Raw genomic sequence first — 72089 nt, 5'->3', positions numbered from 1 at the left:
AAAATATTTGACATTTGTATAACTTTCAAACAATTTCCTGCTTTAGTAATGCAGTATCAATCGGTGGTTAAAGGCTTTACAAAGACACCACCCGAAGTAACTTATTAAGTGACTAATTACCAATGAAATTTTACCATAAGACTATTTTTCCAAAGAAAAATTTCTTAAGTGTAAACGATTAGATTAAAGATTCATTATTTCCATGATTTTTCAACTTGTTGTAAATATTATAAGGATAGACAGTGTTACCCACAAAGGATGGGACTGTAAAGACGACCTGAAACTCTTAGAATGTGACTTTCTCAGGTGGTTTAATTGGCATGAAAAGAAACAAGTTTAAAGTTGTAAGGAATCATAAATATAAAGAACAGTCACAATAAGTGTTGTCCCAAACTCTAATTCTTTGCGGGTAACCCTGTATAAAAACAGTATTTTTATCAATATAATGAATTATGATAAAAGCGAATAAATACATTCTCTAAGATTACACTGATTGTAGAACGGTGCTTCTCCTTTCTTATAAACAGTGTCTGTGTCGAACAATCTGAAATAAAACAGATAAAAATCCACAAAAAGTAAAACAAGACATTCATATATATGTTCCCTATAGCCGGCTAAACGGCTGGACCAAATGGGCTGAATTTTTTTTAGGGAACCCAGAGGTGTTCCTGGGGTAACAAAGGCTTAAAAAATCTAAATATAAGTTTTTTTATATTCCAAGGCCAATACCCGGCACTTCAGCTAGTTTATAGGAAGATAATAACTGAACAATTACGTTTAAAGGAGAATTCACCATTTAAAAAAAATAGGACCGAATTCATTAAAACATAACTGAGAGCAATGTGCAATCAAATATAATGAATATGATGTGTCTGTTTTCAAGGAACTGTAAGCGAAATGTCAAGTGATCCTCCATGCAATGCCCGATTTACAACAGTGGTCCATAAAATCCTTTATCTGATCAATAATGTGGAAAAAATTTAGTTTATTTTTGTTAATTCCAATATGTTTTTCTGTATTAAAAATGCGCAATTCACTTTTGTAAGAAAACCACAATTGAAAGATTGCAGTTTGCAAAATTATAAACATTAATATCTAATTCAAACTTGTCAAGGTAAAGCTTTTAAAAATACCATTGCGAATCCGGTATTACCGTCTTTGCAGGAAGGTTACTTGAAATAATGCTTACGGTCCTTTTTAAGGTTTCTAACGTTAAACAATTGTTGTCCTCATGATAAAGAACATTTTACATTTAAATCGTAGCAAAATAAGTTTTCGAATAAATAAATTTACGAATTGTTTTGTTCTATTTATTTGATTCCAATCTATATTTTTTAATCCTTCTTGCTTTTGGCAAAATATGAACTTTTGTTAATTACATATTAATTTTCCAAATTTTGAAGGTCATGAGGCTTTGTGCAATGGTATAGTTGAGACACCAGGGCCAAGGTTATCTTTACGCATGAGACTTGACGTTAATAAGCGTCACAGTAAATAGATTTTTATATCATGCATTACATCAGTTCACGATATCAAATAAGTTTTTATGTATTCTTTTTTCAGAGTGAGGTTTTGGTTTCTTTACACGAGAAAGTTTTTTTATTTTTTATTTTTTTATAAACTGCATTTGAATATAGATAATTTAGTCCAAATTGAAGAGAATTCAAAGAATCATTGTTTTAGTAAAAAAATGTAAATTTGTTGAAAATAATTTACTCATTTTGGCGACAATTTGATTATAAAGAATAAAAAGGAACTCACGGCTAAGATGGGTTTGAATTTGTGAACAGTTATTCTGATTATGAAAAAAAGTTAATGAAGGCAAACCTGTCAATTGTCCATCTTCCGATCTTCTTAGTGTTCTGGAATTCGTCAAGAATATGTTTATTTCTTTTCATTTTCTCACAGAAATGTCGCGGTAAACACAGGGCGTTTGATGGATCATAATCAGCCTACAGATAGATAGATATTAGGTCAACTTGCGGGGAAAAGGATCGAACTGCTAAATCCACGTAAGGTTGACAAGAGAAGTGGGCTTTACTTAGTCTACGCTGATCTTTGCAGTCTCACTAATAAATCAGCGTGGATAGGTATAGGAGTCCGAGCACCGAGCTAAAACAGCCCAAGGAAAAGTTAAAAATATCATTTTTTTAATGGCGCCCAAAGTATTAAAAGTTAGTGCTAAAATTCAACTCAGCTAACTACTACGTGGGTGTGTTTATTTGTTTGTACACCCCATTTGAACGAAATAGAAGATGTTTTGGGACATTTTTTGCGACTTTGTATTGAGAAAAATATACCCGGCCCCTTTCAGATGAAAGATTCTACCACGAAAAAAGGAGAAGGACATTTTATAATCTCCACGCGAAGCAGTATACATGCAAATTTTTTTACTTTAAATCATGCTTTCTCCCATAATGGGCTAATTTTAATATAATACTCATGAACATTTTTATTTAAGAAACATGTCTCAAACTTGAAGCTTGTCCTATATTAAAAGTTCAAAGAGAGATCTCATGTGTCTGAGAAAGCAATTGCGTCGCAATTACGAAAGCACATTATCATATTACGCATCTGACGCATGATCCTACATGATTTAGTTCAAGTTTGATAAAAATTACCAACAAATGTGCAAACCAAATTTTAAAAGATAGTTTTGCTGGGGTTATGTTGAAAAATATCTAAATATCCATAAAGGTTGCGAGCTCCCTAGCAAATATCTATGAGAATTTTGCCAATTACGTCTTTAACACTGAAGCTAGCAACAATTACTGTATAGTGCTAAAATGTACATGTAAAGGGCTACAGAAAAGCAAAAGTAAGTTAGAGCTGTAAAATCAAAGCCCAAGGCGTTGTAACATTTCAAAGTCGACCATGTACTAAAAATTGATGAGACTTTTTATAAGCAGACTGAATCTATGTGCACAGCCTTTGTATAAATAAACATCTCAGAAAAGGTTCATCTTTTTTTTATATATCAATTATTAATCAATGTTGCCGAAAGGCAACATGAGATTCGAAAGTCATCCCATAATTTCTATGTTATCTGAGGCTTTATTTAACAGATCATTGAATTTAATAACTATGAGATTAGGGAATCGGCTGAACAGGTCTGGGATGGGTAATCTAAGATCAAGAATTTGTAACGATTGCATATTTTAAATTCTAAACTTCTAGAAAGATTAAATTTATTACGATGTAGGGGTGACATCTGGACAAGAACTAGGACAACAGCCCCAACATTTTTGTTATAAGAAGAATTAAACTAGAACTGGAACCAGAATTGGAACTTAAACAAGTACTACAAAACTGAATGACTTGAAGTAACTATTAGATTTAAAACCTGAATTTCGTTGAAGATATCGTCATCTAAAGCCTCTTCTATTCTTCCATTACTTCCACTTGAAAATGTTCTTCCAACGCCAAAAGACATCACCTATAAGTGTATTTAGCTTTAGGCGAGTAAAACTGAAAAAGGTAAATTTTGTGATTTTAAACATAAGATTTACAATTAGATTGATTGTAATAAAGATTAATATACCTGAAGTCCTGAAGATATTAATGTAGCTACACCAAGTCCTACTGCTGCTACTGATGCAAACATAAATGGTGAAATGTCAGACTTCTCTGATGGAAGTGTACTCAGCCTAAAATACAAAGACAGGAGTTTAAAAAAACAATAATCTCAGTAATAACTTGGATTTTTTATAACCATAACTATAATCAAAAATATAAACTAGATTATTCCCAAACTATAAAAAAAAATGTTTCGAAATTGAAACTGAAAATAAAAATTCTAAAATATTTTACAAATTAAGAAGCTTATTTTAAGATACATTTTTTAAATTCTGTATACTTTACCTGTCACTAAAAGATTGCTCTGTCCCGGATATATCGTTGCTATCTACAGGGTTCAGCCAAGATCTGAGCATAATAAGATTTAATAGAAACTGTTACTAGTACTACTATAGTTATTACACGTTTTAATCGTTGTTATGAAAAGTTTAGGGCCAAAATTTAGCATAGCGTTTATCGTTTTTAGTTCGTTCTTTTAGGATAACAATAATGCAAAGTTTAATAAAATCAAACTTAAACTGAAGGAGGGGAGGAAGGCCAACCACATCAATCTCTAGTCCGAACCACATTCTCCTCATTTTCTCGTCCGTACCACCTCGAAATCTTCGTCCTTTCAATATTATTTTTTTAAGTGTCTAATCCTTCCATATAAAACTATTTTTTAAGAATCAAGCCACATTAGGACATAAATGGAATATCAAATTTTTGTAAATCAAAGTAAAAAGTTTCAATTGAATTAAAGATTTCAAGTTTAATGTCCTTAAAAATGTACACCTTTTTTACGCGCATTTTCAGATATTCCTGGTGTAGAATGCCGCAAATAATTCCAAGTTTATAGAACTTCAATCTTTTTTTGTTAACTATAGTGAAAACCATAGAATTTTTCCGGGTGGTTTCATAGGGAAAATTATAGGCAGAGGTATGCCGAATATTTTTCTATTTATTTTATATCACGAAGGTTAGCCATTATGGAGGCAGAAGAGATTTAAGTTTTACCTAAATAATGTTTGACATCATTCTCGTGGATTTGAAGATTCCAACATCTCAAAATCCTTGGAAAACTTTATTCTAGTCATGTTTTATGCCCTAACGTCGCCATATTTAAAAAAATGTATATATTTTCAAGGATCGGACACTTTAAAAAAATAATATTGAAAGGACGAGGATTTCGAGTAGGTTCGGACGAGAAAATGAGGAGAATGTGGTTCGGACTAGAGATTGATGTGGTTGGCCTTCCTCCCCTCACTGAAGACAATCTTAAAATTTTGTAAGTTTTACCAAAGTGAAATAACGAACCAATATGAATAACAACACTATTTTGATATATATTAATGTGTTTTACTTTGCGGAGACAATTAGAGGTTCTACTGTTGAAATAATCTTGGTTGTAATCTGGTCAATAAGAGATTCGGCTTTCTTGGTTCCAACGCCATAACTGCTATCCTGCAAAAATTTGATAAAAAAAACTTCCAAATAAAAGTTATACAAAAGTGTTTTGCAGATTTAAAATCTTTCTGACCCGGGGATACAAAAAGTTAACACGAATTTAACTTTACGGCATACTGATTTTGTTATATGTGCATGTTTTATATTATTATCTAAAGAAAAATAAAACTTTCAGTATTTGTTTTTGAATTAGTACACAACCCCTTTATCATCCTACATCTCCTTATATATATATATTGCTTGTCTTTGTGTTTGAATATAATAAACGTTAAACAACTGACTCAACTAGGCCGATTATTTTTGTGTTAACTCATATGACCCGAGGGAAGTTTTATGACTGGCCAAAATTTGGCCAAAATTGACATATTTTACTTGGAAAAAATATTGAATTTAAGTATTTTTAAATATTAATGCAAAACCTGACGACAAATATTACAAAATTTTGGGTTGAAAAGCAATATTTACAATCTAAAATTGGTTTTTGAAAAAATGGAAAATTTTCACCTGGGTTGGATAAAATGATGATTTTGGGACAGGAACAGGAATATTAAAAGTTGGACATCCTGGACACATCTGATAGCTTTGCTCCTGTTCTCAAATATTCATAAATCATCAACCCCAATGTTATCATCATCATAATACGTATCAGCATCATAATCATTATAATAATTGTAGTCATCATCATCGTTACTATCATCATCATTATAATCATTATTATCATTATTATTATTATTATCATTATTATCATTATTATCATTATTATCATTATTATCCTCATTTTTGTCATTATTATTATCATTATCATTATCATTATCATTATCATTATCATTATCATAATCAGAATCATTATCATTATCATTATCATTATCATTATCATTATCATTATCATTATCATTATCATTATCATCATCTTAATGTTTATGAATATCATAGATTGTCCCTTTATTTCAAAATCTGAATTTGGGAGAATGGAAGACGGAAGAATTGAAAACCTAAATATTTAAAATTTTATGAAAATTTTACAAATGTAAACCTTAAAGACCTTAAAACCGGTTTTTACATACAGCGGGACCAATAAACTGAAAAATAAAAAAGATGACATTCAAGCAATCTATTAGATGCTGTTATAAACCAAAATTATAGTTTATTAAATAGTACTTATTCAGTGAAATGGGTCAGTGTACATTGCAAAATTGCTGTCTTTCTTGTTCATTGGACTGTTTGAAATCATTACTTGAGTCAAAAAGTTTACGCTGTATTTGACTACATCTGCTCACTTAATATTTTTCAATGAAATGGTGAAGTTCCTGGGATGTCAGGGCAAAATGATATATTTTTATTAAAGTTGCATCCTTCAAAGCTTTACAGTTTTTTAGGCTATATGTAAAATAAATGTACACACAATGCACATCCTGTTTACCCGGACTGTGTATCCGCAGGCTCAAATGTATATGCAGATCTATCTGAATGAAGAGTGTCGAGCCGATCCTGAAAAAGCACAATTAAAAACAAGCGTTCACCGAAACAATTAAGGTTTAAAAAAATTTAAACATTGTTAAACATTAGTTAAAATTATTCCTACAATAATTTGATAGTTGTTGGATGATCAATTTACAAGTTACAACTGGTTTTAAATTTTCAAATTTTTTACTGTACTATGTAAAACATTATATGTTAAATGATTAATCTAATAAACTAACCTCAGCATAATAAAGGTTTGTGGGATCATCAGGCTTCAAGTATACTTCATTCTGAATTTAAAATATAATTGAATTTATAAATAAAAATCTGGAAAATTTTCTTACTGTTATAGGAAATTTGAGGGTAAACCAACGACGTTATATTATATATAGAGTGATGCTGTACGCTAGTCCTTTACTAATTGTACAGGCCATGTAATCCACTTTCAAAGAATAATCTGTATATTACAGTACTCGGGGGTTATTTCTGGAAATATTTAATATACTTAAGTAGAAATAGGTTTTCAATAAAAAAGTTTTCAATGTACGGTTTACAAAGGTATCCTGGGCGTTCTTGCAGTCTAGACATCTATTCAACAGCTTACCGTCCTACTCTCAAGTGCGGTTGCATCGAGCATGTCTTGTTTTCTGCCAGCATAGAAATTTTCAAAGTTAAAGTTGAAAGGCAGCTTTCTCTCCTCTCTTTGATTGTAGTCAACCTCAAACCAAATTTTTATGATTTAAATTTCAAAATATAATATTTTTTAATAAACAGAAAATCATTTTATTAGCTTTTTAGGAAGTGACATTTCAAGTGAAAGTTCATCTGAGAGTGCAGTTTTAAAAAGTAAAATTTTAAGAGAAGAGTTGAACCCACTCTAAATATCACAAGACATGAATTCCTTTTTTTTAATTATTTAATGCAGGGGCGTACCAGGGGCTTAGTCTTGGGGGTGAACTTTTTGCGTGTGTAAGCGAGCCAATTTTTATTTGTTTTTTTACCCCACTAAAAAGCGCATTTAGAAGTTCAGTTTTAAACACAATATATTTACCCTATTAAGGCACATATTTTTAAATCCATTTTTCAAGGGCTTTTCAAAAATGTAATTTTTATATCTGTAGCTTAAATAACAAAATTTTATGGGCTATCTTAACCCTATCCCTGCTGGGGTACTTGAAAACCAGGATACGCTGGGCGGGTGGGGGCAATTTGAACCCCCTCTAAATGTCATGTTTGATGTCCAAAGATGACAAATAATACATCATTGGAAAGCTCTCTACTTTAAAATCTGCAAAAAATAGCAAATTTGCAAAAATTGGATTTTTTGGGAAAATTCAGTTATAAAGTAAAAATTTTTGCAAATAAAAAATGTCCAAAAATTATAAAATATACATTTATGAAAAACCCTTGACCAAATGACCATGCCATTTAAAATATGCAAAGGTGTTTGCAAAATTTTAAATAACCTGATGTGCAAATTTTTATCGGGTTGTATGGAAATAATTTGCAAAAATTTCTTAGTAAAACTTGCGTTATCCGTTTCCTTATGTCATAGGCTTTCCAAAAAACTAAGATATGGATTTAAATAAAGCCCCGATAATAAGATTTATAAGGACTAAAGAAAGAATTTGGGAAATTATCATAAAATGGACAAATTGTCAATTGATAAGACAAGAGTATAAATGTAAGTTTAATATATCAGGCCTCTAGGGGGGCCTAGAGGGGCATGTCTAGGGGGTACACAGGATTGTCGCCCCCTCCTCCTCCCCAGTACGCCCCTGATTTAATGAGAATAATAAGTAAAAGAACGGTTTTGCCCTAGCTCGTACTTAGCAATTTTACAACGTAAAACATTTTATTGTTATCAAACGAATCCTCATATTTTATTCTACATGGTGTTCCAATTAACATGGCAATTGAGAGACGACTTGAATACTGTCTTTGATTTTTTAAAATTGATAAATGATATAAAGTGCATCAAAACAAGATTTGAAAGTCTAATGAGCTGTTCAAAATGTGGTCTATCTTCTTTGTATCTTTAACATTGACCAAGGTACTAAATATTTGAACCGTTATGTTGGTTTTTAATAAACTGGAATCGGTACAAATTTTCCGATATCTCCGTCAATTTTGAAGGTAAAAAAATGGTACACCACATTTTGAAAATCCAGAGACAGTAATTTTTAATGTTGAAAGTTTTAACTGGAATTTTACAAAAAATCCCTCCTTGCCGGTATTCTCATTTAAGAAAACAAAGGTGGTCTCATTGAATGATTTTGTTTTTATTTGTTCATAATTTTTTGTTTTCCTGTTCATTGTCGTTGTCAGACCAGTAAGACCGACCGGATCTTAGCAGTTGTCTAAATTATTTTTTTATTTGTTTTAAGACAACTATATATACATACTTATATACAATAAACGTCTAAACGGCTTAACCGTTCCAGTAAAAAAAATGTGGGACCTCACAGGACCCCATGAAAGGTTTATGGATGGTTAGAATTAAAAATATGCCTCAAATAAATTTAGAATTTTCAAAATCAACGAAAAGAAAATCGATAAATTCGCGAACATTTTTTGTGTGTTATTGTTTGATAACTTAAGGAGAAAACATGCCGCAAATAGAGCAACAATTAAAAGTTAAAATCGGGGATGGGCACGAAACGCCATTTTGGAAATTTGGAAGCTTAGTTTTTTTTAATAGATAAAAATCACACATATTTGGATGTTATACAAACCTTCCCATTTGTAAGATAGCCAAGAATATGACAAGTTTAATTTCTTAAAGTGAGAGTAAAGCACGGCTCTTTTTTAATCAAAAGGAATGGAGAGGATGCTATTAAGTAATAATATATATAAGTAATAAGTAATTTTTTTGTTCGTTTGTTTGTTAGAGAATCAAATGAAACCGGCCGCAACCGGCTTTAATAATGGCACACTATACTGTTCTTAAAAGTGACATTGTTAAAAAAACGTTCGTTAATAGCAAGTAGTAATGCCAAATTGCTATACTTAAGTTTACTTTATTGACGTTTCGTTTTCGTTATTTCAAATCCAAACATTCTCCAAAATAGTTTCATGAATTAAAAAAAAACGTTTAGAAATCATATCAGAAAACCCTCTGCATCGTTATCGATGCAAAACTTCAGCAAACATAATGATTATTTTCACCTTTTGTTTTCAACTTCTTGTGAAGAAACCGTAAACTCCGAAGGTAGTTCAGGTTCAACATTGTCAGGAACAAATACATTGTTGATAAACCTACCGTTCCTAAAAGGGATTGTAAGCATAATTTCAAGTATCTTTTCATTTTTTAGGGACATGCCCGATTCACTTCGATTTTCTATCTGGTTAACTGCTTATTTCCGAAAAGTTCCTCCCTTATTTCTGCAGCATAAATGTGCAAGTTACTTTTGCTCGAGAAGCTGTAGTTAAAAATATTCAATTCTTAATTAGACAAAGCTTTTATTGTTACCGTTGTGAATCGGACATCTAACTCTTTTAAAGTGCAAGGAATTACTTAAGATTACGTCTACAGTCTGAAAAAATCTTTTATTTATTACATATTTTAGTATTTAAAGTAGTTTTAAAAAATATTTCCGAATAATTTCACAACTTTCAGAATAAATAAATATTTAATTTTTTGCTAACTGAAGTGCCAGCGTTGTCCAGGTATATATTTTTCACAATAATCCTAGTTGCCTACATAGCTTACATACAAAGTTATTAATAATTAAAATCAAAGGTTTATAGAGTGCCATTGTGAATCAACATGCCACTCTACAAAAGTGGTGTCACTTGATTTCGGGCTACAGTCTCTGTAAGAAGTGTTTCTACTTATCTAAGTACATATTTATTTAAGTAAAGATATAGATATATATATATATATGATAAAGCTCTTCGCTCATGTATAAATATTTGTCGATTTTCTTCAAAATTCCACGGTCAACGCCGGGCATTTCAGCTAGTATTTATTATATATGTCATATGTGGTATTATTGTTTTCAATTGAATTGTATCAAATTTTATCGACGCTTTTGATCTTTGCCACGAAAATTTCGTATCTCATTGTTGTAAATTTTATTTTTATTTCAGATTTTAAGATTTACAATGAAAGTGGAAAACACATATTCATGTCATACAAACTCAGTTCAATTGAATTTACAGTGTTCATGAGTGTAACGGACGATACAAAAACCTGCATAAACATATATAAAATTAATTACATATTTATATTGAATACAATGGATAGTATAACAACATCCAATCCCAATTTACTTATTTATTAATAAACATGCTTGAGAACCCAGCATTGACGGGTTACACATAGTTTCTCCCCTGTTTACCCGCACTTGGTCGTATATTACGATTTTAGCTATTTTTCCGCTAAAAGTCGACTAAACTTAGAATCTAAAAACCAAGCTATTAACATTCCTGTGACTCTCCCGAGTTCCCCAATCAAAATTTGAGGCAAAATTGTCCGAGAGTTCCTGAGTTACGATCTGATAAACAAAAAAACAAACAGACAGACATACAACTTTAAATACATACTAGCTTGGGAACCCAGCGTTGCACAGGGTACTCATAGTTACTCCCGCCGTAAACCCGCACATGCTCGTTTTTTTTTACCGGCCGTAAATAAGTTTTCGCCATAAAATTCGACCCACTCATTTTAGAATCTCAAAACTAAGCCAAGAACATTTCTGTGGGTTTCCCGAGTTCCCCAATCAAAATTTGAGGCAAATTAGTCCAGGAGTTCCTGAGTTATGATCTGACAAACAAACAAACAGATAGACAGACAAACCGAGATTACAACTTTATATCTATAGATTTAGATAGTAAAAACATGAACTGCTAGCAAAAAGTTTTTCCAAAAAACTCTTCAATGTTTTATCATATTAATTAGAAATGTCATCAATTGCAAATTCCGCAATAAATACTAAAAATATGACACATTCATTTTTACAAAAAGTTCTGGTTCAATACTTATGCATATTGTATATATTGTATAATTGATGAACATGAACCTATCTCCTATAACCCCCTTACATAATGTTGCCTTACCAGTCCCAAATCCAAACCAAACAATTTCCCCTGACTCTACCCTTCTTTCCGAAACAACAAACAGTGAAACGTTTTACCAAGTGAAAGATCAAATTCGTAAATAACTTTGCAATCCATAGTAAATTTCACTTAAACAACCGGGTTTATATTTTCAGAAGTATTTATAAACTTTTGAATCAAACCCCTCAGACCCTTAATCACTCCTTTTCACTCCAACGCGAAAAACTAGTAAGATATATTATTAAATATTCAACTACATTAATACATTGCCATTTATTTTTACTATACCTGCATTTTTTTGCAGGTTTAAAATTCATCTATTTACTGATTATTTGTGACTACTGTGTCCGAGTTAAGGAGCCTAACCAAGGAACCAATTAATCAACAAATCAACCAAATAACAAACCAACTAACCTATGAACCACCTAGCCAATTAACCAACTAGTCAACCTAACATATAATTGTCATATCTACGCCCCACCTACGTTTTAACAATAATGTATCTAGCTAATACTTGACGTAGTTTTGTGTAAACATGAGACCAATACAATTTAATAAATAACAACAAGGGTATATGGTTTCTTTCATAACTAAGAAGTTTTAAACCTTGAAAGAAAATCTCTGATGAATATGATAAAAATTTGAGATTTATTAGATAAAATACTACCTATGTATTACGTTGTCTGAAGGATCATCTGGAACCCTGGTACCAAACATGATGTGTTTTTTAAATAATAATTACTATGTTAGAAAAGAGTGAAACCAATGTAACGAGTAATTCTATTTGAAAAGATATCATGATTTAAACGATTAAATTTCTAAATGACCAAATGACTAAATGACTAAAATAATGAATTACTAAACTAATGAGTAACTAAAAAGCTAAAGGATTGATGACTAAATCACAAAATGAATAATTACCTAATTGCTAAATGATTAAATGGCTATATTATTAAATGAGTTAATAAATAAATGCCTAAAATAATAAATGAATAGACTATACTGAATGACTAAATTATTAAATGACAAAATTCAATTAAATCATTGAAAGAATTGAAAAATGAATAACATTATGTAAGTATCCCTAATGCCCTGCACGATGGGCGCTGCGGCTACTGCACTCTCCAACCCAGTAAATCCAATCTTAACAGTCATTAATTTTAAAAATAGGTGTTCTATTTGAAACCTTACTCTCGCCAAAATTGTCGAAGATATCGTCGTCTTTCTTACTCGATAAGTGTTATAATCAGATAATTTCGTAATTACTTCTTCTAAGCAAGAAATGCGCCAGCCACTTTCACAGAGAACCCGCAAATAAAAACAAACAATTTAAAGGAACACAAAAATTGATATCTTGATAGCATAAGGAATTGAGTCTTTGTAACAAACTCTGATTTGCTAATACCTATATTTTTTCCACCTAATGATGTAAACCTTTGATATTTCAAACTTAGATTTTTTCATCTAACAGAACTCATAGTTTGTTTTCTGGGCCTTGCGCTGCGGCTAGGACAGGCTAGGGGGCCGAGTGCTGCGACTAGGACAGGCTAGGGACCGAGCACCATGGCTAGGACAGGATAGGCGCCCGGGCGCTGCAGCCATATGACAAATGATAACCATATGAGGGTGGGGCCCGGGGGGAGAGGGGGTCCAAAAATCGTTCTCTGGGAAATTACCGTTCACGTACGTAGAAAGGTTTAATATCTTCCAAGAGGTTAATCTCTAATTGATCTATGAATTTTTACAGATTAGAATACAGAATGGCTACAGATTGATAGAAAAATGAGGGTCGGGTTTTCACTTTCCACTTTCTGGACTATAAAGACCTATACGATAACAATCAGTGATTTAAATATATCCATTATCCGCAACCACAACTACATAATATTATATATAATATAATACATAGTATATATATGGTGCAAGTTTTTCATAACATTTCATACTAAAATGGACGTAAATAATCGTGTGTAATCAAGAAATACGTGTAATGACTATCAGGATTATGTCATATTGCTGCAAGGTTATAACGTTTTCTTGAAACCGCTGTAAACGTGCGTAATAATTATAAAAGATTGATCGTTAATAAATAAATGATAAATAATATTATTACTTATTTATTATATATATATATATATATATATTATTATCGAGAACTATAATTATATGAGGATTTGAAAAAAGATGTGAGGGGTGTGACAATACGGATCTGTAATCTGTAATATATACATAATGTATAAAATGAAAGGATAAAAATTTCGAAACCCTTTTTAAATCATTTACAAAAATATTTTTACCTCTTTTGGTATTCGTTCTTGTTGAGTAACAGTTAGTCCTGTAGAAACCATTATTGGAGCCGGAGTCTTCATTCCCGATGATCTATCCATCCTCTGGAATTTTTAACGCTTAAAACTCCATGCTATCATGTGTTAAATTGCAATAATGTTTCATGTTCATTAAACTATTAAAAGTAATAACTTAAGTCAAAAATCATTCTTCAATTCCAGAGCTTTCTGGTTCTCGCTACATACGTTTCTAAGTGCAGATAATTAGGGATAGGACTGGGCAACGTTCTATTAAAGAATTGCAGGTTTTATATAAAATTACAGAAAGAATGGTGAAAACATAAAAATACCGGTTCATAAAAACACAGAACAGAAAATGCTTTTTAAAAATAATGCAAAATTTCGTTAATTATTTTCTGCTAAAAATTTCATGAAACTTAATAAGTAATAAATCATTGCTTGTTTTATGTTTTTCAATTTTGTCTTCTGTTTTCCCACTCGGGCGATATATTTACATTAATTATATTGCATTAAGCGTAAACGATTGGCGACCGTGGACGCCCATAATATAATTAACGTTTACTATACGGTAACTTTAAGAAAGAACAAAAATCCGTAAACTGAACAAAAATTTCAGTTCTTAGCTAAGAACGAACTGATACCTAAAAAATCAAATAAATTGAACGTGCCCTGCCCTAATCATGGGGGCTATTATAATCGTTGTCTCCATCCAGTCTTATAGTCTTATAAGCTTCATACTCATACGATAAGAAAACCAATATCTGCTTAAAATGAAATTTAGAATAAGGAACTGAGTTTTTGCCACAAATTATGATTTTACAATCGCTATATCTTTTCAACCTGATGGTGTAAACCTTTGATATTTCAAACTATCATTATTTGATCTAAAATAATTCATAGTTTGAAATATCTAAAGTCTACAACATTGAAATGCAAAGATATAGGGATAAGAAAATCAGAGTTTGTGACAAAAACTCAATTCCTTTATCGGATAAATCTAATTGTTGTTATTGGTATTAAAACCTTTATCTGATCAATAATGTGGAAAATATTGTCGTTTTCATCTTAAAGGGGGTTTGATTCTGATAATTCCAATATGTTCTGCAGTAGAAATTTGCAATTCACTTTTGTAAAGTGGTTTTGTTGAATTGTCATAAAGCAAACAGCAAGCAAGTAAAAGCATGGAGTCTAATAAAGGGTTACCCACTTAGGATGAGACTGTAAAGACGACCGAAAAGTCTTGAAATGTGACAAACCAAATGTTAATTTATGTATTCAGCCTGAGATATAATAATCTAATGGTCTATTTAATGATTTGGCAAAGAAACTAACAAGTTTAGAGCTGCAGGGAATCATGAATATAAGGAAACAGACAGTATAAATTCCGTACAATCGTCTCTGAAGTCTCATCCTTTGTGGGTAACCCTGTATGTAACAGTTTTATTTCTATTCCACACAAATCTGAAACTCCACCTAAAGATTACCTGGAAATCAAATTTAGTAATTATCTTTGGTCTAAGTCTATCTTTCTTTTGAACTAGGACAGGAGTCTCATTTTCCTGCAGAGATTTCAACACCTAATAATAACACAATTTTTTTTTTGTGTGAATAAACTTACGCAAAACTTATAACGTATCATTTAACAAAAATAACGTTATTATTTCGGAGTACATATTCCGTAACATAAGAAATTGATGAATGCAAATCACAAACGTACAATAAAGTTACGTACATTTTTTATTTTGCCGCCCAAAAATTATTTTTCATACTGAAAATTGTATTGTCATCAAAAAGTATACAAAAAAATACAACCCATAGCTTCCTTTCAACACACCCACATCCAATTTATGAAATTAAGCGTTTCTTCCATTGAAATAAAATACCAGCCAAGGACAGGGAATGATTTGAGTTTATAGACCGACATTCCTTCCACGTCCCTGGCCTAACAAGGAAAGGATGAGTAAAATGCAAGAAATATTTTTGATCGAACACAAAGAAGAATACAGGAAGTTAATTAAAAAATGTTTGCTAAAATAATCATGAATTTTAAAGTTACACAGCTAGATGATTTTGACTTTTAAAAGTAGCACTGAAAAAGGATAGTAATCTCTGTACTTGGAAGTACGAATCAAGTATAAAAAAATGTTATAAGAAAAAAGTAGTAACCTGATTAATTGATGACCTGAAATTGTTTGGTTTACTGCAGGTTACGCGAAGAAAACCTTGACAATAAAAACAAAATTACACAAATCAATTTAGCAGTATAATAAAAAGTGATGCAATCCATACCACGCATTTATAAAAAAAAACCTCATTGGGAGGTGATTAAACTTTAAAATTTCAATAATTAAGATATTTTCCTTTATTTTAATACCCACAAAAATATAATATTTATATCAATTACTATACCTGATATTAATATGAAGTAAAGCAATCTCATTCTTCTGGAATTCAGATTATGTTTTCTTGACAAGTTTATTTTAAAAACAACACCAAATTTATCCTTTCAATAACAATTTATATCAAACATCAAATAATATGAGGAGCGAAATCAAGGAACTTTTTAGTTGCAATACTTTAATATTATATCTACTCGTTATAATACTTTAATATTATATCTACTCGTTATAATACTTTAATATTATATCTATATACCAATAGTTTTTGCTTTGTCAAGTGTAAAAATATTCTTCCTAGTAATATTAAACTAACCATTTCGATCATATAGAATATGGAATTTCAGCCTTGGGAAGAAACAAATGTTCGGAAATATAACAAATTCACATTTTACATAATAATTAATTAAAACTGACAAGAGCTATTTTCCACCTAATTGCTTTATACTTGTACTGTTAAAATAATCATCAATTTGTAATTGTAAACTCGTTCTGTATACATGATACATGTATTCTAGCAATAAACTTTAGCTATCTATCTATCTATCTATATCTATCTATTAATCAACGATGCTATGTGTCAGTTTAACAATAAAATAAAGCCCTTCTTCCCCCTTACAGATGTTTTTTTATTATATTAATTGTATTACTTGTATTCTATTCTATTCTATTATGTCAAACATCTAAATTGTGTAAATCTGTTATATTGCTTTTTAATCTTTTAAACTTCTTTGCAGGCACAAAATTAAGCTACTCTAAGGAAAAGTTGATATTCCCTGTTTTATTTTTCTATACTGACTTTTTAAAAATATATTTAAAGTGTTTTTTATTTTAATAAATAAATATCAAACCTCGCATTTATGAACAAATTGATGAGCTATAAAGGCGGGGAAGGGAAGATGAGAATTATTGTAAAATAGTTAAGACGTTTTAAAAGGAATTATTATTTTTTCAGATTTAATTGATAAAACAGTAAAAGACGGGAATTCTTTTCCTCAAAAATAATCCATAATTCCATCGATTTAATTCTTTTTTTCAACCGGGACTTAATGGAAATAAAAAGAAAGGATTTTGATTATTAGTTTGATCCAACAACCAATCAGAGTGTCATCACTGAAATAATTTGATAATAGATACTTTCTTGCGGATATTCATCTCTATAGTAGATACTTGCTTGCTGATATTCATCTGTATAATAGATACTTTCTTACTGATATTCATCTGTATAATAGATACTTTCTTGCTGATATTCATCTGTATAATAAATACTTTCTTGCTGATATTCATCTGTATAATGGATACTTTCTTACTGATATTCATCTGTATAATAGATACTTTCTTGCTGATATTCATCTGTATAATTCATCAAACTGGAAAGCTAGGAGTATTAATTTAGGAGAATGCAATTAAAAGCATTATTTCCAACATGTTTCTCCTATTTCTTACTATGCACTTAAAAAGATTAACATGAGAACGGTTTTCTTCAATTTCTCAACATCACTCGTCTCTTTAATTCAAACGCGAAGTAAATGAGTTGCGAGCTCTTTATTCAAAGCCCGCGTTCTATAGGATTGTAAACTTAACTGCAGCGCGTATTAGAACATACGCGCGTACACAGGACTTAACGATAGATGGATAGCGCGTAGATGGATAAATAGTTAGTTTAGAAGATAGGAAGGAGGATGGTGTAAGGTCAAATGTCACACAGAGGTTTCTTCTCTCTATTATACTCTCTCCCCCTGGATCCGGGACTTTCTAGACTTCCTCATTTCTATACTTAGTTTCTATTGTTTATTTATTGTTTACAACGGTTTAATACTTTATTTTCATAGATTTTACCAATTCTATAACATTTCTTATATGTCAAGTTAGTAATAACGAAGAAGTCATTAGGTATTAATACTAATATCTGCAGGTAAAGTAATAATGGACATTCTGACGACGGGCGGATTTTTGGTAACGTCAATTTGGTAAGGACAATTTGGTAATGACAATTTGGTAATGCCAACTTGGTAACGACAATTTGGTAATGACAATTTGGTAATGCCAACTTGGTAACGACAATTTGGCACGACAATTTGGTAACGACCATTTGGCACGACAATTTGGTAACGACCATTTTGTAATTACAATTTGGTAAGTACACGTGCTGTACCCTTGCATCAAAAAAAAAAAACAATTTAAACCCCTTAAAATAGTGATTTAGATATTTGAAATCAATTGTCATTTTATTTCAGAAGTTTAAATGATGTTTTATTCTTGATAACCAGACGCCTCAATTTACCCCACCATCCTCAAATAGTAAGGATGTTTTATAATATAAAAAAAACATTGTTAACATTTATGTATCATCAATTTATATCAATGCATTGTTGTTAACCATACTTATTTATAGAATTGAAATACCTACTACGTGTATTATCTTCTATGGATTTGTGGCGAATTTGAGAAGACTGGGGTTTTCAACGTAATAGATTATTCACTTACGCGAAATTACGTGCGGTTACGCGAAATAATTTTCATTTCGTGTAATTTCGTAGGATTTCGCGTAATTGGCGAAACTTCAATTTCGCAAATTTACGGCCTAATCTTAAACATTTCGGTCTAGTTAGTATTCTAATATTCTAATTTTAAGTTCTTAGTTTCAGACAATCAGGAAATCTGAAAAATCTAATTTATTGAATAAAAAAATGTAAGATGTGCAGCGTTACCCACAAAGGATGAAAGTGTAAAGACGACCTGAAACCCATATAATATGAGAATCCCAAGAAACAAGTTTACAGTTGCAGGGAATCGTGAATATAAGGAAACAGACAGTATAAATTCCGTACAGTCGTCTATGAAGCCTCAATCTTTGTTCTATACCTTATAACTATCTACCTTTATTTCCTAATCTTTTTATTACTGTATTAGAATGAAAGTATGTGTTTCTGCTTGATTTCATGAATTTCTAGTGCTTGACGGAATGTGTACCTAAGAATGTTAAGGTCATCAGGTTTTTAGCAATATAAAGAATGCAAAATCATTCCTCCCTGTCTGTAGCATATTGAACTACTTGTAAAACAATCCGCAGCTCTCATTGGTTAGATAAATGTTTTTCACTGTAACATGCAGCATCTTCTAAAATGTTGTATACTGCATTATGCTGGATCTTCAAGATGTTTTTAAAGATTCTGTAACATCCTGCATCTTCTAATATGCTGTTTACTGTAGCATGCTGCATCAATTATAAGATGCTTTTACTGCAGCATGCTGCATCTTGTAAGATGCTGTTTACTGCAGCATGCTGCATCTTATAAGATGCTGTTTACTGCAGCATGCTGCATCTTCTAAGATGTTGTTTACTGCAGCGGGCTGCATCTTTTAAATTGTTGTTTACTCCAGCATGCTGTATCCATAAGATGCTGTTTACTGCAGCATGCTGTATTTTTCAGACGCTGTTTACTGCAGCATGGTCCATCTTCTGAGATGCTTTTACTGCAGCATTCTGCACCTTTTAAAATATTGTTTTCTGCAGGATATTGTATCTTTAAGATGCAGCTGAAGATGCTGTTTACTGCAGCATGATGCATCTTTAAGATCCTGTTTACTGCAGCATGCTGAATCATTAAGATGCTGTTTACAACAGCATGATGCATCTTCAGGATCCTGTTTACTGTAGCATGCTGAACTATTAAGATGCTGTTTACTGCAGCATGCTGCATCTTCTAAGCACAGCACCCCCCCCCCCGCTTCTCGAAATCCCCTGTGTTCATTATAATGGAACTAAAAGCACCCCCTCCATCTGTTTTAATTCTGTTCCCTGTTCCTTAACCTTAACCTTGGTTACAAGTTTACAACAGCGTAACGTAAAATCAGCCAATCGTAACCGTTGTGGACAGGACATATACTGCCAACTAACAGTTTTATTCAAAATCAAACCAACATACAAATCAGGAAATATCAGAAAGAGTGCGATTTCTGTCTAATTTTTTTTACTAATTTTTTTAAAACTAAAACGTAAAACACGTTAAAAATTGATATTAAAAAGGACAAATATGGGGTTTAGAAAAAACAGACGTCATTTTTTAAGACAAGAATTTAAATATGTTATAAAACGGTAAGCTATATTTGTAACGAAACAAGCTTTTTCACTTTTGTAAACAGAATGAATGATATACCAAATATATTATTTGTGCGAAGTGCCAAAAACTACATATATAGTTATTTTTAGGGAAATATTTAATTCTTAAATGGGCGTATTCAGCCTTTAAAATTGCACGAAAAGAAATGAGATGCTCGTAAAAAAAAACAATTAAAACATCGGTACTCCGCCTTTTTGTGCTCCTCTATCATGCACATTGCACAAAGTTGAATCTAATCATTATTATGCTGAACCAGGGGAGCTCGTGAGCTATATTCCAGCTCCCAGGCCACAATATTTATAAAATTGTGCGTTACTTAGTTATTATATGTCTGTTTAAACTTGATTTGATTTAAAGTTTTCCTGAACTAGAGCTGGGCATCGATATTATACATTTTCCTGAACTAGAGCTGGGCATCGATATTATACGTTTTCCTGAACTAGAGCTGGGCATCGATATTATACATTTTCCTGAACTAGAGCTGGGCATCGATATTATACGTTTTTTAGACATTCTGGGATTTTTTGCTTTTAGGGGACTTAACCCAAGAACATACGATGCCTTAATTTATTCAAAATTTAATTTTTTTATTAGTTTTCTGATGTGACTCTGATCTCGTTAACAACCGGTTTGAAAAATGGTTCAGGATTTTATCTTCTGAAGAGTCAAGATTATGAATTAAATAAATAAACTTTTATATATTACAATTTAAAATATTCTAAACTTTTATAGGGAGTCTCATAGTGAAAGATCAAACATCCTGAATGGTTAATAAAAGAACAATACCGACACCCAACTCTGTCCTTAATTATTTTAGGTTTTAAATTGGTCAATTGCTAACTTTTCATCCGATAAAAATCATTTAAATGAGGAATAGGGTACGTATATACTATACAGGGGGGGGGGCTTATCTTTTTTAAACTACCGACTTTCATTGGAAACCATACTTACATTTAACCAGAGATGATTCTTCCCCCCCTCCCCCCACGGCCCTAGGTTATACTGTACACCCCTGATTTATGGAAGCTGAAAGAAATAGTCAAAACAGGTCAAGTCAAACTAAAATAAAATGGTATTTAAGATAGAAAATATTTTGTTTTTAAGCATAACTTCTCTTCTTGTAGAGCTTTTGAGAAGAACAAAAATGTTTTAAATTTCTAACATATAACCATGGATAATTTTTTTCTCATATTTTGGCAAAAAAATCTTAATTATAGAAGCCACGAGGTCACAAAGTCGTGCTAGTAATGTCGTATAAATTTTACTTTCTCCTTCTGTCTAGGTTGCAGTGGCACACCTTCGTAAAACTTAATGAAATTTAAAACCTAATTTTAAACATGGTGTTTCATAGACAAAATAAACTCTGACACAAACTCTACTTAGATAATAAAAGGGGACATTTTTTCTCTTTTGTCTCAGATAAGAAGAGGAGACAAAAAGTTATTTCAGCGCATAATAATAAAATTTATGAAAAAACAGAAAAGTAGTGATCACTTTTTATAAAAAGCTTGTGTTGTAAGGGTCATCTGATCTGTAAATCATAACGGGTAGTTTTATTATATAAACATGGGAATTGAGAGACGACTTGAAAGTCGTCTTTTATGTCTGATATTTAATGCATTGCAAAGAAAGTAAAATATAAACGAGGCTGTACGTGTTACGAGCTTTTCATAAAGTGGTCTACCTTTCTATGTATCATAAAAAAGTTGATGAAGATATTAGATATTAAAATTTTTCCGCGAATTTTGAATATACTAAAATGGTAGACCACATTTATAAAATCTCAAGACCAGGCGTTTTTTTATATCAGATGCTTCATTTTGACTGCTGCAATTATTGTGTTTATGAAAAATGCCACATGAATCGAAGACGATCTAAAAGACGTCACTGAATTCCCATATTTTATTGGGACGCCCTGTATTACAATTTCAATGATCGTTTTAAATGCAAAATGGCGACAGGCTGTGAACGTTTGACAATTAGTGAATTAAATATAATCATATTAATTTATTTAAAATAAATTTCAAATTTAAAAATTGACTATTTGACATTAAAAATTATACCAATCAGGCTCCTTGGTAAAACTATTTGCTTGATAACAACATCAAATACACATAAAGTTGCTTTCCATATTTCTGTTGGTATCACTGTATTATTTCTAATAAAGTACCATTACACCGAAATAACTAAAAAGTAACTTTTGTAGTCAAAAAATACTATACATTGGCACCAGAAAACGTCGGATAAGGAAGAAAGACATAACAGCAAGTTAAAAGTGTATTTGATGTTGTTGAAAGTGGTCTGTGCACACTGCACACTTTTTGTATCTTGAGTCTGTTCCACAGTTTTCTAGTTCTCCTGTATTCAAAGGAATAATTAAAATTGTTATAAAAAAATGAAAGACGTGACCATGTCACATTAGAGGAGAATGTTAGGTGAGGGGTTGTGCTGGTGCAATGTAAGAAAATACCGTGATTGGTTTCACCTGAATTCAGCCGTCTTGATCAGCAGATACAGGATATCCGGTCAGTAGGAGGGGTAAACATAAGGAGAAGGGGTATAGGGTCACATGTGGGAATAGGGGTTAGCGCAAAATGCTATTATGAATGGTGGGTGGGTCTTAGGTTAACAGGGGGAGGGGGGGGTGAACAGAAGACCCTAGGGAGATCTTGGACTTGGAGGGGGGGGGGGAATGCAGCTGCATTGTTAGCTTATCACAATACCTGTGGGGAATGTAAACATTATGTTTTTCGAAGAAAGGTTATTATAAACATATACCAGAATCTAAATTCAAATTTTTTCAATGAATTCAAGATGTTTTGTAATTATTTAAAGCTCATTTAAATGTCTGAAATAACGACTTGAGACTAAATTCAACTATTGTGTTTCTGTTATTTTTAGGTCGTTGTTCTCTCCTTGTGGGAGAAAATTGTTATTCGCAAAGCTGAATCTTTTTCTAATCCCTATATTCTGTGCAATCCAATGTCGTAGACCTTGGAAATATTAAACTGTAAATTCTGTTAGATTCAATAATTTTTAAGTTTGAAATATCAATATACTATTATGTTGCAAAGAATCAGGGATTAGAAAATTCCAGTGTGTGGCAAAATTACAATCGTTTAACTTGAATATCACCCAGTTCTCAGAATTCAGATTTAAGATAATTAAGAGTTACATGTAGCATTTACAAGATGAGTATGTCTCATGTTAGGTTGTCTAAAAAAAATGGTAAAAAATCAGAAAAATAATTAAGAGATCAAAAATATAAATTTAAAAATAAAAAGTGTTCTCTAATCGAGCATAATGTTTGAAAGCAAACTTTTCGAGTATACAATTTTGAAATGCGAGTATCAACTCACACTTTTATGGAGTTTAAACGTCAAAAAACCTAATTGCTATGTTCAATGGGTTTCTTCAGGTCGTCATTAAAGTTGTGGGTAACAATATACGTTAAACAATATACGTTAAACATTTCCCATAAATTTTACAAGATAACAACTAAAAGCAAATGTATTTTTCTTTACTCTATTTTAAACAAATTGTTGGTGGATTACGTTGAAAATTGATATATTTGCTTGTTTTTTCAGTTTTCAGTAAATTAGCAATTTTTTCCTTGATTACACATAAATGTAAGCACATCGCATTAATTTTATTAACATTATACTTTTTCATCCGTCTCACTGTAAACTTGACAGATTAAAAGGCAAATTAATTTAAAGCGACATTACTGGCAAGATTTTCCGACCTCGTAGCTCCTCTAGTTTTAATATTACGGACAATTATAGAGAAAATAAACTTTATCCGGTTAAATACAGAATAGAAATTATATACACGTTTGTTCTTCTTAAAGGCACTTTGATAAGAGAAGTTCTGATATAATATTCTATTTTTACGAGCAATTTAATTTCAAGGTTGATACAACCCTTAATAGAAATATGGACAAGCAATCCTTATTTTCATCAGCTAGGAAAAATAATAAAAAAATTTTAAAAAAAGTTTTACGAACAAAAGACGAGGATAAAAACAAATGGTAAAACGTATTTGTATGGACAAAAACGCAGATTTGATTTTAAAGTATTAGCAAATGTTGTAAACGTTACATTAAATGTTTATTTGGACTCCCTGTAGTCAAAGTTTGAAATATCAGATGTTAAAGATATAAAACTTAAAAGATAAAAGTTTTAACTAGATGAACTTTATTTATGTACATTGTTCAATAATTTTAAATATTTAATAAATGAATAAAATCTGCAAGGCTAAGGAGATAGTAAAATCAGAAAAGATATTGGAGGGGGGAAGGTGACCTGTATCAAAGAGAGCGCAAGTGACCATTCAATATAACACTTTCTTTCTATATTTGTACCTCCTGTGTAAACTCAATTTACTTGTCAAACAGAAACTGACACTGTAGTGATAAAAATTAATTATGAATTACGGATGAGATAACTTTTTAAATTAAAACTTTGAAAAAAGTCATGATTTTATAAAAAAAATACTCATGTTAATAGGTACAGTTCTAGACATGATAATAATGGTTATGCAATTTTCCATGAGATTTTTATGATATGAAAGTATGTAGGTGGTTTTATTACCAATTTTAAAAGTGATATTTAGTGTTTAATATCCGACTATTTGGAGCCTGCCCTAGGTTGACCGACTTTTAGTTCCTGGGAACAGTATCGTGTACTCGACACTGGATAAGGTTTCTCATGATATTACTCACCCCNAATTACCTCCCCCCACATACAGGTCGGGTTGTCTATAGCAACAAGAGTTCCGGTTTAGAACGGTCCGGTCAACCTCACTCCGCACATACAGACAAATACACCAGGTGGCCCCCCCCCATTCCCTGTCCTGAGATCTAGATGACCGATGATCTGACCGGAAGTCGGAGCCCTTAATATAATTCTTACGGAGAATCTAGCGCAGTTTACCATTGAACCCAGAGCAGTTCCAACCTCTCAGATCTAACTATAACTATAGCTTATACTACCCGTGACATTGTAGAATGGAGTTCGATCTTGTGAAATGGAGACTTCAACTTCTTTCCCTGGGTCTTCAGGCTAGGTTCCCACTCTGGCCTCCAGGTTATGAACAAGTAAACTCTAATCCAGAATTTTGGAAAGCTGAAGACCTCGCGGACTCGAGACATTATCCTGAGGATGATTTATCCTCCCACCGGTCATCTCCTGGGTTTAGGACAGATTCTGTATCTCCTCCCAGTACTAATATTCCTTTCTTCTCTGTACCATCGGTTAATTCAAACTACCTTGAACCTCAGGACCAACCGCTTGATTTATCTATCAAGTCTTTACGTGCATCCAGTCCATTCTCTGACCGATTTAGCCCCTATCTAGGGTCCCCCACACCCTGTAGTCCAAAAGTGTCCTCAAGAACCATAAATCCAACCTTGCTAAACTTAAGCAATCTGAGTTATAGATGTGAACACTGTTATAAAGAATACAGTAATCGGAGCAATCTTGATCGTCACAAATTGACCCACAGAACCAGGAATAAGTGTGATCTATGCAGTAAATCTTATGGAAGCTCCTCTGCTTTATCAATGCACATGAGAACCCATGGAGGCGGCTGCAAATGTCAATTCTGTGGAAAAACTTTCTCTCGTCCATGGTTGCTCCAGGGACACATAAGAACACACACGGGAGAAAAACCATTTTCGTGTACTATCTGCAGCAAAGGGTTTGCAGATAAAAGCAATCTGAGAGCACACACACAAACACATTCCTCAGAAAAACCATTTTCCTGCAACAGATGTAGCAAAGCATTTGCTCTGAAGTCTTATTTGTCAAAGCATGAAGAGTCAGGGTGTTCTCGGGGAAGGTCTGGAGGCAAGGGATAAAACTGAAATCTTTATAAAAATAAACATATGTACCTTCGCTTTAATATGTCATGAAATGTTTACTGTTTGAAATCATATACAAAACATCGTTCCAAGTTGTAAATCAATATATGTATGTACATAGTCCTAAAAATATACATCTGTGTTAATCTAACATTTTTATTTTATCTTCATAAAAATAAAACAGAAATTTTAGTAATAAATAAAATCAATAAAGGAAACCAAAATCAAGAAACTTCTGCGCGCAAGATATCAATATTTATATTATCACATAATTAAACACATTTTTAAATATTTTAAATGCTTTATTAACTAACATTAAAGGGACTGTAAGCGTAAATTCAAGTGACCTTACATGCAAAGAGGACACTGTCTGGTATCCTTGAAAGCGTGGTCTGATCAAATATGAATTATATACGAATGTTTATGAATTTAAAAAACTGATAATTTTTCATTTTGGTTTCTCTACAAAATTTATACTGCAGGAAAGGGGGTGGAAGGCCAGAAAAGTATTACTCTCCGGAAAATTTAAACAGTGTTTAAACATAACTTAGAATTGTCGTAGGAGGCTAATTTTTTGCATGCAAACTCAGAATTATGTATATTACATGCATTTTTAGGTTTTGAAAGAATCTGTGCATAAGTTCGCGCGCGCGCTTTTTGTGAAAAAATGCGATTTTTTTTGACAGTAAATCAATGTTAACTTCATTAATTGAACTTGAACATTTTTCCTGACACTCTTGAAACAAATATGCTCTAAAAAATTCACCTCCAAAGACAATGTCCGCGCGCGCGCGCAAGAAAAGAAAATATCTTTGAATACTTATGTGCTAAGTTTGGCCTAAGTTAGAATAACAGTTGCATGTGATACATCAAACTATAGCAAAATTGGGACAAGAAATTCATTTTCGAGGTCAAAATAGACATTGGAGCATTTTTACCGGCGCGCTAGTAGCCAACTATTACAATTTGGGTCATCTTAGTACATTTTATACATGTTGTATGTCGATTTATTGGTAATTTGGCACGAGAAACTCATTTCTGAGGTCAAAATAAATATTCGAGCAGTCTGACCGGCGCGCTAGTAGCCGGAAGTTTCATTATGGGCCATCTTCCCACATATCTACATGTTGTATGTCGATTTGTAAGTAATTTGGCACACAAAATTAATTTCCGAGGTCAAATTTAATATTGGAGCATTCTGACCGGCGCGCTAGTAACCAGCAGATCCATAATGGGTCATCTTCCCACATATTTACATGTAGTATGTCGATTTATAGGTAATTTGGCACGCGAAATTCATTTCCGAGGTCAAATTTAATATTGGAGCATTCTGACCGGCGCGCTAGTAACCAGCAGTTCCATTATGGGTCATCTTTCAACATATTTACATGTTGTATGTCGATTTATAGGTTATTGGGCACGAGAAATTCATTTCCGACGTCAAATTTAATATTGGAGCATTCTGACCGGCGCACTAGTAACCAGCAGTTCCATTATGGGTAATCTTCCCACATATTTTACATGTTGTATGTCGATTTATAGGTAATTGGGCACAAGGACCCATTTCTTAGTAAAAACGTGCTAGCAGCCAGCAGTCACCTTCTGGGTCATCCTGTCGTATGTAGTATGTAGATTCTGGGGTACTAGAAACAACGATTCTCTTTCTTAAGTAAAAAAATTAAGTTTCAGGACTCTGATCGGCGCGCTGCTGGCCAGTTGCTGGGCAGTTTTTCATGTTGTGTGTAATTTAATAGGTATTTAGATCAGAGAAATCCATTCTTGTGCACAAAACTAATTTTTAAAATTTTTTGCTCAGATTCCTCCAAAACCAAAAAATGCATGTAATATACATAATTCTGGGTTTGCATGCAAAAAATCAGCCTCCTACGACAATTCTAAGTTATGTTTAAACACTGTTTAAATTTTCCGGAGAGTAATACGTTTCATGCCCCCCCCCCCTTTATACAAGAACTATCAAAATCACTTTTAAACCTAAAATAACGACAATATTTGTCAAATTGTTGATCCGAATAACGTTTTAAGAGTACCGCTGTAAATCAGGCATTGCCATATTTGCATGGAGACACTCTAAATTAAGCAAACAGTCCCTTTAAACTTAAAAGCCAGCATAGTTTTTATCTAAGAATAAATTCTTTAAAACCAATTTTTCATTTGTTGCCCCTCTTGCTTGTCTGGTTCACAGTTTCTCACACTGGCTGATTATATGGTTAGCTGATATGTTCCCAGTCCCAGCAATGATCAACTCCCAACCTATATTAACAAAAAAAAGTTATTTCGACTTTTTAAACAGTTTATTTTTTAAAAAATTTTTTCTCCAGATTTTTATAAAACAAATTTATTGATACATGTATTTCATCCAGACCCCCTTTGAAAGCATACAAAAAATTGGAATTGGTGATAAATTGTATGTGCTTTTGATGCAAATGAACCCTTAAATGTTATCTATTTTGAATGATAAGATGCTTTGTATGGTGTCTTTTATATATATAAATACACACACATATCTATATATAAATTTGGCTTGTCTGTTTGTTTGTATCCAATAAACGTCTCACTTAAAATTAGAACACCAGTCCATTTCACCATTTCAAGTTCTTGTAAAAAGCGCAAACGGATCAAAAACATGAGGAAACGGACCAAAAAAGGAGGAAACCATTCAACTATAAATATTGGGAAACGGATACAAAATATTCGACAATTCTGAACTATTAAGGATTTCCTCGAATTTCTAAAAAAAAACGAAATTCCTTAAAAGTCGTTTTTGATCCGTTTCCGTGTTGGTCGGGTTCCATAACATCTACTGGCATCACAGAGCAGTTATTGCTTCATCTCATGTGACCAATATATCACCAGCCCCTCCATTCTCTAAGTTCAAAGATAAGGGCCGTGGGCTATGGGGATTGGGGACTAAGCCCCCACCCAGAGACAAATGTTAATGTAACTAAGAATTGCTTTTGATCCAACTTTAGAAGACCTAAAATAAGCTTAATTTGATAAAAAAAAACCTGTGGCCGCTTGTAGCCATCTGAAAGCTGCAACTTCAGCCATAGTGTACCCTCCAACAAAAAGCACAAGCCTGTAAACATTGTATTTAAAATTGATGCTAAAAGTTTGTAGAACACAAATAACATGTCTTTCATCTTTTTGATTTTTTCTCAATGGTGTCATAAAACTAGGTAGCAAATTTGCAAAGCCACGTATTCCGAGCTTCGACACTCTGCTTTATTAATTATTAGAACTTCTTTAATTTTTAACTGAATAAAATAAATTTCCGTTAGAAAAAATCAAGAAACCGGATCCGCAACAAAAACTAAGCATATCCTGGTTTCATGCATTTAAATAAACGTACCCCAGTTTGGGTGCACCAGGACTCTTCATGTCAATAATAGTTTCTCCTGAACACAAATATATAATACTAGCTTAAAAGCCCAGCGTTGCTCAGAGTACTAATAGCTATTCCCGCCGTTTACCCACGCTCGGTCGTAAATTACGATTTCAGCCTTCTTACTCAACTTAAAATCTAAAAACCAAGCTATTAACATTCCCGTGGTTCTCCCAAGTTCCATAATCAAAATTTGAGGCAAATCGGTCATGGAGTGTATGAGTTGGGATCGGACATACAAACAAACATACAAACGAGATTACTTTTTTTACATATTTTTACACCAGTGCCCCCTAAAATTTTAACCATTTCAGCAAAATGTCCTAAATTAAAAGCTATGCTGTAATAACTACAGAACTTAATCGTTGTGAAAAGGGTATTAAAAAGTATTAACTCGCGAATAAAAACTATATTTTGATAATTTGAAATGAAGACGACATTTTATGATTTCATAGTCTACTAATATTTTTCAGTTCTCCTCAATACAGAACTAAATGCGTATACTTTTTTTAGTTTTCTATGTTTAAACATTGATTTCATAAACTAAGATTATGTAGAAATTGTACATTCACTAATATAAAGTTAATAATTAACATTATCATGGAATTGCAGTCATTTATATATTTCCTGGTGAAAATTTCAAAGCTTCAGTCACAAGTGAAGTCCCACTAAAGCTGGTTTTTGCGCCTGCAGCCCCAGTCTTTCCTGTCAGTGAAACTGCTTTTATCAATTCCTAGATATTAGTATTTTATGTTGCAAAGATATATTTATTGTTTAATGGATGAAAAAATAAAAAATACAAGAAATAAAAAGGCATACGCCAAAAACCTTTGTTTGGCATATTTAAAATCCAAAAATAGTACAGTGGGACCCATAACTGCACTTTAGGAGTGAGTGACAGCAATTATCAAAAATGTCAAAATTTGAAATTCCCCAAAGACCCAGGTGGGCATTTGGGAAATTTACCTGATATTCAGGCATTTAGGAAATATTAAAACCTTACAAATACACAACCAAATTCCAAATTCACCAACTTCCTATTTTCTACAGAAGTATTTTGCTTTCGGGTAATGCACTTAATAGAATAGAAAGACACGACATTAAAGCAATCTCATGTGTATTTGATGTTATAAAACACAATGTAAACAGTGCACAATTGATATTGTTCAATGGACTACTTTAAATCACAAGTTTAACAGAAACAGTCTTGTTCATATTCTTACACTTTCATGGGTGCACTGTATTAAGTTTGTCTAAGTTAAATACCTGAACAACCTTACAGGCGACAGGAGTATAGGCTCCGTTAAACACGTACCCTAAACGGTTAAATATGAGAGTAAACAGTTGGGGTTCTAAAACACTTTCTCGCCCTTAAAGACAAGCAAAGGGCCTTTTGCTCGTTTTCTGCCTTATAAAAAGCGAACAAAATGCCTTTTGCTCGTTTTCTGCCTTATAAAAAGCGAGCAAAAGAACTTTTGCTCGTTTTCTGCCTTATAAACAGCGAGCAAAAGTACTTTTGCTCATTTTCTGCCTTATAAAAAGCAAGCAAAAGGCCTTTTGCTCGTTTTTTGCCTTATAAAACTGAGCATAACCCGATCAATAGGAATCTGGGCGTTTTCTAACCATAGAAACCATTAATTTGGAAATTCCTTGTTATAGAAATCGCTCTGTAATGCTTATTCTAAGACTTTTCTCATTTTTTACTTTTGAATTTATGATTATATTTATGTCTGCATTTAATTGTTATCCTTTTTTATCGATTATTTTTAGATCAAGGAATAATGCGATATCTTTTATTTTGATCAAAGAATAATGAGATATCGTTGTTTGATCAAGGATTATTGAGATATCTTTGTATGATCAAGGATTAATGAGATATCGTTGTATAATCAAGGATTAATGAGATATCTTTGTATGATCAAGGATTAATGAGATATCTTTGTATGATCAAGGATTAATGAGATATCTCCTACCTGGAGTATTTGGATCTAGTATATCCTCCAACCTGGAGTATATGGATCTAATATATCCTCCTACCTGGAGTATTTGGATCTGATAAACTAAGGTTTTCTGAAGAGCTGACCAGGCCTAACTTTCTAACCAGTCCCTGAAAACCTAAGAAAATCTTGAAGTTAAGTTAAGGCACGAAGCTTTATGAAGATTTAGTTATTTTAAAAACTTAAATAGACCTGTTGTTTTGTTCTGAGCTCCGACCAACCCAGCTACCTGGGATACAACCCCAATCTTTCCAAGCTCTCCTCCCTACTCGAAGATGCACTTGGATCAATGATAAATATCTTTCAACCAAATAAACTTTTAAAATTTTCTATGAGAGGTTGTTGCCTAGAATAATTATTGTTTATTTAACATTGTTAAAAAACCAAAATGTGCATTTTCCTTGATTTTGATAAGTCCAAGATTGGTAAGATTGGACCAGGTAATTATATGATGAAACCCGTAGGCCTGGATATACTGAGTTTTTAACCGGGTATAATCATTCTAGAGACATATTTAATACTAGCTGAAGGGCCGGTGTTGTTCGTGATATCATTTTTTTGAAATTTTGATTTTTGGAAAAAATTTCCATGGGTTCCCTAAATAAATTTAAGATCATTCGGTCCAGCCGTTTTACTTGCTATTGGCAACATATATACGAATGTCTTGATTTATTTATAGATTTATCATTATAGGAATTAAGTAAGGATAGCCCGAGGGCAGAGGAAACATATAGGGAGTCTGCAGGGCAAACTCTGGAAATGGAAGAAGTGGATGGAAAAGTATGAGAAAGGAAAATTTCAAAAACGTTTACAAAAAATATGCCTCCCTGAGTTAAACCATCAGAACAATATGAGAGAAGACAAATTAACCGAAGTGAAATATTGGCTGGAACTAACTGAGCCATTCTCTCCTCTATATAAGTAATACTATCCCTGTAAAAAATCATATTGTGTTTTCATTTGTGTATTAAAATTAAGAAAATAAGAAATATTGTGTTTTAATGAGTATTTTAAAATGAAGAATAATTTTGATTAGTTTAAGATTAGAATAAGATTTCACTGCACCTTTAAAAAGCGAAATGAACGTCGTCGTCGTCTTTTAGTCATGTTAGATACGTTGAAAGAGATTAAGAAACTTTCCTTTGTCCATGTTAAACTGAAGAACATCAAAACAAAGAAGACTTAAACTTGGAGAAGGTAAAAGTACAATTTTTGTTTTTAAATTTGCTTACCTCGTAAACATTGCATCCCCCAGCCGTTTTGAAATTAAGTCTTGCAAGAGTAATTGAACTGATAGTGCCGTTTAATTAGTCTTTTATGTGTCTTATATTTATTCCCTCCTAGATTTATTCCTATTATATGCGCCCTTGTATGTTACAAAAAAAATATATTATTGAATATAGCGGGCAAAGGAGCCAAATGAAATTGTTAAATATTTCTACATTAAATCAAACTTTTTTGTATACCTTATGTTTTCTGCAGAAATAATCGTATGTTCCACTGGTAGTTGTGTTTCCAACATCCTTCCCTTCAGTTTCTGTATTCTCTCACTTGCTCCAATATGCAATGCAACAGCCTGTAGGAAAAACAATTATTTTGCTAATTTCTGAAGTCAAATAAATGCTGTTTTTCGTTTTTTGAAATAAATTTTTTTTCTCGCGAATTTTCTAATAACGGGAGGTTACTTAACATTCTTCTAATAAACTTTATTGATCGAAAATACAGTATTAAAATAAACGAACTTATTTGATTAACTCAAAAATACGATAAAATTAAACACAAGTTATGCAACGATCGAGAATACATATTGATGTTAGCTGAGTGGTAATGGTGCAGGTCGAAAGCCGGTAAGATAATTAATTTTCCTTTTACAAAATTCACCTTTGACTGCGTTTTCATATGTTTGAGATCATTTTGCACAAAACTCTTCATCTCGTTTATATTCATACTGGATGCTGCGGCCTGCGGCATTGATATAATAAATATTTAAAAAAAAGTTGATATAATAAATATTTAAATAAAAGTTAATATAATAAATATTTTAAAAAAAGTTTATATAATAAATATTTAAAAAACAAAAGATTTTATAAGTAGGACAATTAATCAGTGAATTTATAAGGTTGTAAATAAATGAATAATAAAAACCAGAATGAAAGACGTCTTCTTTATGTTTTCTTCTTAGAAAAGGCGCCAAGGATTTAGTTTTAATTTATAATTAGTTATTTTTAAGAAAAAGTCTTAGAAATAACCGTTACAAAATTCCGAAATATTTAGCTTAATTTTTCAATCTTTTCTTAATTTCTCAAATAAACTATTTTTTCGTTCAAACGATAATTTTCCAACTTTTTAACGGTTTTTTTAACGAGCGCGATTTTACTCGACTTAAAATCTCGCTCTCGTGGATCGGCTAGGTTTGTCAAAAGACGGGGTAAAATAATTAATTTACTTTGAACAAAACCATGCTTAAAAATATCTATAAAACTTGTACTGATAATTTTTAAAAAAATCTCAGAATTTCAGTAATAACTGTTACGTTACAAGTTACAAAATATCTAGCTTAATTTTTTATTTAACCCTAAAAATACTTGATGCTGAACACTGAACTAGAAAGAAGAAACATGTTAAATTTATGCGAAATTACATTACTGGTACGATTTCGTGACCTCTACTTTTGATTTTAAGTCAAGTATGAAAAAGCTAATTTATTTGTTAACATATTAGAAATTCAAAAAAACTGGTCCTCTTACTTTGTCTTCAAGACGAAAAGTCATAATATTATATCAATCATAATTGCAATTACTTTAGTTTTACGTGGTATGAATAAAAGCAGTCTAGATACATCTTTAATGATAATTATGATAATTTGTTCGACAAAGATGAAGAAAATGAATAAATGAATAAATGAATAAATGAATAAATGAATAAATGAATAAATGAATAAATGAATAAATGAATAAATGAATATAGATTTATGAAAGGTTAAAATTTCAAATTTATACTCCAACAAAATTCTATTTACATTAAATATTGAAAATCCAAGAATTTTTTTTATGAAATCTAAAAACTTTTTTTAGTTTTTGTTTTACAATTTATACAAAGAGAAAGTGTTCAATTGATATAGAAGATGGGCGCGAAAGAAAGCCTAGTACTGTATAAAATAGTTTAATTCATCTAAAAGAAAACTGAACTGTACCTGTGCTGCTGAAAGTTGCTTAGCTGTTACGCCCAGGACCGAGAAAATTGTCGCAAAATGTTTATTCCGTATTTTTTCGAACATTTTATCCTGCGTCATTAATTTTTCACAATATAAAATAACAAATTTTTTCTAATCATTTACTTTTCTTCAAAAATAACCTTGCTCTTAAGATTTTGTAATTTAAGTATTGCACATTTTAATTGAAAATAGCTCAGTTTCATTTGCCATAATATTTTTGCCGTAATTACACTTGACATAATACTTTTGCCATAAGTAACACTTGCCATAATGGTTACACTTGCCATAATTACACTTGCTATAATTACTTTTGTCATAATTTTCTAATTTTCAAAAATATGTAAATCTGTCTTTTTTATTGCAAATGCGGGAAATTTTCCAATGAAAATTCGCAATTTTAGTTTTCTCATTGTTTTAAAACAGATTCAGCTCCATATTTTCTAGAGCTGAAAGAAAGAGCTTGGTGAAGAGTCACTATGAGAGGATTGCTAACATTGTCCTACAGTATAATACTCTTCCCATAGAAGAGTACCTAAACCTGATAGCTCATAAATTAATTCAAACCAAATTTGATTTGAATTATGGCAAAAGTAATTATAGCAAGTGTAAGTATGGCAAGTGTAACCATTATGGCAAGTGTAACTTAAGGCAAGTGTGACTTATGGCAAGTGTTACTTATGGCAAATGTATTATGGCAAATGTAATTATTGCAAATGAAACTGAGCCTTGAAAATATGTTTTATTCTTTATTTCAAAGAAAATAAAGTTTTAGGTTTTTTTAGAAATGATTTCCTTGGAAGAAAGTTGTAGTTTAGTTGTTGTGTCAGTTCCAGTCACTTCTTTAGGAAATTCCACAGTTCCGCAGCTTTTAAAAATTAAGCTTTCATTAAAGGGAGTGACTGGCTAGAAATGGAAATTTAACTGAGAGTGAAGAATTGTAGAATAAATATCAGGATTTATTTGATACTTAAAAGACGTTTTTACGTTATGTTATTGCTACAGAAGATGGCGAACTTGCTCTTTAAAAATCAAACCATGACTCATGAGGATAACTCTGGTGGTTTCCTAACAAGATTATTGAAATGTGTTAATAACCCGGATGAAAAATGTAACAACAGTAATTCTGCAATAAACTAATGTCAAGTTTAGAAACAAGTCTTATTTTCGAAAATAGGTATTTCATTCAGTCCACCGTAAAAATCCATTCTTATCTAAAATGTTTCCAAGAGATTTGCTTGAATTTCATTGCAAATAAATAAATAAAAAATAAAATTTCAAGACAATAACAATAAAGAAAGAATTGATTCTACTATTGATTTCATCGATGATTTATTTTAAGATAAATTCCTAACTTGCAATAGTTTATAAAAAAAAATTCTAACGTTTTTGATACAGGTTATTGACAGATTTTTAAAACTGAATCTCGTAATTTTTGAAGAACCGAGTTTTAGGTCTTATGTAGCAATTATGGAACGTAAAAACGTTTTAATATAGTTATCAAATGAATCCTAATATTTCATTTGATAATACTGCACTCACAATTCAACTACCATACCTAACCAAATTACCCCTTTAATAAGACAAAAAAAATGTTTAAAAAATACGCATGTATCAAAAAAATTATCAAGTATACACCGGCGGCAACAAAGAAATGGACCAATTATACACGACGCCCTAAGTGTCAAATATAACAAGGAAAAATTTTCTCACATTAGTTGACACGTTTTCCAAAATTAAACAAAAAGTAAAAAAAAGAAAATAAATAACACATACAATTTCACTTATTTCACTGTAAGATAAGCACTTAGTCTAAAATTGTCACTATTATTAATAATCTTGTCGGACACAACAACTGAGTTGACACTTGTGACGTAAAAATACTGTTTAGGGTTTCCACGAAATGGCTAAATCTTTTGCGCAAAATTTGCGCTATTTTCGCGCAATTTTTTTTGTGAACTTTTGCGCTATTTTTGCGCATGAAACGCAATGAGTTTTGCGCGGTTTTGCACTATGTTTTTGCGCAATTTGCGCAAAACCGGAAATAATTTTTGCGAAAGCTGCGCATCAAATGAAATTTTAGTTTTGCGCAATTTGCGCAAAACGGCAAGTTTTTGGCAAAATGTAACTTTTTAGGCAAATTGGTAAAAATTGATATTCTAAGCTTAGAATTAAACAACTGAAGATTTATTCCATACATAAAAAAAATATTAACATACGAGTATGATAACGATTATACTACACTCATTTGGTTACTTCCAGTTACAAAAAGTTTAAATTAAGGGACCAAAATTAATTGAATAGAAATTAGAGAGTGTGAAACTTGGCAATATTTTAATCCTATTAAATAATTTCAAGCGACCCTTAAAAGCTTTGCCTAATCAAGTATGAATTATATTCTTAAATTTTTTTAATCAAAGTTCTGAAATCTTTTTAATCTCATATAAAAATTCAAGAAAGTAACCAATGCCTGAAGAATCCACTTTTAGGAAATATGCATGTCCAAAACTAAAATTGTGAAATCGAGAAAATTGTGAGATTTGAACTCTTCTTAACTGTCATTTGTCAATTATTTAAAAGTGACCAAAACAAGATTTTTCCAGAATTGAATTCTAAGGAAATTTAGGAAATTTAGGAAATTCCGGAATTGCGCAAAACTTGAGTTTCGCAAAAGCGGACTAGGGCAATTTTGCGCGAAATGACTTTTGCGAATGATTGCGCAAATTGTTTCATTTTCGCGCAAAACTGATGCGCAAAGAAAGAAAAATTTTGCGTTTTGTTCCGCAAAAATTGCGCAAAAGTTTTGCGAATGGAAACCCTAATACTGTTGTACTGAGAGTATACAAATTCTACGTTGCCATCTTTTGTACTTGATAATCTATTAATATTGTATTACAACGCCAAATATATCATTTATCATCTAGACAGTGAAAATCAAATATATAAATAGAATGAAATGGTATTGGTATCCAAACAATTTCCAGATATATCCCACAACATTCTCAGAAAAGAAATAACATTAGACACCTCCAGGTTTATTTTAAGAAATAAAAATACCTCTGAAAAAAAGAGAAGATTAGATCAGAGCTGAAAACTTTAGAATGGATAAACTTTAATCCTGACTTCTTGATCCGAATATCCACTGTGGAAACTTTTCATTTTAGTCCTTAGTCCACTCTTTTTCTCTCTCCTTGGATATCCGTAATTGTTTTCATCAATGAGAATATTTCTGTTCTCTCATTGGTTGCCCGCTTTTCTCTGATTGGCTGCTACACTCATACAGTTTCTCAGATGATTAAATATTTATTTGAATTTTATCGTTTTTCATACACTTTTAAGATAATCTTGCAAGATTATGTTAATCTGGAGATTAAGAAAAAGAGTGGATTAAGCCTTAATCCCGATTTCCACCATTTAAAAGTTCCCAGCTCTGGAACGTCTTTAAAATCCCCTTTAAATTTTCTATTTTGAGACATTTAGGGTTTTTTCCACGTTCAGAAATGAGATATTTATCACATTGATAAATTGTATTCTCGAAAAGTTCGCGTTTATTACATTAAATTAGGGAATTTTTTTCTCCAAACAAAATATTAACCTAAACAAAAAACGTAAAACGATTTGAATTGTAAAATCGTTGTGGTTAATATCTTTCGTCAGGGTAAAAACGTTGTATAGGCAAACTTGTCTAACATTCAATTTTGTAATATCAATCATATATCAGATATATAGATATATAGTCTAAAAACAAATTCAATGTTAAACGGACCAAAAAATTATGCCTATCAGTAGTTCTTATGATCTTACCTGATGCCGAATACCTCGTCTAAAAGACCCTCGTATGTGAGTGGAGAGAGAAGACAGGAAGCATAGTCGATATCTCTCTCAAATATATAGATGTATCCTATGTCCGCCTACCAAAACACAAACTTTAATCTTTTTTTTGCAATACTTAAATCAATCTTAGTTGGCAAGCTATTCCTTTTCAAGTTTAAAACCTAAATCTCAAGTTTTACATATGAAACATGCACAATCTCAAAAATTAAACTTATTTATGGGAATATATTAGTTTAATTTTTCCTACCAATTTCTCAAATTATTTGAGTGAAAAATAGTAAAAAGTTAAAGTTTCATCTTTCTTTTCTGTAAAGCAGCGCAAGAACGAAGTAAATGTGGAATCTAAGCCTGACCTGTTTAGTTCTAGGTTGACCGTATTGAAGGGAAAACACATTGACCAAATTCAGCAGTTTCTTCACGCTTTTGCCGTGAGCAAAGAGATTTGGTATATCGCCATATATACTCTGAATTCCCCAGAGTGCTCGTGCTACAGACACCAGTCCAGAGTGATCCTTTATTATAAACTGTGAGAAGATTAATCAAAGGTCAAAACTTTTCCTGTAAATCTCGGGATCAAGTTATCCATAATCCATACACTGTGCAGTAATGCGATTCAAATACTTACTTTTGACTATCCCGCGTTGAAAGGAAAGGAATCATATCAATAATTGTCTCAGTATATATAGAGATTAAGCGTATTCAAAAAGCATATTTAAGCTTCTACACAGAACACTTATCTGTCTGAAGCTTAAAAATCATGAAATGTGACTTCTGAAAACTCTGCTAGGAGCAAGACATAAGATACTGTAGTGTCTTATTTGGAATAAAATGTATATATATTTATATATTTTACATAATTATATAATTATATAATGACATAATTACATTAAAAAAAACTCAAAAAATAACAATAAAAATACTAATATATAGTTTCAAATTAAACGCTATAACCATTTTACTTTAACAGCGTATGAAATAACGGAAACATATTTTTTCTATGAGATAAAAATATTTCTTATGATCTATAATCCGAATAAAAAGTTCACCACTCACCTGGCCCAAAAACTGATTACGGAAGAAAGATGGAAGCTCCAAAGATAACAGATCGAAATCTGCTCAACAACCAATGATTTTGGGAATTCAATTAAAAAATATAACAATTTTTATGAAGAAAGTCAGATGAAATATATGTTAATCAAGAACAAAATCTGACAGAACGCACCAATTTATTTCTTTTTAGTACTTTAACCCCAAAATTCATTTAATTTTAAAGAGCCTGTACACCCAATTTTAAGTGACTCCTTTAAAGAATAAGATACACTATTCAGAACGGTACCCTAAAGACTTTGTCTGACCAAGAATGTATGAGCTATCCATCCGTCATTTAAAAAAAAAATATTTTCAATTGCGGGGTCTCTATAGATAAATTTCCGGATTACTGATTTGCTTTTTTATAAAATTTAACTTTATTTGGAGTTTTTTTTAAGGGGGCAGTGTTGTGGAAAAATTTTTAAATATTTATTTGAGACGTATAAAACGTTTCCATGATGTATATTTACTGAGTTTAAACGTAAAGTCGACGTTCAAAACTCCTACTTTGGGGTGGATACGTTTTCAGAATTAGTTTTTTTCGAATAATAAAATAACGACATAAAAAAGTTCTACAATAAACTACAGATGTCATGTATAGGAACAAGTGAAGACAATTCAAATTAACTATTATTATCAAAATAAATATAATATATTCATTTTAAACTTGTTTTTAGTAATGAAAAGGGTCCCACATTTTCCGTGTCGTTTTCGCGTTTTGTTTTCGAAAAGGTTCAATGATGTGCGGCATTTTTTTAAAGAATGTGCAACAACAGCATGTTTCTTACGACATGTTATTTTTTCTCTCTCTAAAAGTCAAGGAATAAAAATAACAAAATTTGTGTTGCCTAAAGGAATAAACTCCCAAGAAAACTGATGCATCGTAACAAAACCTGATATGCCCTCTTCCTGTAATAAATTTAATAAGCATTTTGATTATCGACATGAATATATCAGATCTATGCAAGGGAATGGGTTTCTTAACTACATTTCCTAAACTTACAACATTTCTCTTATAATCTTGTGCTACCTCGAAGAGATTTTCAATACTTGTCAGTTTTCTTGGAACAAGAACTAGATGAATAGGACTCAGAACGGATTCTCCAACAATTTGTGATGATATCTACAACAAAGTAATCTTGGAAGTTGTGATTTGTTTTCAGTTGGTTCCTTTTTAGGCCGTTTTTTGACTAAATTTTCTTTCAGGGTCAAAATTTGGCATGAAAGAGAAAATGTTCTTAGACTTAGTCAAACTTAAATCATTACAGAAGATATATCCCAAAAACGACCCAAACGATTCATAGACGATCCAAAAAACGATGCAAAAACGTGTTGAAACGATCCTTTTCGAAAAATAAAATAAAGGTGAATAAATGAATGCATAATAAAAGATGAATCACCTGATCTGCTACATATTTAGCCTGGATTAGATTTGCAGAAATAAAATAAACCCTGGATAAATTTGGTTGCATGGGGGGAACAGGTCCACGTTCTATAAACAGAAATTTTCATATTCTTATTTGATCTTATAAAAACACATTACACATTTGATTCTTGGAACTTTGAAATCATATTCACAGAAGTTTGGTTTTTAATCAAAATATAGTGATTTAAATCCCAGAGTTGAATAATAACCAATGTGAATCAAATTTTATAAGTGAAAATCAGTTTAGATATTGAGATTTTAAAAATAAATATTTATATTACCAACTGCCCTTATGTCAGCAAAAGGTTCTAATTTTACTCAATTATAAGATGTTTATGAAGAACATTGCAAAGTAAAATTGCAGGGTCTTCAATAAATTCCAAAAATGTGCAGGGAGATTAATTTTTAATGATCTTGAAAATAAAAAAATTGGACATTCATAGAAATAATAATGTATTTTCCCCTAAAATCATTTATTTCCCCCAATTTAGCGATACGAATCCTAAAATAAAGTTTTTCGCTAGGCAGAAACATAACCTTTAGAGAAAAAAATTATTAACAAAAAGGGGAGGGGGGGGGGCGAATAAAAAGAAAATATTTACCCCTGAAACGATGTGCAATATTTACCTAATTTGATAACAGACTCCACCCCAGTCTTGGAGAGGGTTGACATGCCAGCAATCCTATCTAGAGGACGGGTCAACTCAGGTTCAAGCACAAGCTGCTTACGACCTGGGATCTATAGGAGATTTTATATAAATATTTTTAATATACAGGGTGTCCCAAAAACGATCTTTAAGACAATGTAGCACTCACTATGGTTAAATTTTTAAAAAATTGTACATTTTTAAAATCTATGGAACATTTCCGATCGATTGATATAAATGAGAGGTATATAGCACTGAAGTTAAGGAAGTATGACCGCTTGAAGTTTGTCATTTTGGCTTGGTTGAGTTTATGAATTGATTTTTTTTCGAATTTTGAACATATTATGAAATTTCATAATAACATTCATCCTTACTGTTAGTGTAAAATACTAGAATTGGTATCATCGATCGGAAATGTTCCATAGATTTAAAAAATTTACAATGTAAATGTGAATGCTATTGTTACCATAAAAAAGTGGTATGAAATAAAAGGAATTTCAGACTTTTTGTTAATACTAACTTTCATTTCGGTTTTATCCAAGACCAATTCTATTTCCTCCTACCTCATGTCAAGCAAGCCATGTCTAATGCCTATTGGCTTGAATTTAAATTGAATTCCCGGTTTTGGTTCTCCACGCTTTGAAACATGCGTTCAAAGCATGTTATCTGGGTTGGCATTTTTTAACAGCTGAATCTCCCTAGACGATATGAGATGACTTGTTATCCATCCTACTGCTTACATGCTACAATGTCTTAAAGATAGTTTTTATCGTTTGTATGCCATTAAAACTAATAATGGAAGACAGTAACCCTTAGTTCTGAAGAGAGTTTAGGATTGATCAATATGCTACAAGTCAAGGAACATAAATTTTTACATGCCCCCCCCCCCGGAGCGGGAAACCCCTTCGTTCTTCAAAGAAATCATGACCATTTGCACTTCTTCGTACCCATTAGTAACCCTGTCTCATATTTAACCTTGTTTAGACACCCAATTAGATTCTCCCGAGAAAGCAAAATAAGGGCAGACATGTCTGGGCCCAAGCCCGCCATTTTGTGTCTGAAATTGTAGTAAACTATATTATAGAATCCTTGTTTAAGTACGCCTAAATTCTTTTACCGGATTTTCCTTCAATTATACCAGGCATACAGGAGCAGTTTGTGGTATATTTGTTCTACTTTGTACGAATATATTTTTTTTAAATGTTCCACAGAGAAAGTTTACACTTTTGTCTTAACAAGGCGTTTTTTTTTAAATACCAAACTGAAATTTCTTTAATTACAATACAGTTATGTAATTTTAAAATAATGATTATCCACCATAATGTTGTTTCTAAATAGATACAGCATTTAGATATGAAGAATAAGCACATGATCAGTAGCGTATATGTTCATTATGCAGGTGTGGGGATAAGTCTGTAATATTATGCATCATAATAAACATTCGACTACAGAGGGATACAAAGTGGATATATGACCTGAAAGAAAATACGAGTCAATGAAAAAGCCAAAGATCTTAAACCAACTGGGGGGTTGGGCAATGGCCATATTTGATTTTACTTAATACCCAGCCACCCCTTAGCTAAAATCTTGAAGACACACCAGCAGTCTAAATAGCGCATATAAAAAATCTTGATTTTTTCAGCATTTATTTTCTATAAAAAATCTTTTGTCTTTACCATGGAAGACCAAATTATATAAAGACATTATTTTATCCATATTGGTTTCTTAATTTAATAAAGAGAGTTAAACTAAAAAAATATAATCTTACTGTGCCTTTTAAAAACAAGCTTCCTATTAATCCATTTCAAGGAGACATCTTGTCCATTGTGAACTTCTTTTTTTCTATTAAAATCTTGAAATGAATGAATAGATTTATTCTTGTGTTATAAAAACCAGTCAATAATCCTCCATATTCTAAACATTTTAATCTGAAAAATAAATATAATTATCTGCATCAATAGTTAGGAATTTATTTTAAAAAAATGACTAGAGAAGATATAGTTTAAATCATACTGAGTCTAAAATTCCTGAGAACAGTTGACTCGGTGAAAAATGCAACAATTGTAAGAAAGAAATAATAAATTTACCAACATCAAGTAACAGTTTGATTTGTAAAATTTTTAAAAAGTTTTTCTTTAACTTTAAGACATTATCTGTTGCGAAGAACAGATGATGTAAGAAAAAGATTTAGCTAAAATTATAATTTTTAATTGAAAAATTTCAATCAGAACAACATTTAAATGTCTATTAATATATAATTGCATATTTTAATCGGACAGATTTAAGTTTAAATATTTATTTACAATATCTGGGGTTACATTTGAGGGATAACAGAGTATTTTTGAAGGACTAACAGTGGGCCCCATAAAACTAGATTAAGAAAACGACTGTTTAAATTAAGGTATGAAAAAAATAATTGTCAATTGAACAATAACATGAAACATTAGAGTTTAGCCGTGTACAGAAGCCCATTTCACTTAAGTTAATTTAAGCGGCAGTTAATGTTGCTTTCTTGCTCAGCTATTTAATTTGAGACCCACTGTAAGTAAACAATTTCATAAAACTCAATAACTTACATATTTTCCTTTGAATGTGGTTGTAGAGATCCGTCGTTTTATTTCAGTACAGAATTTATACCATAAATCAACAAGCATCATAATTCTTATTACTTAAATCAGTAGCAGATTTAAAGATATGTTCTAAAGCGGTTCAAGGAATTTTAAAGATAGATATTTTCTATATAATGTATGTATGCATAGAATGTAAATTTTCTATGCTTTGACATTGAAACTATTCGAACCATAAATATTCAATAACATTCCAGAGGTATTTATTTTTAGAGAAAGTGGGAAAAAAACTCAAAATGTAATATTTCTCAAAATAACTTTCTGAAATAATAAAAAAAATTTTTGAAAGCCCTCGCAACTAACAGAATGTACATTTTCATGATGAAAAAACATACCGTACTTGCTGGGCTAATCTAAGTAAAATCTGGTATTTTTCAACACAAATTGTACAATGAACAACAAAATCCAGTTCAGAAAACACACTTATATTTCCCGAAATTGGTAAAAAAAACTGACTAAGTCTTAAAATTTTCAAGAATATGTGACTAAACTATGCACAGTCATTAGGCATGCATGGCCGAGAAAAGAAAAGGGAAAAATTGTATCTAAGGTGCCCCCCGCACTTTGGCGATAAATATAACAATCTAAATTTGACTAGAATATTTGGAATAATCTTTGAAAGTGAAGCTGTACTAGTGTATTTGAAGAAAAGAAATCACTGAACCCACGAGGCCGGAACCCAAAAAGCATCTTGATCCAGCCGCCGAATTGATCGAATAAGAGTTTCGAACGCACCAATGAGATCATCATTAACGATGACAGTATCAGCAAAGTGTCCGTAGAGATATTCTATTCTAGCCCCAGCAGTTATCATGTCTCTAAACTCCTCGTCTGTAAAAGACCTAGAAAAAACTAGATCATTCTAATTTTCGACAACTTAAGTGTTTCATTTGATCTGAGAGAAAAAACTTCTAGAAATTTTAAATTTGTTCATTATTTACAATCTGTACCTGGAGTTTGATTCATCAAAGGTGGACCGGGCGTAGGCCTGATGTCTCGTCTCCTGTATTGTTGTTAATCGTTATGGTTCGTTTATTAAGATTAACTTTTTTATAAATCTTCCAAGATAATTCAAAACTGTATTTAGTAAAAGTTTGCTTTTATTAAATAATTCTTTTTTAATAAATGACAAAACGATTCAAAAAATGTAGAACTACAGGCAATTAAAAACAAACCTAACATCTGGGGTATTTACAAGAGGGAAGTGGTGAAACAAAATAACCAATGTTACGATTCTTCATAAGGGCTTATAGGGGTACAAGCCACGGGTGTATATAGAACTTTAAAAATAAACAGTTTTTCCCTCCCCTTCTGAAATTCGTTTTATTATCCCTTGGTGTTCAGTACCAAATGGAGTGCAAAATTTAGTTCATGGCTTTATAACTGAATTGGGCAAAATATATGGTTTTAAGGATAAAAATGATTTTTTCGGAAACATTGCTGAAAATGAACCATTAGGTTTCAAGTCAAAACACGTTATTTTTTCCGTTGGAATATATTAATATGCAGTCTATCACGTTATAATCTAAAGTTTCAGAAAATGCCAAATAGGGCTTTTTGAGCAAATTCATTTTTAAGAAATCAGTTTCAAGATTTTGATATGCTTCTTGTGGTTTTTCTAAAATTATTTTTTAACCGTTATAATGGCAGGGTTTTCAAATTTTGTAACTTTTCTATAACAGCCATAGGCCATATTGTAGGAAAAATCAAAAACCTAAGTCAACTTATTGACTTTCTAGATACGACATGAAACAGTTTGGTTATGTGATTTTTACTGATTTTGCTTTAAAAAAAAACTCTTTCAGACAGTACTTAGGCAGTCATACCGATCAAATAGGGCTTTGAATTTTTGCTGAACATGCCTTGCCTCATGATTGTTCAGGAAAATTAACAAAATTTGCAATTTGGGGATCCTGCCATTTACGGTTCAAAACTAAACTCAATAAGACACAGAAAAAAGTTTAATTTGGCCTTGAAACTACATTTACGTTTGATTTTAGACCTCATAAATGTACTTAAGTTCTACAATTTCTTAAAAATATATTTTCTCAAAATTCTCTAGGTGACATTTTCTCAAACTTGAGATTATAACTAAAATAATAAAAAAAATGTTTTAGGTATTTTGAATTGAACCCTAATGATTTCATTTTCAGCAGTGTGGTGCATATAGGTGTCCATTATTTTTTTCCATTTAAGGGTAATTCTATAAAATATAGGGTCTATTTTCTTAAAAAATACATCATCCCCTCTTAATTTATCCTTCAGCGGTTTGACTACGATTTTAAAAAGTGATGACATTCCATTAGTTTACCTTAAGAACATCAAACGATGGAGGTTTTATGTAGATAATGTACGGCTTTAGTTCAGCAGTACGCAATCTTTTTAAAGCCTGATCAAAGTAAGAAAATTTAATCCATATTTAAGCAAATAGTTTTTCTAGTGACTAGAGTTAAATAATATACTTTGCTTGTCTATACAACTAATTGGAAAATATGCATAAATTTTGTAACCTGGTGGTGAGGTGTAAGGATAGGTTGGTATCCAGCTGAGATTAGTTCTGCTACTCCATCTACAGACGTTCCATACAGGTTCCCTCGGAACTCTCCATGTTCGATAAATTTCCCCTGGACCGAGAGATATATAAAATACATTTATCTTTAAAGGGAGTGACCAGCAATGAGGGGAAGTTAAGCTAAGAGCGTTCCATTATAGAATGAAATAATAGATGATTTTACGGTGTATGATTGATCTGTAAGAACGAATCCACGTTTATTCCATTTTCACCAGACTCGCAAAGCGAGTCCGCCCTTTGAAACTTATTACTACAGTTATTTAATGAATAATGATCCGACGAACAGCATGGAAAAATGCTACAATTTGCTGATTAGGAACCGATTTTTATAATAAATATGATAAAAACTATGGTTAGAATATTTTTTATATCACATTTTCGTTAATCTTTCATTTTCTAAAAGTCTTCGCAGCTTAAAAAAAATGTCTTCAAATGTCACCTAGCAATCTATTCTGAGGAAATCAGCGGATTTGCATCAGATTCGAATTTTACAGAAATAGATTACCGTATATCATCATTTTAAGTTATAAAATTCCATAGCATGAAGTTAGTTCACAGTTGAATTTTGTTTATGCATTTCGTTGGAATCATAAAGGGGATGGTGTAGATGGCATGTTTTATGTAGGGGGGGGGGGGGGGGCTCTGCCTTCATTTTAGTGACCTCCAAATTGAAAATGTTTTAACCATAGTATGTATCTCAAACAAAAGCTAGGAACTAGATAATACAGTGGCAGCAACAAATCTAGTGTTTGAACTTCTAATGACCTAAAACGACCTCTAATAACCTCCATGAAAATATTTAAATGGCTTTAGGCATGTCAAACAAACACTAGTAACCCCCAAAGAATCGAGTGGCAGCAACGAATCCAGTTTTTGACTTTCTAATGACCTCTAACGACCTTTAATGACCTCCAAATTAAAATATAGCCATTGTGTAAACATTTTCATTTTGGAGGTAATTTTAGGACATTGGAGGTCATTATATGGTCAATCACTGGATTCATTGCTGCTACTGTATTCCCTAGGTTCCTAATTTTCGTTTGATATGCAATTAAGTCATAGTTAAAACATTTTCATTTTTGGAGGTCATTTGAGGTCCTTAGAAGGTCAAACACTGGATTCGTTGCTGATACTGTATTCCTGGGGTTCCTAGCTTTTTATTTATATGCATAAAGCCATAGTTAAACATTTTCATTTTTTGAGGTCATTAGAGGTCATTAAAATTCAATTTCATTTTATTTTAGGAATTTCGATCGCTAATTTCCAGTGCGAACTTTACGGCGTAAAACATATATTTTATAGAAAATTTAATCAAATACAGAGTTATCCACAAAGAATGAGACTTCAATGACGACCTAAAACTCTTTAAATCAAGCACTCTGGAGGTTGAATACAGGTTACTGGCATGGAAAAAGTCTTTAAATGGCACATTAAATGGTTTGGCAAAAAAGAAATAAGTGTACAGATGCAGGAAACCATCAACCTAAGAAAAAAGATTGAATAAATTCTGTACAATCGTCACTGAAGTCTCAACCTTTGTGGGTAATCTATATATAAATTTGGCTTGTCTGTCTGTCTGTTTGTTTGTATCCAATAAACGTCAAAACGGCTGAACCGATCTGGCCCAAATTTTTTGTGGGACACACGTGACCACAGGGAAGGTTTACGAATGATACAAATTTTTAAAAAATGTGTTTTTAAGGTTTTTTATTTTGTAAAATTTAAATTCTTGAAAATCCGGGAATTTTTTTTTAAAAATCCTCGAAATTTTTTTCTGCTTTGTTTTAAAATGTAAATAAAAAGAACATGTTCACAATTTAAATAGAAGATGGGTGTGAAGCGCCCTAAAAGCCTAGTCCTATATATTTTTCTGCTCGAAAATCTTTTAATATAAAAGATGCAACCGTGCAATTTATAAGTTAGTTTTCAGTTTTCATAGCACTTAATCAAAATTCTTCAAAAGTTGTATTCTCTGTATCCTTCCTGGTCGATATCATGCTGCATCTGAAGCCGAGAACAGAAAAAATAATCCTCACCATTTACCTCGCCTTGTTTCTGAGTCCTGAAAAGTACGCATTTAATCAAAATAAATCACTTCCGCATTACTCGTTAAGTTATATGCTAAACATTGTTTAGATATTCATGTCTACAAATATGGGGGGGGGGGGTACCTGGATGTATGAGGAACAGTAGCTTTCATTCTATCTGGTTCCAAGGCCAGTAATCTCCTTTTCAGCTCATTGCGACCAACACCTGATTTAATTCATTATATAAAAGATTCACTATAAACCTTTCTTGGAATAAAATATATATAACAACGCATTTATCGGTATAGATGTTGTTACAAAGCAAATAGTTTTTCTAGTGACTAGAGTTAAATGAGTCTACTTACACTGCATAATTGCTGTGTCACATGTTCGTTGGACTATTTAAATTCATAATTTAAGTCTAAAAGCCGTATTCCTATTCAAGAGTATTTTGGTTCTATTTCTAGTATTCCTGTTCTACTTGGTTTTACAAAGTGATTGCATACAAATCTAATTTATATCCTATTCCTCAAACAATTACTTCTTACTTAAGACTTTCCTTTTTATAAATACAATATCTGCTTATTTATTGCAAAATGAGAATATAAAAAGATTTATAATTAATGGTTTTTAAACAGTTGAATTCCTTTGATATTATAGAAGTTAAGAAAACATATGAAACAAGTTTTACCTAAGATAAAATCAAATCATGTGTGTATTCCAGACATTTAATTTATATTTGAAAACAAAGAGAACTATATATTGTTATTTTGTTTCTTATGTTTGTTTGTTTGTTATTTTAAAAATTGTTCATCTATAAAACAAGATATTCATATATATGTTGCCTATAGCAGGCAAAACGGTTGGAACGAATGGGCTCAATTTTTGTGTGGGTACTGTGGGGGGTGTAAAAGGCTAAAAAAATCGGAATTTTTTCTTCATTTTTTAAAAACATATTTTTTTAAAAAATTTTTCCCACGGGCAACGCCGGGCCCTTCTGCTAGTTTAACAATAATATAATTAGATATCTTATTAAATAACTATATAAAGATTTAAAAATTTGTAAATTACGTGGGTAGAAACAAAATTAAAATTCCTATCAACAAAATTAAAATCATTTACAGTGAAATCAAGAAATTCTCATTATGCTCCAATAATAGTCCTGAGAATCAACACCACATAAACATAAACATTATTGAAATAGGTGATGGTCAATGCTCACTTTACAATTGCGACAGTCATCTCATAATCTAGGAGAGTAACTAAGCAATGAGTAGATTGGTTATTTTTCTTTCTGTTGTAAATAGCCAAACAAATAACCATACTGAACTAGGGGTGTCTATTTGCCTGAAAAACCCCCCCCCCCTCCACGCCCTTGTTTAAAAATAACTTTTTATTTGCAAAATTGGGGAAAATAAATTCTATTCTTGGGAAAAATAAAGGATATTTAATAGAAAACAAATAATATTTGGGGGAAAATAAATAAAATTATGGATGAAAAGCACAAAAAAAAGAAAAACTTTGCCTTTTCATTTCATTCTCTCCAGATCTATAAAAGTCATTCCCCCCTGGCCCCGGGGGGGGGGGATTATTAAAAATATACACCCCTCTATTGAATGCCACTAACTAGCTTCATGAGAGTGTAAGGAAAATATATGTTTGATTAAATGGACTGGAGACGTAATTTTAAGTGAGCCTCAGCCTCCATTTAAAAAGGTTCTCTCAAACTTCGTTTGATTTGGAATGAATGAAATAACCATGATTTTTTCTAAATAAATTGTTATTATCAATTGTGGTTTCTATGTAAAGGTCACTTGCTGATTTTGTCCTACAGAAAAAGTGTAGGAAATTGAGAGAATTAAACACTTTTAGCTAGAAAAACGTTGATATTCACCACACTATTGATTAAATAAAGGTTTAAAGGGTACCATCGTAAATCGGGCTTGACCCTCTTAAAAATGGAGGTTCATCGGAAAGAATTTGTTAGACTCCCTTTAATACCTGGAGGTCCAATAATTACAATTGGTCTGTATCTTCCAGCTCTAGGGAACAGTCGAGCTACCTCCTGAAGGTAAATAATTTAATATTTTAATATTTTGAATATGTTTTAAGAAAAATTAATAAGAAAAAAACCTTCATAGATTTCCAACACAATAGAATCCGAATGTTTATAATTTATGACGGAACGGGGGTCTTAGACGCAAAAATTAAGTACAGCTTATCCCCCCCCCCCTCCCCTTTTGAAATTCATTTATTTTCCATGTAAGTGGAAGTGCTCTGTAATTGTGCGGAGCGCAAACCTTTATTTAAGGGTTTTATTCGCTAAAGTGGGAAGAATTAGTGATTTTTTTAGGAAATTATCAAAAAGAATAAAAAAACTAGCCTTCCGATGTATCCTCCCCCCTTCCCCGATTATTAAAAATCACCCTCCCTCCAGTGTAATCTATAAAAATATGCACCCCTTTTACAGCTTAACACAATATTAAAGTTATTTCACAGGCAAAATGCATTTTAACTTGACCAGAAATGAGATTCTAAAAGCTTAAACCTGAGTAAAACCCGGTCTTTGCGTCTGCTTAGACCCAAGTAAAGCTCAAGTCAAGACCCGTGTTTTGGATGGCCTTGAGTTTAGTAAAAACCAATCATCTTGGGGTTTTCCTTCTTTCAGGCTAGAGGCTTCAGCAGCTGATGATCGTTTTCGTAAAATCTTTTATATTTGTAACATTTAAAATCTCGGGAATTTTTTGCGGTGTAAAATTTTATTAAATATATAAAATAAACATACTATGAAAATAATGTATCTACATAAAGTTTGAATTTTCGGTACACATATTGGCTAAATATGGCAAAACAGACAGTACACATATTGGCTAAATACGGCAAAACGGGAAAGTACACAAATTGTCTAAATACGGCAAAACGGGAAAGTACACATATTGGCTAAATACGGCAAAGTCACAGCTGATCTGACGGCATTCTGCCTGCTTGCTAAACATTCTCTCAGTGATGGAATCAGAACCAATCCTGACTTGGGTTCTATTTAAGCCCGAGTTTGGGTTTTACTCGAGTTTAAGCTTTTAAAATCTCATCTCTGGGATAGATTGTATAATTTTACCTCATAAGTTGGAATCTCTTCCCTATCAAAATCTTCGTTTTCTGTCAAATCGTACATAATTTTCTTCGTTTTAGATTTGGAAGAACATCCTTCGCATGAAAAAATTTCAAAATCATTATTGTTTTCAAGATTTTAGGTCTGACAGAATATTAGCCAAAAAAGCATAACAAGGACAGATTCAGCTTGCAGGAGGAGCCCTGCATGGTTCAGGGGCTAAAAAGACAATAGTCAGGGGGGCTGTTTAATCCACATCAGACTCCTGAAATTGAAGAATAATCAGTGCCTTTAATGCTAAATTAAATCAGGAAAGGAAATGATGAATAATGAATTATTTTTCAGGGGCGTCAAGAGAAATTTATTTTTGGGTAAGGGGTGTGGGCACAAGCTCACGCATTCAAATAAAAACAAAATATCCATAAATCTATTTCCAGTTTGTTATAAAAGTCTTTCGATTATTTTGTTTTGGTCAAGATCAGTTAAAATTCATGTACCCCACCGTTTTGTGTTGCGCCATTGACATAAAAACTTGAACATGAGTAACCCGGCGTCAAGAGAAATAATATCACTTAACACCCCCCTTTTGGATTACATTTGTCAAAAACTAAGAAAATAATAATTTTAGATTATTTTAAACCATACTATCCTTTATTAAGTGTCTTCAATAGCTTAAAGATCCAAAATGAACCATTTTTATCGAAAGGGGCGCCTAGAAATCCAATATCACTAATCACCCCCTCTTGGATTTTATTTGTCAAAAACTAAGAAAATAATTATTTTAGATTATTTAAAACCATACCATCCTTTAGTAAGTGTCTTCAATAGCTTTTTAAAATAATCTATAATTAATTATTATTAATGGCACTGATTTTTCTTCAAATTCAGGAGAATGATGTTGATCAATCGGCCCCTTTGACTGTTGGCAGCCCCTGCACCATACAGGGCTCCTCCTGCAAGCTGAATCTGTCCTTGTTAGGCTTTTTTGTCATGGTCTAATATTCTGTCAGACCTAAAACCTTGAAAACAATAATGATATATCGGATATAAAATATTCATATATAAACACGTGTTTTGTGCCAACGGCCCTTTCTACGCTCCTGATAAAAAATTTTTTAAATAAAAGGTGCAAAGTTCACACCATTTATTTCTATTATTACAAAGGTTATAACTAGTGAGGTCCTAAGGAACCATAAGAGATAATGAAATTTTAAAAAGTCGCTTTTTAGGTTTACAAATCTCAACATTTCTGTTATGCAGTGCTTAGAATCCATTTGATTTTGATGCAGATCCGGATCCGGATCCTGGATCCGCTTTGGAAAAAATGGATCCAGGTTATTTCTTTATGATTTACTGAATTTTCTAACAAAAAATTTTAATCTTTTCCCCCGCTTATTTTTATCCTAAAACTTGATGAACCATTCAGAAATGAGGACATTTTTATAATCTCGCGTTTTCAAAAGTTCAGATTTGGTGTTTTAGAAGTAAAAAAGTTTATTTTCGCAGTTTTTGGTTGATATTTTACCCGTGGATCCGCATATTTTTGCGGATCCGGATCCAGGAAGCCAAAATCTTGCGGATCCAACGGATCCGGATCCTAAGCACTGCAGTGTTATGAGAGCATTAAGTAAATTTTTAGCAAGTTTGGGTTGGTGTTTTGCCTCTTGGAGCCGGATCCGGATCCAGAAGCCAAAATATTTCATATCCGGATCTTAAGGACATGACTTAAATCAATATTCACCAGGGAATTGTACAATAAAACGAAAATGATAATCACCTGGAGTAGATGGAGACGAACAAACATAAGCATCCCCTGACAATCCACTATCCTCTTCTAGAATTTTTCCTTATAAAGATAAACATTAAAATAAATATATAATACTCGGGGTTACAACACCATTTTTAACCTGCAAAATGTAGCACTTTTTTAAATTCCAAATTTTAACGCAAGAAAAAAACAATTAATAAAAAATTAATAAAATATTCCAGGGTAATTTTTCCAAAATGAGACGCATATTTTTTTAATGTAAAAATAATTAATTTGATACTTTTCTTTTGCAAGATGAAGTTCTAAGTTTTAGAAAGTTTAAAAAGAAAATTAATTGAGAGTAAAGTTGATATAAATAATCAAATACTTTGAAAACCTACAGGGTGGATATTTTCGGGTATAGTGAACATGGAAAGAAACATTTAAATTCCGATTTTTCTTTTGTTTTTGTTAATTATATTTCTTAAAATTATATTAGTTTTGATGCTTGCATTTGAAAATTCCAAAAAGACCAAGAAAACTCAAAAAATTTCGTTTCAAATCGCTATTTCTGAATTTAAATTAAAAACCATTTTTTTAGCCTGAAAAAAAGATAAAGTTTATAATAGATTGTTTGACCTTGACTTACTAATATAATTCGGCAACCGATCTACACGAAAATTGGGTGTTGCTTTTTATCGATCCTAGTAATGTATTGTTACTTAGCAAAATCGGGGGATTAAATAAAAATTCTAGAAACACGTAAAAAATCTTAAAAAAGCTTCTAAATTTACCTACGCCACAAAGAGACATGGGTTTAACAGCATCATCTTTCTTATCACTCCTCTCATGCATTATCCGTCTCTCCTGTAAAATTTAAATTGAACTATAGTTTCTTCATATAAAAATGGAAGTCACGGTGGAAATATGTTTTTATTCAAACTTGGATGTTATTGTCAAGAATGGGAATATAATAAATTGATTTGTCAATTTATAAGTTTTACAGGGATTCCAGCTACACATTTTGAGCGCGCGAAACTACCAGTTTAGAGCATCATTTATTAAACGATATTTTGTACCTCTGATAGAATTAGTTTTCCTTATTCCTTCTTCAATAATCATCTTGGCTGAGTCAAGAATGTCATTTAGGACTAGGTTAAGCAATTTTACAAGACTAGAGTGAGACTAAATCATCCCAACAAACATCTACCTGAAGAGCCCGACTGGGTATAAGCCCTGCCCTCATACTTCTGTCCCACTCTCGTCTAGCCTGCCACCAGTAAGGATCGTCCTGAATTAAGATAAATTTAAAGGCACTATAGAAGGGTTTCCAGCGAAAAAGGAAAATAGTTTCGCGAAAATTTCGCATTTTTTTGCATTTCGTTCGCTCACGAAAAATGCGAAAATTTTCGCTTTTTTCGCGAAATTTCGCTTAAATTTGCTTCACAAGAAAAGCATTATTTTAGCAAAAAAAACGAAATGAGAAAATTTCGAGAAAAAAATAATGCAAAAATTTCACTTCATTTTCGCATTTTTAATTCCTTCATTTCGGGAAAAAATGCGAAATTTCGCGAAAAAGATTGCGAAATACGAACGAAGATGTTCGCATTTTTTCGCGAAACGTTCGCTGGAAACCCTGGACTGTAGGCGTCATTTCAAAATAAGCCTCAATCATAACTTGAAACTTGAAACCTTAATCTTATCAATAATGTGGAAGAAAACGTAGTTGGTTAATTTAGTTTAAAAAATAGTTGATTCTGTTTAATTCTCTATTGTTTTCATGCAGTAGAGTGAAGCAAGTCTCTTTTATAAAGAAATCAAAATTAAAAATTATCAGTTTTAAAATTATTAACAGGGATTTTTATTTTTAAAGGGAACCATTGTAAATTCCATCTTTTTATGGAAATTATACTTACTGTCCCTTTAACATATATAATCACGGCATTGATGTAATACATTTTTTGATATAGCAAAGAATGTAGAGAAGAAATCATTTTTTAACAGAAATATTTCTTATACTATTTCTTAAAATATTGCTTCCACAAAATAAATTTACATACTAAATATTTCTTCCTCTCAGTGAATATTTACGCGGTGCTAAAGAAACGTAGTGGTTGCTAGAGCCTTAATTTTGGTCCAATCAGGAATATCAGGAAAGAGATCTGAAAGACCCCNCCGGTTTGGGGAAAAATAATTTTCGTTGTAAAGGAGATGGCATGTTTCATGTAGGGCGGAGGGGGGGTGCCTTCATTTTTAGTTCAAATCTTCCAATTTTTTTACTGCACGCCTAATTAGTGATCGAAATTCCTAATTAAAATAAAATTGAATTTTAATGACCTTTAATGACCTCTAATGACCTCTAATGACCTCCACAAATAGAAAATATTTCAACTATGGCTTTATGCATATCAAACGAAAGCTAGGAACCCAGGGAATACAGTAGCAGCAACAAATCCAGTGTTTGACCTTCTAATGACCTCTTACGACCTCTAATGATCTAAATGACCTCCAAAAATGAAAATGTTTAAACTATGGCGTTATGCATATCAAATGAAAGCTAGAAACCCAGGGAATACAGTAGCAGCAACAAATCCAGTGTTGACCTTCTAATGACCTCTTACGACCTCTAATGACCTAAATGACCTACAGATTCGTTGCTGCTTCTGTATTCCTGGGTTCCAAGCTTTTTATTGATATGCATGAAGCCATAAATATAACATTTTCATTTCTGGAGGTCATTTAGGTCATTAGAGGTCAAACACTGGATTTATTGCTGCTACTGTCCCTGGGTTCCTAGCTTTTGTTTGATATGCATAAAGCCATAGTTAAGATTTTCATTTTTGGAGGTCATTTAGGTCATTAGAGGTCGTAAGAGGTCATTAGAAGGTTAAACACTGGATTTGTTGCGGCTACTGTGTTCCCTGGGTTCCTAGCTTTCTTTTGATATGCATAAAGCCCTAGTTGAAATATTTTCTATTTGTGGAGGTCATTTTAGCTTATTAAAATTCAATTTGATTTTATTTTAGGAATTTTGATCACTAATTAGGCGTGCAGCCAAAATATTGGAAGATTTGAACCAAAAATAAAGGCAGGGCCCCCCCCCCCTTCATCAAACATGCCAACTCCACCATCCCCTTTCATTTACATTTGAAGTTTGGACTTCCTCAAATATTGGTCCAAATTTGAGGCTCTGGATAACACTCCGATTGTTTAGAGACACCTTGTAAATACTAATTAATTAGTGACTAACCTGGGAAACAATATGAATGATATCTCCTTTAACAAATGGAAGTCCAGCTTCTTTACAAGGAATATACTTGTCTTCATATGGGTTGTAATCAAATAGAGCCTTCAACCGAACTCTACAGAATATACCATTTTAGGATTAGACTCAACTTAAGTTTGGTTAAAACTTAATCCTGCTTTGAGACTTGAGAGATCGGAAATTTTGTTGGAAGTATCATTAATATTAAACGCTTGATCTAGATATCATATTTGGGCCCTTATAAAGTTGATAAATTCTGACTTCAGATAAGATTTTAAAAATGTTACAAAATGGTTAGGATTTGACAGGCCTAGACAAAGCCAAGGATCCTGATCTAAAAGGGCAAAAATCAACCAAAAACTGTAAAAAAATCTCTTTGATATCACAACCGAATCTAAAGTGTTGATATTTAGTAAAGATCATCAAAATCTCTGAATGGTTCATCAAGTTTTATCATAAAAATAAGCAAAAAATAGGAGAAACAAATAATTAGACAATTGTTCTATTGTTTCCATCTGAAAGAAATGACCTGATCAGGATTTGGATTTCCGCAAGATAGGTATGAATCTAAAAGTGAATACCTGGATTCACGGAGTAATGGCTTTCCAGCACTAGGGACTAACTTGAAAGTTATCGTATGTTCAGCCTCCTAAATCAAGATCAACAATAATAAACAATGCAACACCGTCGAGTGCAGTTGAATGCAATACTGTGCAGTCCAGTCCAGTCCAGTCCAGTCCAGTCCAGTCCAGTCCAGTCCATTCTAGTCCAGTCAAAGTCCAGTCAAAGTCCAGTCAAAGTCCAGTCAAATCCAATCCAGTACAGAATAATACAGTACAGTACAGTACAGACCGGTACAGTACAGACATGTGTCTTGTCCTATTCATCCTGTACTCAGCTGTCTAGTACTACAAACTTTCTACACTTTACTTTAAGAATTAAGCCATATTGTTCCACAGAGAAAAATATTATATCTTAATGTAAGTGTATTTGCGTAATGTACTGCAATATGGGTTGAAAATGGAGAATAACACAAAAAGTCTGAATTTATGTTCTCTTTGGAGAAACTTGAAGCTAGTATAAATTTAGTAATATTTGAGGCAACGGCGATCAAACTTTTGTTAAGTTTAAACCATCAAATACAAATTCCAACAAAAAATAATACGGTTTCCTTATTTTTAGCCTTGAGGTGCATGTCTATAGTCTGTAGAATTAGATTTTTATTTTAAGCCTTGCAGCTCCGAGACTCTCACTGTAATTCACATGTTAATGGCATAAAATACAGGCAGGACTTAGGACGATATTACGTAATTGAGGGAGTGGGATTGTGCTGTGGGACCCAACTGTACTAAAATCTTAAAAATTGTTCCAAAACATCGCTTGCGACACAAGACCGTGCTGAATATCGTAAAGATTTTTGTCCCAAACGCCAGAACAAGAAGATACTTTCTGAAGTTAAGAAATACAAGGAAAACGGACAAGGTTATCAATCAATCTTGTACCTGTAGTATCTTGAGCACATCATTTGGAGTTTTCCCCTCAACATTGATATTGTTCACCTCAATCACTTCATCTCCAACAGCAATCAACCCTAAATAGACTAACATTTTAAACGTCCATCTTAGAAAAACCTTGTGGAATCAGTGTTAAAATGCCTAAAACCTGATCTGTCCGCAGCGCCACCATGCATAACCCTTGCAATCAGTATCCGTCCTGTACCTTCCTCGGCCTGAAAATAAAGAAGTTATTTCCCGAGTAAGAACAGATAAAATACATTGAATAAGACATTCATAGTTGTGTTTTAAACTCATTACCAAAGTAGCTGTCAGGTTAAAATAAAAATAATTTAAAAAATAAAAAAAAACATTCAACCCCCCACCACCCTATAGTGTTCCCAATATGTTAGAAAGGTAAAACCATGCAATTATTTTTTCTCTGTCCACCTTCCCTTAAAAGAATTCTAGATTAAATACCTTAATTGTTGCACCAACTATGGGTTCTGAATTTCTTTCTCCTAGAAGCGTATCCTGACTTTTAACAAGCTGGACAATCTTTATAGTTTCTTCGTCCTCATCTACTTCCAGAGGGATTCCTAGATCAACGTCAATCGGCTTTGTTTTATCATGAATACTTAAAATTAAAAAAATATCCTATACCTGTTAACTTAGGAACAAAATCTCGTTTTGCAATAGTGTCATGAGTTTGTATCAGAGCCTATAGAAATGTCTCCATTACAATAAAGTTAAAGTTCCAAAAATATTTCTCAGAGAAAATGTATTGCTAATTATGTATGTATAGAATGTAACTATATATGTGGGTGGGGCAAAGGTGTTTTTTCAACTCACCCCCCCTTTCTCCAATAATAAGGTCTTAGTTGCGCCAATAATATTGTAATAACCATAATTAAATTAAATGCTAAACAACATATCAACCAGTTGGCATAAAAAAAATACACGGATAAAAACAAATATTAGTCACAAAAGTATTAAACTTTCTCTAAAACCTGTATAAATGGACTCTGTAGAAGGGTGTATAGATCGTTAACTTCATCGTTCATGACAGCATAAGGACGAATATCTAAATAAATCCAAATAAATCTATATTCAAACCAAAAAGATTTTGTCTGTTTTGAAAGGCGAAAAAATCTTTAACTATTGGTACAAGAATGCACTATTTCTTTCATACCGTTCTGACCCATTCATGGTAATTGAACAACTTTAAGACTGTTTTAAAAGTATTTTTATTACTTACAAATTAAAATAAAAAGTACATATCCTAAAAACTATTTTGCGAATTTTCCCCAAGTTTTTAATAAGGAATTTCTTTAATTTGAGTTAAGATAAATAGCTTATGATATAAATTAATTGAGAAATATTCTTGACAAGGCATATAATAAGAATAAGTTAAGAATACATAATAGTGCAAAATGTACTTAACACAATTACAAAATAATTCAAAAAATCGGCAAATTTCTCATCCTTTTTGATGATTTTAACCTAAGGATTTATTTCTTTTCCCCTAAAAATTATCTATTTTCCTCAATTTAGCGATAAAACCCTAAAAATATGTTTGCCACTCCGCGCAAAAATGCATATTCCATAGTAAAAAAATAATAATTTCCCCTCAAAAAGGGGGAGAATATTCTGCTAATATTCTTTCTCTTGTCAATTTATGACGATCCTCTCTGTCTTGAATTATACTAATACTGTACCTGTGAGAACCTCGTCACATATCTCCTTCACATTAGATAAAGAAGGACCTGAAAAATAAACTTTTATGCCTCAAAGTGCGAAACAAAATATGCATGCAATTTGCATGTACAGCATTCAAAATTAAAAGATTGCACACCATGTGCATGATCAATATCTTGCTGAAATCAATCACCTTCAAATATGCAAAATACATATAATATCTTAATTTTACCTATTTCTGCATTTGTGAGAAGGATTGCATCATAAGCTTTAACAAGTGCATGAAGCTCACGGGTGTGAAGAAGTCGTCTAAAACAGACTCTTCATGAAAATTAAGAATAAAAGAAAATAACGATGAATGTTGAAAAAATTAACTAAATATCATCAATAGATTTCTCTATTATCTTCGAGTCGGAAATAATTAATAGCAACTAGTGTTTAACAATGTACAGATAACAGATATTTAAACAAAATCTCTTGTTTCTTTGAATCTTCATTTTGGGAACATAATCTTTAGAAATGAAGAGAGTCAACCCAGCCCTGAACTCTGATCCAAGGATTTTGAATCTGGTAATAACTGGTAAAATTACAACTTCTATAAGAAACCCTGAGATTGCAAATCAGCTTTGTTTGGCGTACCTGAGGAAAGCATATTCTTCTTCGTCATCGTCTTGAATTAAAGGAAGAGAAGGGGACACCTTGAAATAATTTTTACATACAGGGTATTCCAAAATATTTTTTAGAATCTTTTTGGCATAAGCTGGAAGAAAAATAAAAGATATATTCATTTTTTGAGAAAGCATCATAATGTTGCCTAGATTATAAATTTTAATTTCAGTAACTATTACTTCAAGGCAAAGGCGAACAACTTTCTCCTTCTAAAACTGAAGAACTAGAGAAAAATGTTGCGTTTTCCACTTGAATTCCGAATATGGGTTCATTTCCCTCCTCCTGCTAATACTTTCAATGTCGTACAAGATGGACGAACAAATTGCACTATGTGCACATTTTTCCCATTTTTTGCAGACAAGTAATATTGCAGAACATCAATTTTATGAAATAAAATAAAAACGAACCTCAAATGCATACATGAGATGACTGATGGTCGGTGCTGGTACACTGTACACGCTGTGATTGTTGCTCATCTTAAAACAATACATATCAATAAAATGAATATATTGCTTCATAAACAATGTTCGGTACTTTCCTAAAGGTTTTTTTCCCAAGTGGCAACTGTATAATTTCCCTAGCAGCAACTTCCCAATTATTTCACCTAGCCATAGCGTTCGGCTGCCTAGCCCGTCATAGCCACAGCACTCGACCTCACACCATTTCAGCCTTAGAATGCCTAACCTAACCTTTGGGAAGTTGCTGCTTGGGAAATTGTACATTTGGGAAATTGATAAATGGGAAATTGATACTTGGGAAGTTGCTACTTAGGAAATGTCACTTGGGAAGCCACTCTTAGAAAAATTCCTTTGGAAAATATCTTACACCTTTGTAAACGATGGATTATAGAGGGCAATGGTGTTATATAGCTCGGCGTCAATTTGTGCTCTGAATGGCTTGCCAAATGTTCAATAAAACGTAAATACTACAGACTCCAAGGAGCAATGAAGCAACAAGTTGTGGACAGTATAAACAGAGTGTAACAATGGACAGTTTTTATTTGTACCCTCGAAGACACGGTGGAGAACCGTACATCAGAATTTCAAATATGAAGGAAACTGGAAAAGCGGGTGGAAACCTTAATGTAAAGATTAGAAGCCCTGAGGCAGATAATAGAACAAGCACTTTAATATATATTGAAGAAATTGGAAAGAGAATTAAGAAAAGGAAAAAAGATCCTAAAAGTAAAAACAATGTTGGAACAGAACAAGAAGATGGATGAATCACAGCAATGTATGGAAGATCTACAGAAAATAGTGAAAACAGGGCAAGCAAACGAGGATACATAAGAGGAGATGTGTGATATCAAAAAAAGTACAATAGAAAGAGTACAAGACTTCATTGAAAGAGCTCCCAAATTTAGAGCCAGGTGGGTTGGGTCCTATTTGAAATAATAGCTTGGTAGATAGCTACACTTGTGTCCCTGTGCGGCATTTAGAGCCAGGTGGGTTTTATAGAACATTTCATAGACAAAAAGAAATCGTAATAGTAACAATTTTTACTGCATATTGCATAATATTCAAATAATTTTGAAAAAGAAAAAAATCTACCTTTTCTAAGAAAATTCTTCTATTAAGCTGCAAAATTTCCTTTCTTTAAAATGTCGAAACACCATTAAATAACTGATAATTTTTATTACCTTGATTTAAGTTTTTTCAATTGTACTTTCTTTTAAACTCATTTGCCTGAAATTGAAAAGATTAAACATTAAAATATGCAAAGTTGGGTATAAAAAGGATATTTGTACTCCTCATGTACATATAAGGAACTATAAGGAAAAGAAATCTGAAAGAGGTCCCGTTATGAACCCCCCAGACCGCCGGCAGGGATGGGAAGCACCGTCCCACTCCTACTCTAACTGGACCTTTTTACCTACAACAATTAGCCCATTGTCAGAAGATACAAAGGAGATACATTCCAGCCAGTGGCTCATCAATTAGCTCCATTGGATGATTGGTATCTAACAACCCTTTAGGCGAAGTAAAGAGGTTACCCGAATTTAAGCTGTTCCTGCCAAGTCCATCCACCGCTCCAGCAGCAAATTTATCTTTTCGGTCCTTTTCAACAGCACTTCCTTTGAGACATTATCTCCCCCTAACATCCCAGTAAGGATTGCCGTGCTACTGCGTGGCCTCCCTGACATAAGGACTCCCAGCCCTGTTTTAGACCTCTCATAAGCTACTGCTTGACAGGCTACAACAACATGATGTTATTTAGGCATAGCGGACACCATTTAGTGGCGGAACCATGGATGTTTGGGCGTCGATTTCCTAGCCCTGCATCCCCGGCTCTCAATCTGTTCAATACACCCCCTACCTTGCTATCACAAACATGTGGCTGGAGTTTGAACCAGATCTGAGGGGTTGGCATACAGTTGAGAGACACACACTGCCTTTTCTGCTCCAAGACCCCTTTTATTGACATTTCGATAAGCCTCTTCTTCAGCCTAGTTTTAGGACCTTCAAACACATCCAGTCCCAAATCAGCAATCAGGTCTCCAACCATTCTCGCCCACGGGTCGTCACGTGCTCCGATCACCGCGTCGAATGTATCGGACAAAATAGGATCCCGTTTTTTATGCATGATTTCCCACACATATAAAGCGACTCTCTCCTTAATCCTGTCACGCATTGGTTTAAACCCCGCATCCATGTACCCAACTACTTTGGACGACGAAATTGGTAATTGCAGGATGAACCGTGCAACCTGGTGCTGGATGCTGTCTAGCTTTCTAGTGACACTGTTGGATAACACCATGGATTCAACCGCATACAGTATAGCTGGTATAGCACATCTCTCCCATAGGGTATGTGCTGCAAGAGACCGGTCTAGTCCAGATGTACATAATGTGGTGCAAAACCATATGAGTTCATAAATTCCACAAAAGTAGGAAAGGACTAAAAATTAAGGAACACGTAAGCTTTTTTTCAGCAATGAAAAGTTCCTCAATACTCGTTGCTGCTCCTGTATTTCCTGGGTTACTAGCTTTCGTTTGATATGCATAAAGCCATATTTAAAATATTTTCATTTTTGGAGGTCATTAAGGTCATTAGAGGTAATTAAAGTAATTAGAAGGTCAAACACTGGATTTGACAGTTGGTAAATAGTTTGGAATGTCTTCTTCCGGGAACTGTAATACACCAGACAAAAAAGCGTGCAGTAAGATAATTAACCCGTTTGAATCCAATTCTTTTTATTGGAAAAAAAGAAGAGTTAAATTTTAATTTGTCTCTAATAATATAGGGTGTCCAAAGAAACATGACAGTAGCAATACGGCCTAAAGGTCGTCATTGATTTTTAAAATAAATTGAGACATTTCTTCGTATACCTAATTGTAGAAGTAGAATTCTAGAATTAATAATTACAAAATACCCCTAGTCTTGGCATTTTCAAAATGTGGTCTGCCTTTCATGAGCTTGTTATTTTTCTGGAGATATGAAGAATTTCCTTTAGATTTCAACAATTTTGGTTTAATTTGTTAAAATTAAAATCTGAACGAAGTTCTTAATATCTCCTTTAGTATTGACAGCACAAAAAAGTCAGAACTAGGATGATTTTGTGGTTATTGTTTCAAGAATCAAGTAGGTTGACAAATGAATGTCACCAATAAATTAAAACATCAAAGACGACTTTCAAGTCGTCTTTATACTGTCATGTCTCGTGGGACACCCTGTACCTTCAAGGATAAAACGGGACAAAAAAATGCCATTTGTATAGAAGTGACAATCCTTAGCAATGTATTGGAAAAAATAAAAAAAAATAACAATTTGTCATTGTTTCCCTTTCGCTTTTCCATAAAGTGTGGTCAGGGGTGGATGTCATTATCCCCATTATCCCCTAGCCTTCCCATACCAGCCAGGAGCGTACTCAGGATCTTTTCAAGGGCCGTAGAACTTTATTCCTGTACAGTGGGGGGGGGGGGGGGGGGGGTTGGCACCCTTTGGGCCCTAAATAACAATGAAAAACATTGTTTCATGTACTTTCCTAGAAAACGATTTTTGGACCTCGACAGGCCTTCATAAAAATGTACATGGTCAAACTATGACTTGTGGCCACGGCGCCCGGTCCTCTTTCTCTAAGATTAAACCGTATTTCACTGATACAGTAAGTGCTTAGCCCCATAGTCCCCCTCCCCTGAATACGCCTCTGAGCCAGTCTAAAATGAAATAAATACCAACAGACAAGTTGTTTAACGGTAATTATTCGACATTTTGTTGCTATTGTAAGATGATTACAACTCAAGAGTAAGAGGATAATTAGTGAATTTTAATTTTGAAGGATCTATCAGTATCCCGTGTCTAGGCCACCAACTGTTCAGAATTAAGCTTTCTCGGCAGAATTAAAATCAATACTGCTACTGTCAAGCGAAACTGCCGCGATCCATTACATCCATGCTTCATATGATAGATAGATACGATGCTATATGGACTGCACTAATGTGTGATTGAACTTATACACATTTTCACTTCTCACTATTCTTTTAAAACGTTTTTAAATGGATTAAAATTGTACAATTACAGACACCAACAGGTTTGTATCCCGATTGAACATTACAGGAATTATGTGCACCAACAGAACACAATACATTTTTCAACATATGTTTATTGTTTAATGAAAAATTTATTCATTTCATAGCAACATGGGGCGGCTTATGATCTACTTGTGAAGGGGTCGTATGGGGGAGGGGAGCACGCGCACAAAAAAAATGTTAAAACCCCCTTTTTTGAAAAAATTTATACCTTTTTAACTATATCGATCATAAACAAACTTCCATATTACGCGCGTTATAAATAATTTCTGTAATTTTCTTGNGGGGACAAAATCAGGCAATGCCCTCTTAATACTGTGGTGTAAGCTTCAAAGGATCAAAATTATAGATGGAAATGTTTCTGAAAAATTATCTTCTATTTTCATGAGAATTGCGATAAATATTGTATACAGATATACAAGAATCTAATTTAATAGGATTTTATATTAAAAATTATGATATCAAATATAAATTTACACTGAAGGCAGTATTGATTAATGCTTCTTCAAAGAAACTTTTTTAGTTAAGGGCAAAAGTGACATTTTAAAGTATTTTTTTTAAAATACTTGATAAGACAAAGCTTTAAATTGGGTATTGTTGCAAATTCCCGAGAACGCGCCCTTACATCCCTTGAATGCTCTCTCATTTCTGGTGTTCTTAATCTTCCAACGGAGGTAATATAACCAGAGGCGCAACTAGGGGGGGGCGGCCGGGCGCACGCCCTCCCCTAGCACCTGAGAGGGGGGGNNGGGGGGGGGGGGGCTTTTTTTGCGGTGGGAGGGTCTCAGCTGCACTCCATAGGGGCCAGGGTTTCCAGCGAAAATTTTGCATTTTTTCACGAAATTTTCCCTTTTTTTGCAAAGCTTTTGTTAGTGAAATTTCGCATCGTTTTCGCTTCCTTTTGCTAATTTCTTTCCCGCGAAAAAATGCGAAATTTCAGGAAATTTTGTTCTCTCCCTTGAAACCCTAATTGGGGCCCAAAAAACCTGAAACTAACAGATTTAATGAGGGAGGGGGTATAATTGAGCCCCTACCCTTTCAAATAATGCAGTGAGAAGTCAGAATTTAGTTGATTTTTATCGAGTGCATTTTATTTGCTGTAGAAAACGGAACAGTTGAGACAACCTTCAGAATAACAAAGTTTGATAACGAGCTTTAAACAATTTTCTATGTTGTAACATAAAGATAAATGTATAAAATTTTAGCTAAATAGTCAGTTTTGAAATTGAATATTGAATTATTAATTAATTTCAATGGGGGAGCACGAATAGGGTTGCCTAATTTGATATGATGTGGGGGGGGGGGTAATTTAAAATTTGAAATTGAAAGGGAAGTTTTTTCATCCTTATTTATATGTACTAAAACAAAAATTTTACAGGAATACAAAACCCTGAACTTTTTATTGCGCTCCCCGCACGGTAACCGCCAAAAAAGTCCCTGGAAAAAAATTTCCGGAAAAAGTCCGAAAATTTCACACTAAAAACTCCTGTGGAAAAAGTCCTTTTATTAAAAAGTCTCCGGAAATAAAGTCTTAACATTCAATTCGAGACTTAATTTTCTAGGACTTTTGTTCTGGCTCCCAGGAATCCAAAACACAAGACGTTATTTCCAGTGACGTTTTTTCCAAGGACTTCAGAAAATTCTGACTTTTTTCCAATGTTTTTATTTCCAGGTTTTTTCCAGAAACTTTTTTTCCCGGGACTTTCATGCATAGATTCTCCACGCACAAGCCTGACTCTGAACAAATATTTTTGGTGATAATTCGTATTTTGACCTCTGGAGGTCATTGAAATCTAGAGGTCAAATATCTTTTAGATAATCTGAGGTCAAAAAGGGGTTTTAGAATAGAATAATAACACCAAAAACCTTATGATTTGATGCCTCACATACATTATTTCATTGGTTTCATATTTCAACCTCCAGATGTCAGCAAATTTTGAATGATCTAGTCAAAAAGGGGTATCGGAATGGAATCAGAACACTAAAAAACCTAAGATTTGATATCTCACATGACCTATCTTCACTGATTTAATATTTGATCATTTTTGGAGGTCCGTATCGAAGGAAAGTCAAAACGGAGGTTCGGATATATGTCTCTTATATCAGTGCATGACTTGGTGTTTGCAAAAATTTAACAACATGTCCGATTAGCTTATAATTGAAATAGAGTGAAATAAATTGGTATTATCCCGTATTATCTGGAGGTCAATGACCTCCGTTCTCAAATTTCCTTTGCTATCTACGTAGATGACCACAATTAAGGGCTGCATGCAAAATTTCAGCCTTCTATCTCAATTATTCATACCATACGAAGCCTGTACAAAATTTGGGGTCACAAAGTGTCGAAATGGTCCTTTCTTTTTGCACACTTTTTACAAAACTGGTCATAACTCAATAACTTACGGCAAGATTTGTTTCTCTGATAATTAATTCTATTCCTACAAGCTGCTGAACTAGTCAGATGAGCGTTTATATTTATTGAATACAATCATACAAAGCATTTTTAATTCAAGAAGATATTCCAAATAAAAGTTTCTAAGAGTTTAGGAAGCCATAATAACCAGTAAATGTAATTATACAATAAACAAGAAGTATAAAAATTCAGAGGTGGAAAATAAAAATGCATTTGTTGAAAGTTTACTGGTCTCTTTAAAGGAATACCAGGGTAAAAGAAAACTATTTTGAAGTAAACAAACAAGAAAAACACGCTATTTTTGAAAATATCGAGCTCAATTACGAATTAGGGCCAAAAGACAAACAACTTTTTCAGTCAAACTAGTTTCGCCGACAAACTTCTGGAAACACAAGTTTAAAATCTATTGTCTGTTTCGTAGAAACAGAGCTTAAGTACTGATGATCATTTCAGTCCAATCTCAATTGAAATCAAAATTCTGCAAGATGACTACAGGTGGTTTGTTACTTAAATGATTTGAAAACAAAGACAAATTACAGTTGAGTAGGAAATAAGAAAACTTGAAAGTAATAATTGAATAAACATTCAGCCATGACACTCATCTAGGATCATGACGAACAACACAGATATACGAGTGCCAAGCAGGGGCTGACTATTTAATTAAAGTCAATAAGCTCGACGTCGAAGACAAGAGTGGAATTGGGAGGGATCATACCAGAAACTCCGCTTGACCCATACCTACAAAATATTATTCAACTATAGAACAAACGACAATCCTCCAATCTACAGCAGTACAAGAAATATATTGTAGACAAAAAAATTGAATTTTAGAAAACTGACCGTTTTGCTCTCCGGAAAATTTAAACAGTGAATGTATAAACATAACTTAGCATTGTCGTAGGAAGCTGAGTTTTTGTATGTAAACTCAAAAATATGTTTATCACATGCATTTTTGATTTTGAACGGATCTGAGCGCATGCGCTTTTTGTCAAAAAAATACAACTTTTTGACAGTAAATCAATCTTGACATCTTTAATTGCACTAGAACTTGAATCATGACACTCAAATATGTGCTAGCAGCCAGCAGTTCCGTAATGACGTCATCTTAACACATATTTAGCATGTTGTGTGTCAATTTATAGGTAGTTGGGCACGAGGGATCCATTTCCGAGGTCAAAATAAATATTGTCCCATTTTTAATTTGATATAAATCCTATGCTACTTTTAATCTTTTAATGCACACGCGCACTGAAATTTTAAGGCTTTGGAGTACATTTTTTTTGAGCGCATATTTGTTTCACGAGTATTAGGATAAATGTTCAAGACAATTAATGATGTTAAGATTGATTAACTGTAAAAAAATCGCATTTTTTTCATAAAAGGCAAGCGCGCGCACACTTATGCTTAAATCCGTTCAAACCCCCAAAAATGCATGTAATATACATATTTTGGAGTTTGCATACATAAAATCAGCTTCCTACGACATTGCTAAGTTATGTTTTTTCACGGTTTAAATTTTCCGGAGAGTAATAATATTGATCTTTATTTTCCATTTAAGTTTCTTTGTTTTTAAAACTCGGCAATTATGAAAATAAATTTCATTATATTTTGATATCCTTACTGAAAAAAAGCAGCTCCATCTGGGAAAGACTCAAGTTATGGCCTTAAATGTTTTATTGCCAAATTTAGCGGCAAATGGATCAGATATTGGCCAAAAAAATTCATATTTAAATCAGTTTTCAATGCCATTTTCTACTTGACTACTATTGCTTGGTTAAATGTTACAACCTATAAAAAAATTGTTTTTATAAAAAGATGCCCATTGATATTAAGATTGCAGAGTAAAATAAATTTTTTTAATATCTTTTAAGACAGCTAAGCTCTCGACATTTTAGTAAACGAGTTAGGCAACGCTGAAACCCCCGCTTTGTAAGTAACATTGTTGTTATTAAAGTCTCGTACACTAAAATAATTCTCAGGAAAGTTATTACCTCCGTGGTCTTTGAAGATATTCGAGTTTTTGCACTGCAAATTAGAGGAACCCAAACGCATCTTATTTATGAATTTTTTACCAATACCTTACTCATTTGCAAGCGGCAATAAAAATTCAATAAATAAAGTTAATAAAAATGTAGCCAACATTTTTTAGAGCATAAAGGAATAATTACCCAAGATCTGCGCTAATGGTAAGCTTTGCTCTCTGTCCCTTTGACATCTTGGCAACTCCCTCATCCCAGCCAGCGATCACCTGAATAGAAATAATTAAGAATTTATACAGGGTTACATCCATTAAGGCTGAGACCTCAAAGAGGACACTAACTCTTTAGTTCTGACATTGAGATTTAAACTTCATCTTCGGTCATAAAAATTGTCTTCTATATTTTTAACATATGAATGGGGGGAAAAAATCATGAGTTTAACGCTGGATGGAACCATCAATGTGAGAGAAAAAGGACTGAACCAATTTTGTTCCTGTCCTCTCTGAAGTCTCGTCCTTTGTGGGTAACCCTGTATAAAATAAACATGGTAATATAGAAACAATGCTCGCATTGTAACCTAATTCGAAATCCTCACAATATCCCATTTTCCCAGCTAAGTCTACCTTACTGTTCAAAGATATTTCTAAGGGCCGGGATTAATAAAATTTGCCTCAAATTTAGATAGAGAAATTCGATAGAACCCCGGGAATGTTCCTAGCTAGCTTGCTGATAGTTAACAGGTGTCCAAAAACCCTTTGTTCTGAGGAACCAATTTTTGTTTAATTAATTTTCCAATTCAAGTGTCATTAGAAAGCTTCATATTTCAGTTATTTCATTGTTGATTTTTCTTTTAGGCTTCATGCTTTTTATGTTACAATCACTTCTTTGAGTATAATTCGAACATAGTTTTCACAGATTTTTCTAATGTTTGATTTCACATTTATTTTTGTTCAAGTTCATAAATCATTGCCAAAAATTGACAGAAATTCATAATTTTTTTAAGTAAGCTGTTAGTCTGAGGCTGTAGTTTTTATTTTCCAAAATTTTGGATACTCGATAATCATTTTTTGAGCTAGATCAGTCTAAAAATGAAATCACAGTTTTAAAATATAAATAAATGAAAGCTATGGTACCGACATAGGTCCGTACAAACTTGCAAAGTCGACCAAAATTATCTAAAAATATTTTTTTTGGAAATCAATCAGTACATTTAACAATCCACAGCTCGCTTTTTAATCAAAAATTTTTTTATCTAACCCAGCTGGACAAAAATTGTTAAACTTTTTGCTTTAGATTTTTGCCTTATTCTAAAACTTATAAGAAGTGGTTGTAACAAAAAAAAGTATGAGGCGTAGAAAAACATGTACACCTTGAAATAACTGAAATTTAGAGCTTTCCAATAATACAGTTACAAGTTTTCTTTAAGAACAGGAACAATTTCTTATAGAACAATACACATTAACAAGAGCATTTCACACCCAGACAACACAAAATATATCAACATTATTGTATTAAATGATTTACAGTTCGATGTTGAGTTGTGTTACCTCTTGACGTCCAATCTTGAACTTGAAGGGTTGCCCCCTGTCCCTCGAGCTATCAATCTTCTTACCGTTGGTCAGGGTCAATACATAGTGACAGGTCACTGTCTGACCTCCCCTACAAGAGAAATATTATATACTTGGCAATCAACCAAATCATGAATATTCAGTATTCATGTAACGAACTCAATTTTTTTTCCTGGGCGTTTTTTAATTAAGTCGTGTTCCCTAAACCCTAAACACCAAACATAAATAAAGTCCTCCTTAGCTACAGAGAGTTCCATATAATATTGGATGATCTCCAAGATATAACGGTGAAATATGCACATAATAATCAAAAATCCTAGTGTTTTCTGCATGCAAATTTTTACTATAGGCTTATAAATTTTTAAAAATGATTCATGATCCGAAATGATGTGGACAACCTGTATCAAACATATTGAGTGAAATACATTATGATGCAATGTCAATTATAGAATTTATGATTTCAATTCTGCCAACACATGGGTATATGTTTTCTCTATATTATCCCCGCTCCCCCTCCCTCTCTTAAACATGATTTTTCCCCCCAGATGATACCT

General features: G+C 32.5%; 5 protein-coding genes across 10 annotated transcripts in view; 1 reads left to right on the top strand and 4 right to left on the bottom strand.

The window, feature by feature from the left end:
• LOC111701705 (uncharacterized) overlaps positions 1 to 16312 on the bottom strand; it is a 17061-nt gene extending 749 nt beyond the window's left edge. The window contains exons 1-19 of the mRNA XM_023473111.1: positions 16260 to 16312; positions 16017 to 16072; positions 15335 to 15427; positions 13842 to 13934; positions 12629 to 12687; positions 12212 to 12247; positions 9652 to 9750; positions 8792 to 8843; positions 7088 to 7201; positions 6723 to 6773; positions 6443 to 6510; positions 5963 to 6014; positions 5527 to 5610; positions 4919 to 5019; positions 3862 to 3924; positions 3542 to 3647; positions 3344 to 3436; positions 1828 to 1952; positions 1 to 544 (exon numbers count right to left, since the gene is read on the bottom strand). The exon at positions 1 to 544 is cut by the window's left edge and continues 749 nt beyond it. Coding sequence (XP_023328879.1) covers positions 451 to 544; positions 1828 to 1952; positions 3344 to 3436; positions 3542 to 3647; positions 3862 to 3924; positions 4919 to 5019; positions 5527 to 5610; positions 5963 to 6014; positions 6443 to 6510; positions 6723 to 6773; positions 7088 to 7201; positions 8792 to 8843; positions 9652 to 9750; positions 12212 to 12247; positions 12629 to 12687; positions 13842 to 13934; positions 15335 to 15427; positions 16017 to 16072; positions 16260 to 16290 — 1470 coding nt within the window. The 5' untranslated portion in view covers positions 16291 to 16312 and the 3' untranslated portion in view covers positions 1 to 450. The remainder of the gene's footprint in view (positions 545 to 1827; positions 1953 to 3343; positions 3437 to 3541; positions 3648 to 3861; positions 3925 to 4918; positions 5020 to 5526; positions 5611 to 5962; positions 6015 to 6442; positions 6511 to 6722; positions 6774 to 7087; positions 7202 to 8791; positions 8844 to 9651; positions 9751 to 12211; positions 12248 to 12628; positions 12688 to 13841; positions 13935 to 15334; positions 15428 to 16016; positions 16073 to 16259) is intronic.
• An 8791-nt stretch (positions 16313 to 25103) lies between these two features.
• On the top strand, positions 25104 to 26541 carry LOC111701526 (zinc finger protein SNAI2). The gene has a single exon (XM_023472838.1). It carries the CDS (start codon positions 25379 to 25381, stop codon positions 26228 to 26230), a length of 852 nt encoding a protein of 283 aa, XP_023328606.1. The 5' UTR covers positions 25104 to 25378; the 3' UTR covers positions 26231 to 26541.
• A 1629-nt stretch (positions 26542 to 28170) lies between these two features.
• Positions 28171 to 42927, bottom strand: LOC111701485 (vacuolar protein sorting-associated protein 33B). 2 transcript variants are annotated; one of them, XM_023472793.1, is made up of 21 exons: positions 42816 to 42927; positions 41821 to 41932; positions 41168 to 41259; positions 40798 to 40890; positions 40616 to 40676; positions 39732 to 39790; positions 39032 to 39190; positions 38649 to 38755; positions 35640 to 35712; positions 34827 to 34916; positions 33515 to 33595; positions 33100 to 33209; positions 32461 to 32566; positions 32034 to 32135; positions 31826 to 31898; positions 31674 to 31751; positions 30903 to 30952; positions 30264 to 30369; positions 29604 to 29649; positions 29260 to 29330; positions 28172 to 28504 (listed from the first exon to the last, which is right to left on the bottom strand). In XM_023472793.1, the coding sequence occupies exons 1-21, from the start codon at positions 42888 to 42890 to the stop codon at positions 28431 to 28433; spliced, it is 1818 nt and encodes a 605-aa protein (XP_023328561.1). In that variant the 5' UTR covers positions 42891 to 42927; the 3' UTR covers positions 28172 to 28430. The 2 variants fall into 2 exon arrangements, with proteins under 2 accessions (XP_023328568.1, XP_023328561.1); XM_023472800.1 differs by lacking the exon at positions 40798 to 40890 and having other exon boundaries at positions 28171 to 28504.
• Positions 42928 to 44120: 1193 nt separating this feature from the next.
• LOC111701501 (MAGUK p55 subfamily member 7) lies at positions 44121 to 63248 on the bottom strand. Of its 5 annotated transcripts, none has more exons than XR_002765211.1 (25): positions 63041 to 63248; positions 62687 to 62732; positions 61455 to 61523; positions 61018 to 61076; positions 60611 to 60687; positions 60399 to 60446; positions 59691 to 59764; positions 59344 to 59401; positions 59161 to 59279; positions 58850 to 58916; positions 58690 to 58778; positions 57769 to 57836; positions 57173 to 57284; positions 55133 to 55213; positions 54717 to 54789; positions 53953 to 54021; positions 52182 to 52270; positions 51068 to 51131; positions 49211 to 49292; positions 49023 to 49101; positions 46978 to 47091; positions 46779 to 46856; positions 45418 to 45470; positions 45031 to 45309; positions 44121 to 44576 (listed from the first exon to the last, which is right to left on the bottom strand). XR_002765211.1 is itself a non-coding variant. In XM_023472809.1 (24 exons), the coding sequence occupies exons 3-24, from the start codon at positions 61521 to 61523 to the stop codon at positions 45123 to 45125; spliced, it is 1809 nt and encodes a 602-aa protein (XP_023328577.1). In that variant the 5' UTR covers positions 62687 to 62732; positions 63041 to 63248; the 3' UTR covers positions 44924 to 45122. The 5 variants fall into 5 exon arrangements, 2 of the variants coding, with proteins under 2 accessions (XP_023328577.1, XP_023328596.1); XR_002765212.1 differs by having other exon boundaries at positions 45049 to 45309; XR_002765213.1 differs by having other exon boundaries at positions 44121 to 44508; positions 45049 to 45309.
• A 5038-nt stretch (positions 63249 to 68286) lies between these two features.
• LOC111701652 (peptidyl-prolyl cis-trans isomerase FKBP1A) overlaps positions 68287 to 72089 on the bottom strand; it is a 7644-nt gene continuing 3841 nt past the window's right edge. The window contains exons 2-4 of the mRNA XM_023473036.1: positions 71515 to 71626; positions 70157 to 70236; positions 68287 to 68726 (exon numbers count right to left, since the gene is read on the bottom strand). Of these exons, the coding sequence (XP_023328804.1) occupies positions 68645 to 68726; positions 70157 to 70236; positions 71515 to 71626 (274 nt within the window). The 3' untranslated portion in view covers positions 68287 to 68644. The remainder of the gene's footprint in view (positions 68727 to 70156; positions 70237 to 71514; positions 71627 to 72089) is intronic.

This window comes from Eurytemora carolleeae, unplaced genomic scaffold, assembly GCF_000591075.1.
Source record: "Eurytemora carolleeae unplaced genomic scaffold, Eaff_2.0 scaffold144, whole genome shotgun sequence".
NCBI lineage: Eukaryota > Metazoa > Arthropoda > Copepoda > Calanoida > Temoridae > Eurytemora > Eurytemora carolleeae.
This window is presented reverse-complemented; position numbering and strand designations above follow the sequence as displayed.

Excerpts from the sequence above, each read along its gene's own strand:
- LOC111701526 (XM_023472838.1), top strand. The coding sequence starts at position 25,379 with ATGGAGTTCGATCTTGTGAAATGGAGACTTCAACTTCTTTCCCTGGGT.
- LOC111701485 (XM_023472793.1), bottom strand. The coding sequence starts at position 42,890 with ATGGCGGGCTTGGGCCCAGACATGTCTGCCCTTATTTTGCTTTCTCGG. Across the intron at positions 33,596-34,826 it reads AGCAACTTTCAGCAGCACAG|GCCGCAGCATCCAGTATGAA; the intron begins GTACAGTTCAGT and ends TCAATGCCGCAG. Across the intron at positions 32,567-33,099 it reads ATTTCTGCAGAAAACATAAG|GGATAGTATTACTTATATAG; the intron begins GTATACAAAAAA and ends GATTTTTTACAG.
- LOC111701501 (XM_023472809.1), bottom strand. The coding sequence starts at position 61,523 with ATGAGCAACAATCACAGCGTGTACAGTGTACCAGCACCGACCATCAGT. Across the intron at positions 58,779-58,849 it reads TGGCGCTGCGGACAGATCAG|GGTTGATTGCTGTTGGAGAT; the intron begins GTTTTAGGCATT and ends TAGTCTATTTAG. Across the intron at positions 54,022-54,716 it reads CATGTCTCTTTGTGGCGTAG|GAAAAATTCTAGAAGAGGAT; the intron begins GTAAATTTAGAA and ends TATCTTTATAAG.